Here is a 72,089-nt window from a genome sequence, read left to right on the forward strand (position 1 = left end):
ATACTTCGATAAAATCCAACACATGCCCCACACAGAATGCACTGCAGCTGCCTCTGCAATGCAATGCTGCAAGGTAAACGGAGCATTCCATTGGAAATGAATGTACTTCTGGTGTACCAAAATGCAATGACACTGTTGGTGTGATGGAGGCTGGAGGTGTAAGCCACTTGCCAACATTGTGCAAGCTGATTGGTTTAAAGAAGAGTTCTGAGATTGGTGGTTGCTAAGGGTGGATGACAGTTGCTAATGTGCTGGTGTCAGGGAAAAGTCTAAACGGGATACTTGGGACATCCCATCTCTGACATCACCCCCATTTAAGTTGACATTTAAAACGTTATAAAAGGTTCCAATGCAGACGTTTTTTTTTTTATCTCAATTTCAAATAATTTCTGGGTAACAATTAAGTACCTTACTGTGATTGTTTTCAATTAAAAGTGGTAAATAAAATAGCTTCTTAGCAATCATTTTGCAAGATGTCTGGGAGGGGTCTGAGTGGGGAGGAAAAAACGGAAAATTATGTTATTTGTAACTAATTCCCCAGTTAGGCAAAAACTCTACCCACCAAAACAGGCTGACATTTCAGGCTGTCTTTTCAAACAACTCTTACACTAAAAGGGCATTATAATTTTCACAATATTATTCTAACCTCACTGTGGAAATAAAACACAGGGAAATCTAGTTTTTTGGCTGCACTGGGCCTTTAAGGTTAGGGTAAGGATTTCCCAAGGACCTGGCATTGAATTAACCCTGGTGTCAGTGCCAGATGCCAGCAGCAGTAAAGCAAGATCTGCCGAAAACTAAGGCTGAGTTTTAAAGTTATTTAGATAGTAGTGTGTGTCTGATGAAACCTGACAAGTGTGTGACCTGTGCTATCCAGTATAACTTGACAGTAAATTACTGAGTGAATTGTTAAATAGATACTGTATAAGCACTAGCCTAGGTCCCAGATCAGTTTGTGTCGTATAACCAGCTATCTTTGATGCATAGTAAACTCCTATGACATTAAAGCACTGCTTTGACAATAGACTCATCTTTGAATTGGAACTGTGATGAGTGGATGGACTGACATGACTAGTTTTGTGACAAATAATCACAAATAGAGATGTCCTTATAGTTCAGTCTATATCAAACAAAAACCTGCAAAGTTATGCTGCGATGAGAACATTCTGACAAGGTAAACGTTTTATTAAATAGAATGCAATAACAGTAGAAAGTCAATTCACATTCAAGGGGAATAAAAGCGAGAACGATTTCCATATGTGTTCTCTCAATGTTTGGGTCCAACTTCATATTACCGGGACTTCCATTCCAAGTCATACTTCTCATATGGAAGTTGCTTGAGATGTGTGATACAATCTAGAGGAAAAAGGAAGTCAATGAATGCCATTGTTAAAGAAACATAATGAGACAGAGGGTAAAAACGTCAATTTACATAAATATTCTAAGCTAAAGCCAAATGTAACGCCACACAATCAAAAAACAAAATCACAACATTTAGTAACATAATACAAATATTCATGAACATTTGGGGTAGGTGCAACATGAGAAAGTGAAAATGTCAAGGGTTTGAGTGAGAGGTGTCTCCAAGTGGCTATGCAGCTATTCAAAGGCATTTCAATGCACTTTTATAACTCAAGGAAAGAGCGTTCAACTATTATTAGATGCTTTCTGGAGCTCTCCAAGCTGTTCCATTGAGGAATTGAATGAGCAGGTTGTTTGGAATGCAGCCATGCACCCCACCTTCACGCAATTACTGTTGTTACGCAATCCAAAACCAGCCCATCACAAATCGCAATCTGGGCAAGGTGGGCATCATTTGAAAGCTTATTCTATTGCCAACATGACTAGCTTTCCCAAGGTACTTCAGAGAACAACACAATTTTGGTGCATATGGAATGTCATGAGTGCATTCAGGTGAGTCTTCCATGGCCATTTTCTTTACAACACACAGAACATAGGCCCATTTTGTTCAAAATAACCTGGGCTATGACGCAATGTCATTCTTGTAACTGTAAAGCATCATTGCGATCATACATTTCGATACTGTAAATGACATGAGTTGGAAATGTGAAGTGCACATTTGGACTCATGGGTGTGTGTGGTTTGCTTGTGTGACAAAGACATATTTATAATTTTCGACTTCTCATCTTTCCGAACACATCAAGCGCTCTTGATTTACAGCACTCCCCTTACTGAGACAACACTACAAACCCAATTTGCGGGAAGGATGGGGGCATCTTGTTGCGGGTGATGCTCCGGCTTAGAACTTGAATCCCATACATCGCAGTAAAGCGGAGACTCAGAGCCTGCTCTGTACAGCGACTGTGTTCCAATTTAAGTGCTTATCAGTGAAGTAATCTACATTTTTCAACCTGTATATGGGATGGAGTGTAAAAGGGCTACACATGAATTAACACTGGGCTGACATCTTACCCAGCACCCACTGCTCGGAGAGAATCCTGCTCCCTTCTGGTCTCTTGCCGTTGTACTCCCCTATGCAGAGGCCTGTCTGCCGGACCGTTTTGCAGACTGTGCCCCCACACAGCTGGATGAGCTCCACCAGGCTGTGGGTGGGGGGCTGGGTGTTCCGGGAGACAAACATTGCAGGCTGATCCAGGAAGAGGTCCTGCTGGTGCTCCCCTGCAGACAGGTGCTGCTGCAGACGGCAGATCTGGGAGGAGAGACATGATAGGGTCTTAGATGGGATGTATTTTCAAGAAGAGTAGAGTTGTTTGCAGTGGTGTTTTAAAAGAGCTCATCTTAATAGAGCTAAATGAGTAGTTATTCATAAATGTACATTTTGTATATGTATTGTGCCTTTGCCTGACCATTAGTTGTCACAACTCAAGTGTGTTGCAGTGTTCTCTTTTCACAAGGAGAGGGCAGAAAAACACCTTGAATTTGTAAATACATTGAACAAAAATATAAACACAACACGTAAAGTGTTGGTCTCATGTTTCATGAGCTGAAATAAAAGATCAGACATGTTCCATACCCACAAAAATCTGCGATCCCAAACCATCTCAATTTGGTTGAGGTCGGGGGATTGTGGAGGCTAGGTCATCTGATGCAGTAAATGACATGTGTTTATAGTTATATTATAGTGAAGACATCAAAACTATTAAAATAACACATATGGAATCATGTAGTAACCAAAAAAAAGTGTTCAACAAGTCCAAATATATTTTATATTTGAGATTCTTCAAAGTAGCCACCCTTTGCCTTGATGACAGCTTTGCACACTCTTGGCATTCTCTCAACCAGCTTCATGAGGTACTCACCTGGAATGTGTTATTTCATAGTTTTGATGTCATCACAATTATTCTACAATGTAGAAAATAGTCAAAAGAAAAACACTTGAATGAGTAGGTGTTCTAAAACCTTTGACCGGTAGTGTATATATATATTTGTTGTAACAGGAGTCATGATGAATGATTACATGTCGTTTTTGTAATCTGGGCCCATGCTTATTTACTTGTAATGATTGAAAATACAAAGGAAAAAAAAGAAGCTAACCACATGGAAAGAACTCATTCCACTCATTTTGTTAACTGCTTTTCATTGTGTAATTTTGGCAATGAATTTAATGTCTTAGGTTCATAACGGTGCACATTTTGGAGGTTGGACAAGGGGTAGAGCATTGTACCTTATACTAAGCTTAATCTAAAAGGTGATCCCCTACTCAGACCAGGTAGACAATTACATTTCACTTTGAGGATACATGTTGGTTACCTCAGACTCCAATCCACATCTCTGTGTGAGTAATACCCCTTTATCCACAGCCTCTAAGAATGGACAATGGGAAGTAAGCCTTATTGTGCTGAGAATCTAAGAGATAACAAAAGTCCTATGACATTGTCTGACACAGCTCATAGCTTGTAGTAATACATCAAAGATTCAATACAATGCCATTCTCCGCACCTGGTTTGATTCCTTGGATTGTGATCCAGGCTGTCCATTCTCCTTGCCTGGAAGCAATGAATGAGAACATACATGCAGTCTTCACTGGCATTGTGCTCCATTTTAAGACTACTGAGTGGTGCTCTAAACTGCAGAGGAAGTTTGGAGTGCTGCTCCGTGTCCAGTAGGGTTGCAAAATTTCAGTAACTTTCCCCAAATTCCCTGGTTTTCCAAAAATCCAGGTTGAATTCATACACTTCAGAGAAGACCCCTGGTCATCCCTACTGCCTCTGATCTGGTGGACTCAAACAAATGCTTTGTTTGTAAATTATGTCTGTGTGCCCCTTGCTATCCATCAATTTAAAAAAAAGTTAAATGGTGCCATCTGGTTTGCTTAATATAAGGAATTTGATATGGTTTATACTTTTGATACTGAAGTACATTTTAGCAATTCCATTTACTTTTGATACTTAAATATATTTAAAAGTTAATTCTTTTCGACTTTTACTCTAGTATTTTATTGGGTGACTAACTTGATTCCTTTTCTATTAAGGTATCTTTATTTTTACTCAAGTAGGACAATTGAGTACTTTTTCCACCAATTGCATTTTGAAATGTTATACGATCAGCATGCATCTCTCTGAAGCGCATGGGGCAGGGAGGACAGTGGTTCGCTCATCACAGCAGGATACCCCAGCGAAACAAGCACAGCCGCAGGGCAGACACTTTCATTAGAGAAATCATGAGGATAATGCACTTCACCGTTTTACCAAATCATGGTTTTAGCCGCCACAAAAATAGGACGTTTTGAGTGAGGTGATAACGTAGAATGTGCGCAGCGCGTTTATAGGCACGATTTCCATTTTTTACGATCAATGATCTTGGCAGTCTAACTGATGACGAGTCAGAGCAGGTTTCTTTCCCGATGCCGCGTTTGACTTTGAATGTGAGGTTGAGTAACCTCAGCCTATCAGAAAACCGGGCTGGTCCATCTTGGTAGGGCAGCTGGCCATTGCCCACTGATCAGGCAACGTCTCATTATAGAGTAGTATAACAGAAACATTTTGCAAAAATCGAAACAAAAAACTATAGGCCCATGGGCCGCCGGCCATGTCACATTTTTCAAAAAAAAAATTATATACAGTACATTCGGAAAATATTCAGACCCCTTGACTTTTTCCACATTGTTACGTTACAGCCTTATTCTAAAATTGATTAAAATATTTTTTCCCCCCACCTGATAAATCTACACGCAATACCCTATAATGACAAAGCAAAAACAGGTATTCAGACATTTTTGCAAATTTATATAAAAAAATATATCACATTTACATGAGTATTCAGACCTTTTACTCAGTACTTTATTGACGTTCCTTTGGCAGCGATTACAGCCCTGAGTTATTTTGGGTAAGATGCTACAAGCTTGGCACACCTGTATATGGGGAATTTCTCCCATTCTTCTCTGCAGATCCTATCAAGTTCTGTCATTTTCAGGTCTCTCCAGATATGTTAGATCGTGTTCAATTCCGGGCTCTGGCTGAGCCACTCAAGGACATTCAGAGACTTGTCCCGAAGCCACTCCTGTGTTGTCTTGGCTGTGTGCTTAGGGTCATTGTCCTGTTGGAAGGTGAACCATCACCCCAGTCGGAGTGCTCTGAAGCAGGTTTTCATCAAGGATCTCTGTACTTTGCTCCATTCATCTTTGTCTCGATCCAGACTATTTCCCAATCCCTGCCGCTGAAAAACATTCCCACAACATGATACTGCCACCACCATGCTTCACAGTAAGAATGGTGGTAGGTTTCCTCCGGACGTGACGCTTCTCATTCAGGTGAAATAGTTCAGTCTTGGTTTCATCAGACCAGAGAATCTTGTTTCTCATGGTCTGAGTCCTTTAGGTGCATTTTGGCAAACTCCAAGCGGGCTGTCATGTGCCTTTTACTGAGGAGTGTCTTCTTTCTGGCCATTCTACCATAAAAGGCCTGAATGGTGGAGTGCTGCAGAAATGGTTGTCCTTTTGGAAGATTCTCCCATCTCCACAGAGGAACTATGGAGCACTGTCAGTGACCATCTGGTTCTTGGTCACCTCCCTGACCAAGGTCCTTCTCTCCTGATTGCTCAGTTTAGCCGGGAGGCAAGCTCTAGAAAGAGTGTTGGTGGTTCCAAACTTCTTCCATTTAAGAATGATGGAGGCCACTGTGTTCTTGGGGACCTTCAATGTTGCAAACATTTTTTGGTTACCATTCCCCAGATCTGTGCCTCGACACAATCCTGTCTCGGGGCTCTACGGGCAGTTTCTCCTACCCCATGGCTTGGATTTTGCTCTGACATGCATTGCAACTGTGGGACCTTATATAGACAGGTGTGTGCCTTTCCAAATCATGTGGTAAATTCAATTGATTGGACATGGACTCCAATCAATCTGTAAAAGCATCAAGGATGATCAATGGAAATAGAATGCACCAATTTCGAGTCTCATAGCGAAGGGTCTGAATAGTTATGTAAATAAGGTATTTCTGTTTTTTTTTATATAACTATCAATTCCCATAACGTTGTTTCAATATGGCTGCGGCCACATCTCTAAGCTTGTGCTAGGCTCTTGAAAACGTTTAATATTATGTTCTCAAAGCATTTTCATAACATCACATTCAACAAGGTTACCTAACATCGACATGTAAAACAATGTAGGTTGATTTGAGCATTTCAGTGCCACTTAGGCTCAACCAAAATTTTACTTCCGCTTTATCCCACCCGCTTTATCCCAGCCCCTTCCAAAAGATACATTTACAGGTTGGAGCAGTGGGCTGCCACACTGGGCGATTGTGGAGCAGTTTTGCATCTTTGAAAATAAGTTGTCTTTAATGATCTTAAAATGTGTCCCAAGAACAACCTACTATTGAATTAACTAAACATATCCTCTACACCAGGTATTCCCAAACTGGGGTACGTGCAATGCTGTCGGGAGTATGCCAAATAAAAATGTGATTCACATTTAAAAAATAAAATTGTTTTATTTTTATTCACATTTTCAAACAGTCCATTTATATTTTCCAACAGGGCTATACATTTGGGTGAGGTTTTTTCCTCGCCTGAGTAGCCTCGTTTCACTGCGAAAAATAAAATTAAACCATCTAAGCAACAACACAATGTCAAATACAGGTAGTCTAGTCAAATAATTAACATCCAATCACATTAACCGTTACTCTCTCATGGGAATTCCACAAACGGTCCGTATTGTAGCCAAACGTAGCTGCTGCTCATTCCATTTGCTCGAAAATTGATAAATGGTTAAAAAAAAGGCCCGCGTCCATAGAGACACATACCAGCTCTACTGGTAGTACTGCTACTACCAACAGTACTAGACCTGCACCTGTCAACAACACAAGCTGTTCTGCTTCCACAAGCACATCCAATGCTAGCATCAGTAATTCTACATTTGTTGTTAGCCCAGCTAGCATGGACACTGACAGTTGTGAAACTGATGCAGCCGAAGTGCTGCTGCCCCCTTACCCGGGAAAGCACCGAACAACAGACAGGGACGTTGGACCATCGAAAAGGCGCAAATATGATGAGAACTACATTGATTTGGGGTTCACTTAGATTGGGAGTAGTGCCTTTCCTCAGCTACAGTGTGTTATATTTGCAAAAGTACTATCGCATCACTCGATGATGATCACTCGAACCTTAAACACTTGCGCAGACATTTAGAAACAAAAACATGCCAATTTCAAAAATAAGCCACAGGAGTTTTTGGAGCGAGAATTAAGATGACTTTCGAGTAGTAAGACATGTATAAAAGCAACAGATACCATTAATAAGAAGGGGCTAGAAGCGTCTTATATGGTGAGCTACCGAGTGGCTAGGCCAGGCAAGCCCCATACTATTGGAGAGGTTCTTCATTCTTCCTGTTGCAGAGGATATGGCTGGGACAATGCTGAGGGAAAAGGACAAAAAAACTATACAGACAATGACTTCATCAAACAACACTGTTTCATGACGCATCAGTGACATGGCAGGAGATGTTTTGAAACAATTACTGCTTCGCAAACAAGCCAGTGAATTCTGTGTGTTACAGCTGGATGAGTCAGACGTGGCGGGCCTGGCACAGCTCCTGGTATATGTCCGTTACGTTTATGGGGGGTTAATTAAGACATCCTCTTCTGCAAACCAGTGGAAACCAGGACAACAGGAGAGGATATTTTTAAAGTATTGGACAGCTTTGTGACATCAAATGGACTTTGGTGGTCAAGATGTGTTGGTATCTGTACTGATGGTGCAAAAGCCATGACAGGGAGACAGTGGAGTGGTAACGCGCGTGTAAGCAGTTGCTCCCAACTCCACTTGGGTACACTGCAGCATCCATCGAGAGGCTCTTGCTGCCAAGGGAATGACAGCTTCAAAGACGTTTTGGATACTACAGTGAAAATGGTTAACTTTGTTAAAGCAAGGCCCCTGAACTCTCATGTACAGTGCTGTGAAAAAGTATTTGTTCCCTTCCTGATTTCTTATTTTTTTTGCACATGTCACACTTAAACGTTTCAGATCATCAAACAAATTTAAATATTACACAAAGATAACCCAAGTAAACACAAAATGCAGTTAAGTGATGATTTTATTTATTAAAGGGAAAAAAGCTGTCCGAACCTTCATGGCCCTATGTGACAAAGTAATTGCCCCCTAAACCTAATAACTGGTTGTGCCACCCTCAGCAGCAACAACTGCAATCAAGCGTTTGCGCTTGGCCCACTCTTCTTTGCAGAATTGTTTTAATTTAGCCACATTGGGGGGTTTTCGAGCATGGACCGCCTTTTTAAGGTCATTTTTTTTTTAAGCCATTCAGAGGTGGATTTGCTAGTGTGTTTTGGATCATTGTCCTGCTGCAGAACCCAAGTGCGCTTCAGCTTGAGGTCACGAAGAGATGGCCGGACATTCTCCTTCCGGATTTTTTGGTAGAGAGCAGAATTCATGGTTCCATCAATCACAGCAAGTCGTCCAGGTCCTGAAGCAGCAAAGCAGCCCCAGACCGTCACACTACCACCACCATATTTGACTGTTGGTATGATGTTCTTTTTCTGAAATGCTGTGTCACTTTTACGCCAGATGTAACGGGACGCACACCTTCCAAACAGTTCAACTTTTGTCTCGTCAGTCCACAGAATATTTTCCCAAAAGTCTTGGGGATCATCAAGATGTTTTTTTTTTGTTGCCAAAAGTGAGACGAGCCTTTATGTTCTTTTTGGTCAGCAGTGGTTTTCGCCTTGGAACTCTGCCATGGATGCCATTTTTGCCCAGTCTCTTTCTTATGGTTGAGTCATGAACACTGACCTTAACTGAGGCAAGTGAGGCCTGCAGTTCTTTAGATGTTGTTGTGACCTCTTGGATGAGTCGTCGCTGCGCTCTTGGGGTAATTTTGGTAGGCCGGCCACTCTTGGGAAGGTTCACCACTGTTCCAAATTTTCTCCATTTGTGGATAATGGCTCTCACCGTGGTTCGCTGGAGTCCCAAAACTTTAGAAATGGCTTTGTAACCCTTTCCAGACTGATAGATGTGAATTACTTTGTTTTTCATCTGTTCCTGAATTTCTTTGGATCGGAGCATGATGTCTTGCTTTTTGAGATCTTTTGGCCTACTTCACTTTGTCAGACAGGTTGTATTTAAGTGATTTCTTGATTCAACAGGTCTGGCAGTAATCAGGCCTGGGTGTGGCTAGCAAAAAATGTGATTAACCACAGTAAATTCATGATTTAACAAGGGGGGGGGCAATTACTTTGTCACATAGGGCCATGAAGGTTCAGATAGCATTTTTTCCTTAATAAATACAATTATCACTTAAAAACTGCATTTTGTGTTGTTTACTTGGGTTATCTTTGTGTAATATTAAAATTTGTTTGATGATCTGAAACCATTTAAGTGTGACAAATGTGCAAAAAAATAAGAAATCAGGTAGGGGGGCAAATACTTTTTCACAGGACTGTATTTTCTGCACTATGCAATGATATGGGCAGCGACCATGTAACGCTTTTACAACATACAGAAGTGTGCTGGTTATCAAGGGGCAAAGTATTGACACATTTTTTTAAATTGAAAGACGAGCTTAAAGTTTTCTTTACTGACCATCATTTTCACTTGTCTGACCGCTTGCATGATGACGAGTTTCTCACACGACTGGCCTATTTTTTTAATTATTATTATAGATTTTTTTTAATCGCCTGAATGATCTGAATCTAGGATTACAGGGACTCTCCGCAACTATATTCAATGTGTGGGACAAAATTGAGGCTATGATTTAAGAAGTTTGAGCTCTCCTGTGTCTGCATTAACAAGGACAACACACAGGTCTTTCCATCAAATGAACTCAAGCTTACGGACAATGTCAAATGTGACATAGCGAAGCATCTGAGTGAGTTTGGTGCGCAATTACAGGTACCTTCCCGAAACGGATGACAAACTGAATTCATTATTCCTTTCATGCCCTGCCTCCTGTCCACTTATCAATATCTGAACAAGAGAACCTCATCGAAATTGCAACAAGCGGTTCTGTGAACATTTAATTTAAAATCAGAAGCCACTGCCAGATTTCTGGATTGGGCTGCACTCAGAGTATCCTGCATTGGCAAATCGCGCTGTTAAGACACTGATGCCCTTTGCAACCACTTACCTATGTGAGAGTGGATTCTCGGCCCTCACTAGCATAAACTAAATACAGACACAGACTGTGTGTGGAAAATGATTTAAGACAGTCTCTCTCCAATACAACCCAACATTGCAGAGTTATGTACATCCTTTCAAGCATACCCTTCTCATTAACCTGTGGTGATTTATTCAACATTTTTGATTAACAAATAAAGTGTTATATGTAAGATGGCTAAATAAAGATCAAAATGATTGATTATATTATTATTTGTGCCCTGGTCCTATAAGAGCTCTTTGTCACTTCCCACGAGCCAGGTTGTGACAGAAACTCACTCATTCTTATGTTTAATAAATGTATCGTATAGTGTGTGTGTGTGTGGCAGGCTTACAATGATGGCAAAAAAACTACATTTGAGAGTGCACTGACCCTGGTGCTAGAGAGGGTACGCAGCTGGAGGTTGAATGTTTGAAGGGGTACGGGACTATAAAACATTTGGGAACCACTGCTCTACACTATACACCAGATGTAGCCTATTGTGTCTATAGAGCCTTGTAGCATCCACCAAGGGGCATGAAGCAGATTGGGTTTTGAATGTCAATTCCGGCAAAAAAAAGAGGCTAGGTCATTGTGTGACACTTCCTTCCCCCTGATGCTCTTCCTCCCGACATGAAACGACTGACAGACAAACATCCACGCCCACACATCTAATGGTGTAGCGATTCAAGCAGAACACCTGAACCATTCAGTGTTCTGTGTTTCTGGAATGAACAGCCTTCCTCTGTGGTCATCTGCCTAAAACGTGCCGCATTTCCTTCACATTCTATTACATCACTTCACTTCCTGTAGTTCAGCTTCTTGAGTCTGCTGGGACTAAAGAGAGTGTGAGTAGAAGGCAAATGCAATGCGTTCATGGATCGCCTCAATAACGGAGGATGTTGGTTATTGTGTGGTAGGCCAATATGATGGTCAACGCAATGTAATAGGAACTGATGCTTAGAACTAGACAGAATATACCTAAAAAGGGACAAGACTAAAGGACCTTTGGAATAATGTAAGACCTTTGGCTATGTTGATCATTTTCTCAAAGTACAAACCTGTCACCCAAAAGGCTTCTGCATTCTTTGGTTTGGCTAGGTGAAAGAGTGTGCTCGCATACATTCGACCTTCACTTGAAAAACGAGAAAAAAAAGTGTCAATAGTACCGCTTGTCAATTTTGAGATGCCATAGCCAGTATACACTACCTAAAAAGTCTGAATTAATAGATATCTTGAGTTATCGGTCATTAATTCTGATGTTTTTGCAGAGGAGAGCTTAGGTCGCTCAATTTTACATCTATACTAAACAAAAATAAACACAACATGCAACAATTTCAACGACTTTACCGAGTTACAATTCATAAAAGGAAATCAGTCAATTCAAATAAATTCATTAGGCCCTAATCTATGGATTTCACATGACTGGGCAGGGGCACAGCCATGGGTGGGCCCCAGGAGGGTAAAGGCCCACCCACTGGGGAGCCAGGCCCAGCCAATCAGAATGCGTTTTTCTCCCACAAAAGGACAGAAAGACTCTTCAGTTTCATCAGCTGTCCAGGTGGCTGGTCTCAGACGATTCCACAGGTTAAGAAGCCAGATGTGGAGGTCCTGGGCTGGCACGGTCACACGTGGTCTGTGGTTGTGAGGCCGGTTGGACATACTGCCAAATTCTCTAAAACGACGTTGAAGGAGGCTTATGGTAGAGAAATTCACATTAAATTCTATGGCAACAGCTCTGGTGGACATTCCTGCAGTCAGCATTCTAATTGCAGGCTCCCTCAAAACTTGACATCTGTGGCATTATGTTATGTGACAAAACTGCACATTTTAGATTGGCCTTTTATTGTCCCCAGCACAAGGTGCACCTGTGTAATGATCATGCTATTTAATCAGCTTCTTGATATGCCACACCCGTCTGGTGGATGGATTATCTTGGCAAAGGAGAAACGTTCACGAACAGGGATGTAACCAAATTTACTCACAAAATTGGAGAGACATAAGCTTTTAGTGTGTGTGGAAAATTTCTGGGATCTTTTATTTCAACTTATTAAACATAAGACTAACACTTTACATGTTGCGTTTATATTTTTATTCAGTATATTTCAGATGTTTGGTGCAGTATTTCTGAAGTGAAAAATGTGCATGAAAATGAGTCTATCGTTGAATGACAAACACTTAATTGAAGAATCCCTACTGTTGACTAATCACCAACGAAGTGCCGTAGACTTCGGAAGCCGAACTTAAGCTTCCCCCGAGATAAAAATGACGTGCAAAAAACATTGTCGTAATATATGCAAACTGTTCTGAACTGTTTCAGATGGGAAGCATGCGGACACCTAAGAGAGACTCAAGCGGTTTCACTCAGAGGTGAAATATGTTCAGCTTCAGTGTTAAAGGAAATGAAGAATGAAGCCAGTGGAGCAATAGGAAGATGATCATGATTGAGAAAAATCCCTGGGGTTTAAGACAAAACATCCTCCAAGCGGATTCACTTCCTGTACAGACCACCTCCATCGCACCGTGTGTGATATCAGCTGTTTGATATAGCTCACATCATTGGAATAGACAATGACAGAAAAACACCTTTACTATACATCACAGGCTGGCTCATTATCTTGAAGATAATAAATGCAATACACTCTCCATAAATCTTATGTTTGATGTTAAACTGTATAAACTGAGCGATAAGCAGCCTTATTAGTAGTTTTGACATTAAACTTATGTCGGTCTTTACAAAAAGCCATAAACTAAGAATATCAAAAACGTGATATTCCTGTGTTTTATATACAATTCCACACTGAGTTTGGAATAACGTGAAATTGTGAAAATTATAATGCCCTTTTAGTGTGAGAGCGGTTTGAAAAGACCACCTGAAATTTCTGCCTGTTTTGGTGGGATGTTTTGGCCTACCTGGTGACCTCACCAGGCGGTAAATTAATTAATAGATTAATAAGAAAGAGTTCCAAACCCCTCTGCTAATAACAGCTAGTTTTCAGTTTCCCCTCCCAACTCTGACCACTCCCAGACAGTCCTAGCTACATTTTTGCTTGAGAAATTGCTCTTCACTAAGAAGCTATTGTTTCTTTTTGACCATTATAATTGAAAACAAATCACAGTAAGGTACTTAATTGTTACCCAGAAATGATTTGATATTGAGATACAAACAGCTGCATTGGACCTTTAATGTGTGACCCTCACCATGCACCGACCCAACTTGATCTCTCATCCATTTAAGCCAAAGGTTAATGTAAACTAGTTATGTTTGCCAAGTGTGTCAGTTGGACATTAAATGAACAGCAGACAAACCATTAACATTCCGGAGCTTGGTTGGCACCTATGAAATTAAGCGTCTGCTTTCCTCGAGAGGCACAAGTCTCTTTGGAAGACAGTTTCCCAGCAAAATGTATTGCCTATACCCCCTCCCTAAGAATAAATAATTATCAAACCACGCTTGAACTCCTGAATAATCACAATATTTTATCAGTATGGACAAAAAGGCTCCACAAAAAAAAAAAAAAAAAAAAGATTTGAACCTAGGTCTGGGCTCAAATGACTCGGCTATTTGGGGCCGTTTTTTTCTCATGCTACTCCATGATAGTCTGAGAAGGATTGAGACAGGATGCAGGGAACACAGCCGCCCTGACCTGAAACATCCTCTAAAATCAAAGGTGGGAAAATTGTGAGGGGAACGTGGTCTGGCGACAGCCAGGCACCACTGAAGATTGTAATCGAAAGTTAACTACAGCACAATAAGCTAATATTCAGGCTACATTACCTTAGCTTCAGACATGGCTACTGTGTAGTTTGATTCTGATGGTTCCCCAGCTGCCCATCTACAGTTGCCAGGATCAGAGGATGGAAAAAAATATACTTTAAAAAAGGACTAGATTAAGAACCTTGACTACTTCATTCCCACACAGGAAAAAAAAGCAGGCAAAGCTGCACTCTGGACAACAGGGCTCTGTGAAGCCAAGATCAGTCTATTTTAAGTCACATTAAAATGGAGATTTAGCATCTTATCATGATGACATGAAGTGGAAGGATGAGCTTTATTAATGTCCTCAGAACCCCAGCCAGATACTCGTCTCCCTCTGTAAACATACTGGATCTCACCCCTACATGTGTAACAAGATCCAGATACAACCCAGAGTTGGAGAATGACAGGAAATAAGAGCTAATGTTTTTTATGACTGCGCAAAGAGATCGGAATGGGATGTGACAGAAAGGCTCTCCTTACTTTAACATTCTCACTTAAACGCCTGTGCTTTGTCGCGGGGAGAAAAATATTTACCACGGTTAAGGATAGACATTGCAATTCCAGACTTTACTTGAAGGAAGCTGCATCCTGAATAGATGTTTGGCCATCGGCTTGTGAAAAACACAAATATGGGCATTGTTGTTTTATCCTCTCTGCCCTCCCTGACCTGTTGATGAAGCTCTATCTCAGGCAAAGATGAGGATATGGTGGGAAGTGTTAAATTAGTGCATCTGCTCCTGTGTGTGTGTGTGTAACAAGTGGAGTCTACACATTGCTTCTTCCAGCCTAGCAGCTCTTCACGGTGACTGGCTACAGGGATATAGTGGGAGGGGCCTTGCCATTACTCCCATAGCTAGTAACCAGAGGGCCAACTGCAGCTGAAATCAAGAGGCTGGAGGCTTAGTGAAAAAGGGGGAAACGTGCAGTCTAGGAATGACACCATCTACCCGGCGTACCCACTGACTGTATCCCCTCCTCCTGCCTATAAAAGAACCTGAAGTATTGGACTGTGTGCACTTCGATATTCCAGAGGATACCAATACAACAATATTTAACCTCGAAAAACATTCAACTGAAAAAAGGCAGTGAACCAAAAGGAGAACTTTGGGTAAAATTTTTACAATAACATTTTTGTTTTAATTCTTATAAATGTTTTATGTTGGCTTAGTGGTGGTCTTGAGTGGCTGCCTGGCCCTGGGGGCAGGCTACAGGAAAACTACAGACCCAACAGCTGCTAAGAGACAGTACCAGATCCAAAATGGCCCGTGCAGCTACACCTTCCTGCTGCCTGAGCAGGACAACTGCAAGACCTCAAGCAGCACCTACACCAACCTGGTCCAGAAGGACGATCCGGCAGAGTATGATGAGTCGGTCCAGAGGCTAGAGCAGCTGGAGAACATCATTGAGAACAACACACAGTGGCTCCTCAAGGTATAGTCTTCTGCTTGACGTCACACAGCAGCTTCTCTACTGGGAGTGCAGGTCTGTGTTCAATGCCGTCTCACACCTATTCCCATGGTATTATACTTTTTTGGAGTCCCTCTATTTTGTATGATATTTTACATCCCTCCAATTTGTATGATATTTTACATCCCTCCAATTTGTATGATATTTTACATCCCTCCAATTTGTATGTTATGTGTTACTTGCATGTCCAGGTACACTCTGGTATAGTGCCTGCATTTAAAATGTAACAAGGAACTTGGTTCCGGATAACCTGTTGGGTGCTGTGAACCTTTCAGAGATTAAACATTAAATTAATGGTTCTGCTGCTCTGCAGTCATGTTACGTCAACTTGAGATGATAAAGAGACCACAAGTTTTTGCAGCCTTTGGTATAGAGGTATAATTTGGAAGGGGGTGGGGGGGGACAAACTGACCTCATTATGTAGCTGTGCAGAGGTGATGTTATGTAGTGTCATGATTTCCCACTCTGCACAATATTATTAAGAAAGTGCTTTCTATAGGAATGTCTCATTTCCCACCCCATCAGAAAAGATGAGTATACACACCAACTTTTCAGTGATGTGCAGACGCGTTATACTCCAGTCGCCTTCGTTACTGCAAAGAAGGCTTTGAAAGACTAATTTCAGATTTAAAAAATCCTCAGATTCTGATTGAAAGCAGTGAACTTGACCTTGTAAGGAAGCAGGCAAGTAAATTGTGACATTGTCCTACTATTTGAAGGGGGCATCTTCACATGGATTCAGTCTTGAGCAATAAGAAAGCGAATGTGAGCCGAAGTAGGGAGAAAGTAACCTGTGTCACAGAAGCAGGGCTGTGGTGGCTCTGAGTGGGTGAGAAGGGCCGAGTAGTGACAAAGCCTCTACACAGGTGCCCAGATGAAGGATCTGCGCATCCCTTTCAGCGCTACTGAGCCATCACTTGTGTGAAAGGAACGGGCTCAGGCTCCCTACATTCTTTCCCACTCTTTAGAGTTTGATTAATGATGAGATCTATAGAGCTCTGACAAGACGAGCACAACTCATTGCCTGATCACACAGCTCACAACCAAAAAAAAACAGACCCTGGCCTGAATCATTCCACCAGCTCAGTCAGCTGCTACTAAGCATTGAGGGTCCCTAGATCTTTTGTCATTGCCGTTTTATCAGAGCAGAGCCACTGCTTAAGAACACTTTATTTAGAATAATGTAGGCTTGTCTTTAAAATGCTTTGAATTTGGCACTGAACATAACTTAGCTTTTAAGGTAAAGACAGCAACTTTTAAGCTAAGGACAGTGATTGGGCTACTGTTTTAATAAGATGCCCTCACACCGGAAGAGTTTAATACCTAGAAATTAAGCGGTTCAAATAGTGAATCTCTTGTCTTTAGACTCCATAATGATCCTTCATTCAGTTCATTAAGCATTTACTGCCTCACAGGCTTTTATCCTCCAAGGACAGATTTGTTACGTGAGATACATTTGCGTAACTGTGCCAAAATCTCAAATCAAATTGACATGCATGATTTATGCTGCATAAAAGTCAGAGTAATGTGTGATTGAGGTTCGTCCCAAAGTGACTACTACGGAAGGATTAAGAACTTTGTCATTAATATCGGTCAAGGAGAGAATTGCAATACTTAATTGATTGATGTAAAACAAACATTAAGTGAGCGGAACTAATCTATGAAATATTTCCTGACGTGTCAATTTCATACACTACAGTTTGTTGGTATATTGGCATTATACGTAATAACAGAGGAAAAGGTCTTCCTTTGAACTTCCCCATGTAAGACCGAGTCGAAGACAGAGGAAATCATTGTACATCAACTGACGAAAAGACAATTTGTGAGAGCCGAGGTAATACCTCAAAATCTTGCACGGTCTCACTCTCAAAATTGGAAGACAGGATGATGGACTTTGCTGTCGTGCCGGTAAAATAAAATGTCAGTTTGCCGTCACGCTTTTCATGTAAACCGGGTGTACAAACAATAATTCCTTGTGGAATACTTATAGGCAGGAGTGGAGTAAACAACTGATTAGATCATTTGCCGTCAATGGAATGTCCCGCTCTCAGTTCCGATGACACACTCTTCCAGCCTCCACGTGCCTGTGTCCAGGAACACAGACAAGATGGAAGTGGAGAAAGGAAGATAAACAAAATTAGCACTGATTGCAGCACTTTTTGTCATGGCAAAAAGAAAATATATTTCCCGTTTTAAAATTGTCCCAATAGTTTACCTTTTTGGCAGATGGGTATACAGCCTAATTGTTTACGCAAACAAAGATCAGAACGACTAGGCCTACTAACGCTACTAATATCCTCTTGCAGTGTAAGACGCAGTGTCGTAGAGGATGCAACTCGTCACTCATCATTTCCATCCTGTTTACAAGACTTTCAGGCCTGATTGCCACTCAGGAACTCAATGCAGGAAAGCGCTTTATGATTGGGTTTGTTTTAAATCTGGCAGTTTCATTTTGACAGGTGGCTACTGGATAGGGGGACAAGACTCCTATTTAAAGCTCTTATTTGCTCTAAAGAAAAGTATACAGTGTGGGACAGACGAGAAAAAAGCTTATTTCAAACTTTTCTACAGGTAGGAATGTTACAATTATGAGTTTGCCTTCACGATGACTTAACCAAACTCATGTGAAGGCTCAGTCAGCAGTAACATTTATCAAAAAAAGAGCCTTAGAGGTTGAAAGGGCATTCCAGTGCAGTCCCCATTGACAGTGATACAATTTGATATGAACAAAAATGACCATATTAAAAACGTTTTAATTTTCAGGAAGCTATTAATCCCTTGTGTAGATCAAATATGAATCAGCAGGGATGCTGGGAAAATATTCTCAGTCTTCCATTTTTGACCCCTCTGAAAAACAGAAGCACATGAACTTCCTGCCCCAATTTGTACAGCCTTCAACATCATGTAATCTAAACACTTGTCAAAAATGCCTGGCCTGTCACCGGATAATTCTGCCCACTTGTACCGCTCAAGAGATTTCTAGGTCAGACACAAGGGGGAAAGCCATGAACTCCATGACAAGGCAGTAGTGCTTAAAAATAGTAATTCTAAAGAACAGCCTATACTTTCACTGTGACATCCATATGGTAAACAACAGTTTCGTACACAATTAATTTGAACCCATCACAATGACCCAATAACTCTGCCAGGGTACCAAGGCAGTACGCTCCAATCTTTATGCCCTGTACGAAATATAACCACTCCTTTTCCAGAAAACATAGACAAAGGCCCAATATCATGTTATATCACTTAAACCATCTCACTAACCTGCCTTCATCAACTTTTCTTCATCCTTACTGCAGCTGGAGAACTACATACAGGAAAACATGAAACAGGAGATGTTCCAGATCCAGCAGAATGCAGTGCACAACCACACGGCAGCCATGATAGAGTTTGGAACCAACCTGCTGAGTCAGACCGTTGAGCAAACACGGAAGCTGACTAACGTAGAGGCGCAGGTGAGGACCTTTTACTTAATATAGTTTTGAAAATATATGCTAAATGAATAAAACATTCAAAACCCAATAGCCTACACCAAACAAAAGTTATAAAAATTTGATTTTTTTCATATTTTGCAAATGCTGTCCAACAGGGCCAGGATTTGCTGTAGAAAGTCATTGACCTTTTGTGAACGAACTACACAGCATTTCCTGTTATTAACGGCATTATATTCCCACAAGAAAGGGTCTATCAATTTCTCACAATCAGACATCCGTCTGTTCAAAGCCACCAACACCAGGTCCAATAGTAGACCGACACATACCCAACATTCATGTAAACAACAAATTGGCACAGGTTTTTGCTGAGTTCAGTTCCTCAAACTGGAAAATCAGAGGGGGGTTTCTAGAACCAGGAGTTCAATACGTCTGTGAGGATACTTTCATTACATTATACAGCCACTTTCGCAGTAGGCCCTACATCCCCTGACCCCTTTCCAACATATCTGTCCATTATTGGAATTTGATTGTTCTGTTTTTTCCTGTTACGAAACAGATTTTTCCGACCATCTAGGCCTATGCACATTGTGCTCTTTAGAAAGTGAAGCGAACCACAAAACCGTGTTTGAACATGAAGTGAGATAGGACTGTTACAAATCGAGTTTGGACTGAAATTGTAATCAAGTTAAGCGCTACTATTACAAGATAAGTGTATTGAGGCCCTGTATTGTATTTAGTTGTATTTAGTGTACTGTAAATCTTTTCCGTGAGAGGGAAAAAAAACTTCACTGACGGGTGGCTGTGCACAATTTATTTTTAACTGTAGCTGATCCAAAAGTATTGCAGTGAACTGTGGAATTGTTTGTGAAACAAATTACTCAAGAGAAAAACAGGGAGATGTCAGAATCCATTACATAATACCAATTTGAGATTTTTTCTAACCAGGAAAGACCAAGTTTTCATTTAATCATACCACATCCCTAATTGAGAGAGTACTTCAAGGGCAGGTTGTGAAATTACATAAGTAAAATGACTTGTTAATTTGGTTCTTGACAAATATTCAACAATGACAAATCAAAATGGTGTCTACTTAATTTAATCTGTAAAGGGCTTGCAGCAATTACTAGCTCCATTTAATCTAAAATACCTTGTGGGAATTGTCTATTTAATCTTTAGGTAATAAATCATACAACTCGGCTCGAACGTCAGCTTCTTGAGAACTCTCTATCAACGAGTAAGTTGGAAAAACAGCTCATTTTCCAAACAAATGAAATAACCAAGCTGAATGACAAAAACAGGTAAGGATATTTGTTTGCATTAACAAACTTCACTTTCAGTCAGGTGCCCCATCTCCAAATCATGCTTCAACTAAAACAAGGCTACAAACACTAGACAGTAGCCTAAATATTTAGGCTAATATTTCCTGTGTTTTCTGTTAAACACATTTTTGCCCAATTGTAGGCTTATATGTTCTGTTCGCGTAAAACAATTTGCTTCTTGATATGAAATACTACAAGACCAGTAATGCCAACCAGCTCTGCTGCGAGTTGCTGAGCGTGTACATTTGCCCTTGTTCCTCCCCAGCTACCTGGAGAAGAGGGTGGGGGAGATGGAGGAGCAGAGGCAGGTGGAGCTGAAGACGCTGAAGGAGGAGAAGGAGCAGCTCTCTACACTGGTACTGAGACAGACGGCTGTCATCGAGGAGCTGGAACAACAGCTGCTGCGGGCCACCACCAACAACTCTGCCCTGCAGCGGCAGCAACAGGAGCTGCTTGAGACCGTCAACAACCTCATCTACACAATCTCTATCCCCACAGGTGGAGGTGGGTGACACTATGACAGCGTCTGGTAGACTTAGGAGGGGGCTACATTGGCATCACTGATTAAGACCAGAATGCTATGGGCAATTCAATTTTTGTAGCGTAACTAATAAGCCACAGTTTAGTAAAATATAGAATGTCAACTGTTTATCAAATCACAACCTTTGAAAAGTCACAGTATACTAGTATGTATTTATAGTGCCTTAGCAAAGTATGCAGACCCCTTGACTTTTCCACATTTTATTAGGTTACAGCCTGCTTTTTCCCCCCTCATCAATCTAGACACAATACCCCATAATGACAAAGCAGAAACAGGTTTGGCATTTTGGCTAATTTATTAAAAATAAAGTATTCAGACCCTTTACTCAGTACTTTGTTGAAGCATCTTTGGAAGCGATTACAACCGAGTTTTCTTGGGTATGACGCTACAAGCTTGGCACACCTGTATTTGGGGAGTTTCTCCTATTCTTCTCTACAGATTGTTGAAGCATCTTTGGAAGCGATTAGGTTGGATGGAGAGTGTTGCTGCGCAGGTATTTTCAGGTCTCTCCAGATATGTTCGATTGGGTTCAAGTCCGGGCTCTGGCTGGGCCACTCCAGGACATTGAGACTTGTCCCGAAGCCACTCCTGCATTATCTTGGCTGTGTGCTTTGGGTTGTTGTCTTGTTGGAAGGTGAACCTTTGCCCCAGAGTCTTTAGGTGCCTTTGGGCAAACTCCAAGCGGGCTGTCATGTACCTTTTACTAAGGAGTGGCTTCCGTCTGGCCACTTTACCATAAAATCCTGATTGGTGGAGTGCTGCAGAGATGGTTGTCCTTCTGGAAGGTTCTCCCATCTCCACAGAGGAACTCTAGAGCTCTGTCAGAGTGACCATCGGGTTCTTGGTCACCTCCCTGACGATGGCCCTTCTCCCTCAATTGCTCAGGCGGCCAGCTCTAGGGAGAGTCTTGGTGGTTCGAAACTTCTTCTATTTAAGAATTATGGATGCCACTGTGTTCTTGGGGACTTTTAATGTTGCAGACATTTTCTGGTACCCTTCCCCAGATCTCTGCCACGACACAATCCTGTCTCAGAGCTCTACGGACAATTCCTTCAACCCCATGGCTTGGTTTATGCTCTGACATCCACTGTCAACTGTGGGACCTTATATAGATAGGTGTGTGCCTTTCCAAATCAATTCAATTTACCAGAGGTGGACTCCAATGAAGTTGTAGAAACATCTCAAGGATGATCAATGGAAACAGGATGCACCTGAGCTCGATTGTGAGTCGCATAGCAAAGGGTCTGAATAGTTATGTAAATAAGATATCAGTATTTTATTTGTAATAAATGTGCAAAAAGTTCTAAAAACAGTGTTTGCTTTGTCATTATGGGGTATTGTGTCTAAATTGCTGCGGATTTCAAAACATTTTTCATCAATTTTAAAATAAGGATGTAAAGTAACAAAATGTGGAAAAAGTCAAGGGGTCTGAATACTTTCCAAAGGCACTGTATGTTAAAGTACATGTACAACTTTGCTGTATTATCAATTTGATCGGCCCTCCACTTTTTGCAGGGAACAAGCCTACCATGATGCAGGACACACCAACCACATACCCAGACTGTGCTGCGGTCTACAAGTCAGGAAACACAGACAGTGGAGTCTACTCACTGACCCTTCTCAACACTACACAGGAGATTAAGGTAGAATTTAACTCTTATGTTAATATTGGTCCTATTCAAGCTATAAGCTCAACATTAAATCAAAAGTACAATCACATGGAGACTAGTTAAGAAATAAGTTATATTTTTCTAACACCACAGCCAATCCTTTAATTCAGAGTAAATTCAAATGTTCTCAGTCTTTGGTTTGTTTTGTGCATGCCCGAGCTCAAGTAGGGATCTCCTTAGATACTTTTCAGTGGTTAGAGTTAGACTCTGGCACATCACTTGTTTTAAGAAACCTCCCATTCCATTCAACTAGACTGAGAGGGCACTGCTTTTGTCAAGTTTGCTGCTGAAGTCAAAAGTCCCTCAGTGTAGTCAAAAATCTGAATTTATCATCATTGATGGCTGGAGTAATCTATGTTTTTTGTTTGAAGGCTTACTGTGACATGGAGACAGAGGGGGGTGGATGGACAGTACTACAAAAACGATTTGATGGCCATGTTGACTTTCACCGTACGTGGAAAGAGTACAAAATGGTGAGAGCTAGAGGAAACTATCCAAGTTCCACAGCACAAAGCTTAGATAACACTGCCAAGTGTCAACAAACAGTGAAAAAGGTTTTAAATATCTCAGAATGCAGCTCAACTGTGACATTGTGATCATGCTAAAGGTGAATCATTGTTTTATGTTCCTTCAAAGGGCTTTGGAAACCCTTCAGGTGAATACTGGTTGGGAAATGAGTTTGTTTCGATACTGACCAATCAGCACCCATACGTCTTGAGAATACAGATGATGGATTGGGAGGAAAACGCAGGATTCTCACTATTTGACCAGTTCTCTCTAGGCAGTGAAGCAGAAAACTACAGGTAGGCATAGGTTTCCCAGGTGTGGTATCTAAATATAGGCTATATATGTAATGTAAAAATAATGTTGGGGGAGTCTGTGTGTGTGGAGGACCACTGAATATAGGTGATAGCTTTTATTACTTAGCGATGTGGACTGAAATATATCATAGCTGCATAAGAGTCCATTAACATTACTATATCAAAACATTTTGAGTAAAGTATTATAATGAAATGGTGTGCAAGTCATGTTCTTGAAAATCAACAAAAATGACAAACAAAACATTTAACTTGCCTGAAAATACACATAAATACATGGGGTGGAAGGGTCACTAGTCCAAAACAAATGGAAAGTGTTGCCATCTCGAAAATGTTTTGGATCTGTGACACAGAAGGCTAAAATGAATCAGTCTCCTAAACCTTCAATCTGTACCCCTAGACAGACATCACCAGCGCCTGCTAGAACATAAGCTGATTTCAAGGAGAGAGACAATACTTCCTTTCTATTTGAGCAGCAGACCTCAACTCAAGCACACTCCTGTTAATTCCTTTAGTCTCAAAGTATATCAAATGACAATTCTAGAGCCAGACAAAGCTGATTTCCATATAAATTATTTTTATACTGGAATTGAGAGGCCACAAAACAATGGAGGTCAGCAATGACATCAATATCTCATCACCTGCGTTAACATTTTGTACAGAATGAATGACAACCAAACCATTACAGGACACTTCTTTCAGAAAACCCTGCTGCAGCTTTCATGAGTCACTTAACATCTAAATGACTAGTGTGTAGACATAGCCTATAGGTTCTCATGAAGCACAAGAAAGGTTAAAAAGTCAGTAAAAAATAACAAGGAAAACCAAGGGATACGCATCTACAAATACAACCTCTCTTGTACATAGTTTACTGCTAGCAGAGAAAGGAATACATGGCGGACTCAATTCCAGCATTTCCCTTATATTGTAAAAAGATACATAAAAAATAAACAGCACCAGCGAAAGTTTGGACACAGCTACTCTTCATTTGTACTATTTTCTACATTGTAGAATAATAGTGAAGACATCAAAACTATGAAATAACACACATGGAATCATGTAGTAAACAAAATAAAAATATATTTGAGATTCTCCAAAGTATCCACCCTTTGCCTTGACAGCTTTGCACAATCTAGGCATTCTCTCAACCAGCTTTATGAGGTAGTCACCTGGAATGCATTTCAATTAACAGGTGTGCCTTGTTAAAAAGTTAATTTGTGGAATTTCTTTCCTTCTTAATGCCCTTGAGCCAATCAGTTGTGACAAGGTAGGGGTGATATACACAAGATAGCCTTATTTGGTAAAAGACCAAGTCCATATTATGGCAAGAACATCTTAAATAAGCAAAGAGAATCGACAGTTCATGACTTAAAACATTAAGTCAACACGGAACATTTCAAGAACTTTTAAAGTTTCTTCAAGTGCAGTCGCAAAAAGCATCAAGCGCTATGAAACTGGCTTTCATGAGGACCGCCACAGGAAAGGAAGACCCAGAGTTACCTCTGCTGCAGAAAATAAGTTCATTAGAGTTACCAGCCTCAGAAATCGCAGCCCAAATAAATGTTTGAGTTCAAGTAACAGACACATCTCAACATCAACTGTTCAGAGGAGACTGCATGAAACAGGTCATGTTCGAACTGCTGCAAAGAAACCACTACTAAAGGACACCAATAACAAGAAGAGACTTGCTTGGATCAAGAAACAAGAGCAATGGACATTAGACCAGTGGAAATCTGTCCTTTGATGAGTCCAAATTTGAGATTTTTGGATCCAACCGCTGTGTCTTTGTGAGGCGCAGAGTAGGTGAACGGATGTGTGGATCCCACCGTGAAGCATGGAGGTGGTGTGATGGTGCATCGCTGGTGACACTGTAATTTATTAGAATTCAAGGCAACACAGCATTCTGCAGCGATACGCCATCCCATCTGGTTTGCGCTTAGTGGGACTATCATTTGTTTTTCAACAGGACAATGACCCAACACACCTCCAGGCTGTGTAAGGGCTATTTAAACAAGGAGAGTGATGGAGTCATGCATCAGATGACCTGGCCTCCACAATCACCCGACCTCAACCCAATTGAGATGGTTTGGGATGAGTTGGACAGCAGAGTGAAGGAAAAGCAGCCAATAAGTGCTCAGCATATGTAGGAACTGTGAGATTCATGTGTTATTTCATAGTTTTGATGTCTTCACTATTGTTCGACAATGTAGAAAATAGTAAAAAATAAAAACCCTTGAATGAGTAGGTGTGTCCAAACTTTTGACTGGCATTGTATATAATATATTACATTTTCGGGAAGGTAAAATGTTTTAATTGTAAACTTAGACTAAAACCATATATAATGAAGAAAAGATAATGGAGCCATATATTTTTTTTATAAGATCATCTTTGAGAACTAACAAACAAAATAATTGCCACCAATGCTAAAAAAAAAAAAAAGAGGGCAAACACTGATAATTCATTCCCTAAACTTGGGTCATTTGAGGAATGGCAATTATGTACTTCCTCCTCACAGTGCATTTCTCCGTTTTCATTTCACAGAATACACCTTAAAGGCTACAGTGGCACAGCAGGCAAAATTAGTAGCCTTGGTCAGCCGGGAAGTGATTTCAGCACAAAAGATGCAGACAACGACAAATGTGTTTGCAAATGCTCACAACTGACAACAGGAGGTAAGGAACAGGTTCATTTGCAAATCACCTTAGAGTTTTCACTGGCCTTTATTAAGATCAATTATTCCCTTCATTATTCCCTCCACTTGACCCCCAACCCCCCAAGCTTTGGTACTTCTGCAAGAAAGTTAAAAGACCTCTTGCTTTTTCTTTCTGTCGCGGGGTCAAGGTTCTTGAGCAAAATTAGCTCAGAGTTAATCACTGATGAGCTCATTTGGGAATTCTTCCCCTGCAACTGCTGACATTAATAGTCTGGGAACTGAGGATTTTTCCCCTCCCTCTCTTGAAGCTCAGAATAGAGGTCCTGCTCCATGCCACTGACATTTGGACTGCTCTGGGGCCAGACTTGGACTCCTTCAATGTATCGGTGTCTGTTTACTTGACATATGAGAGGGTCTCCACCAAATGAGAGGGTCCCCTCAGAGGTCTTGCACAGAGGAATCCCTCCACCTCAGGGAATTGTTGGTGATAACCAGCTGCATATTAACAAAATAGGACTAAGATGAGACACCCGGGGGGAATGACCTAGACTAGCTTGCACTCCATGTGATAACAATCCAGACCTTCCCATTTAACTCAACAAACTAGAGGTACGAAAGTGTGCAAGTTTGTTGTAATGTGATAATTAAAAGCATCAATGTTAGAAGGAGAAGCACAGTTACTCATTGGGCTTGTTGTCTTATAGACAATGCACCCAATGCACATCCTGAAAACCCTCAGACTGACAACCTCGTTTTCTGCTTTCCTAGGCTGGTGGTTTGACGCCTGCGGCCCCTCCAACTTGAACGGAATATTTTTCCAGCAGGGCCAGAACTCAAATCGATTCAATGGAATCAAATGGTACTACTGGAAAGGCTCAGGCTACTCACTGAAGTCTACCACAATGATGATCAGACCAGTAGACTTCTGAGGCTGTGACAGAGACATGCCTTTCACAGACATGCATAGAATGGAGAGCAGAGCTCTGCTACTGTGGGAAACTACACAGACAAGACAGACAAACAAAAAAGACCTGACAAACAAAAAAGACCTAACAGACCGAAGTGCTCCATAACAGCAACCTCATCACTTCAGAACATTCCACAAGGGAAGGAACAATTTGCTTTGCTCCAACAAGTCAGCAATATTTTTTATTTTTTTAAAACTTTTGTACAAAATGGACAGGTGAAGACTAGCAGAAAAATCTATGAACTATCTATACTCAGAAATATATGGGCTTTGGACTGCATAACCAACCAGGACATGGCAGTCAAAAGATGACCAGTTGGAAATCTTGTATTTATAGCAAACTGGAACTGTGGTATAGATAACAGTATTGTTTTCTATTAATAAGCAATACTAGGGGAAATGTCAGTGTGTAACACATTGCAAGGTTGACAAAGTTAATTTTGTAATAACGATATTTCACCCCATTAACATTAGATACAATGAATTGGAAAATAAGTTAAATTTGTAATGCAAAATAAAAATGTAACAATAGCCCTAATTTTAAAAGCAAAGAAAACAAGGGTACAAAGCACAATACGTCATACATATCAAATATGAACATAATGCAAAAAGGCAATCTGTAATGAATCGACGGCTTTTCTTCCTTACAGGAATTGTACATACTCCGTGCCTTCAGAAAGTACTCATACCTCCCTGGTCTTTGTGGTTGAATGTGTGTTTGAAATTCACTGCTCAACTGAGTGTCCTTACAGATAATTGTATGAATGGGGTACAGAGAAGATAGTGAAAAAAAAATCATGTTAAAACGACTATCTATTATTGCAACTTATTATGAGACTTGTTAAGCACATTTTTACTTCTGAACTTATTTAGGCTTGCCATAACAAAGGGGTTGAATACTTATTGACAAGACATTTCAGCTTTTCATTTCTAATTCATTTGTAAAAACATCATTCCATTTTGACATGAAGTACTGTGTGTTGGCCAGTGACACAAAATCCCAATTTAATCAATTTTAAATTCGCACTAAGACAACAAAATGTGGAAAAAGTCAAGGGGTGTGAATACTTTCTGAAGGCACTGTACATTATTTAATTCAAATGTATAGATGGTTCACAAAATGTATTAAAATCAGTGTGATAACTTTGATCGGCATGTTACTCAAAACATGTCATCAATGTCAATTAACCTAATTATGCAAACAAACGTGATATCAATTGCAAATCCTAAAGTGTGATCAACTTTTTCCATGATTACTTCGACTTCCACCTCTTTTGCCTGACTTAAACTACATGCTCTGTCATGACTCCAATCTGTACAAGTTATCCAGTACTATGGAGCATATCTGCTTATATTTATCAATCTAATTTAATTGTTTTACTGTAACTTATTCATGTAATATACTTCACCCATTGTTTTGTGAACATTCGGGACCACAAGTTAATTTTCACTTAATTCTTCTAAGTGACTTGTGGTATGAGTAAGATTAGTCTATTTGGGACTTTTTTTATGTGGAGTATGGATAATGGTTTTGTCAACGGCAGGAATGCAAACAAATAGACTTTAGAACTTAATTCCAATCATGTTGAAACAACAACCTACAGTTCGTATGTTTTCATTCTGCTTTAACACAAAACATAAAATATTTGTTTTAATGTCTGATGTGTCATATGCCTCTGCTTGAAAAATGCCTTTAACTTTCAATTCAGTTAGATTCTCTGCAAATATCAGATGTTTTTCAGGAACTGCCAGGAAGCCATTTACCTCAACACTATCCACAAGACAGAGGAATCAGCACAGATGGAGTATGTGTCAGGTAAAAATGCTGATTGGCCCCCCATCAAAAAAGCCTTTAGGGAATGTGTGGATTGTTTTGGCCACCACAACAGAACTGTGTGTGATTTCAAGAGGAAATGTGATGAGACATATTCTATACCAAAACACCCCTTCCCCTTCACAGATGCAGGACAAAGATTCATGAATGAAGGAGGACAGGAAGAGGCAACATCCACATCTGACACAGGATGCCGGAGTAAAAAACAACCGCCTTAAATTAATGAATGGCAATAAAATTAGCAGGTTTCCAACCCACTTCCTTCAGTTTGGAATTCCAGGTCTATGATAGTCAAAAAGATGGTAAACTGACTAGGCTATTTCATTATAAAAGCATAGATTTAACCAATTTGACCCCAAGGGCTATGCGTTTAGATATGAATGGTATACAATATTAGCAGAATCTTCAGTTACTTACAGATGCTGCTGGAAACTGATCTGAAAGTTCATATGGTTCTTCTGGAATCCATCGTCTTTGCTCCAAACACCACAAAATCTGTTTAGGGGAAAATTACTAGAGTTTACCATTGGCCAGAATTTTTGAGCTGTGGAGTTTATGGATGTCAAAATCATGTGTAATGTACAATGTACTGTACAACGTGTGCTAAACAGTGTTGTGTTCTTCAACTAACACTCAAACCATCTAACATCAGCTAATTCATGTTGCCAAAGACCCACAGAAATAACATACCCACTCAAAAGAGAGGATCCAACAGCCACGGGCGATGCCCAGGAGAATGTTGAGGGTCCGTCGGTGGCCCCCTGACACCACGTGGGTTGTGCTCTCACACACCTGGGCCACCACTGAGAACCCACCCAGAGCTCTGACCACCTGGGTCACTGTGTGCTGCTTTCTGAGGAACCAGAGGAGAAAAGAGGAAAGCCTGAAATGGGATTTCTAAATACCTAGGTTAGTAGGTTGAGAAGGCAAAGCATTGGATTCAACAAGACACTATCAAATATTAATCTGTTCAAAAGGTGGATGTGTCATACAGCTGGATATACTTACTCGGTGGGCATGCTTGTCATAACTAATGTCCTTAGAGTCTGAAATGAAAAATCAACCAAATGTAAACCAATTATATGCACATGAGAGTACATTCGCATGGAGTGAGGTTCAATACAAAGTACACACCTAAAAATTACCATGGGATAATAGCATTGATAAAGGCATTATCAGTTTTCAATAGTTTCCTTATTGCTTTCCATTGTTAATATTGAGGGGCAACACAGTGGTACAGCTCTGGATAGGTAAACAGTATCTCGCTCATTTTCACAAAAAAAACACCACATGCCGGATATCTGCATATTTGATGTGTGAAAAGGAAATGAAACCCAAGGCCATGAACAGTGATAAACAGGCAGGAGAGCACCGGTATTGAAATAGAATTGTAGGTTAGTGTGGTTCTGTCCCATCCATATCATGTACTGAAGCAGTGCCGTGGTCCCCCACACAGCAAGCCATCAGCACTGAACACCTGATCGCCAGTTAGAGAGACTGACAGGGTGACCAGGCTCTTTCCTGTCAGGAACCGCTCTCCAGTCCCTGAGCAGGAAGTCTGGGGTGAAGGCCTCCTGAGTAGAGGGCAGCCAAAGCAGCCCACCAGTACACAGCCTCATATATGACTGCTTTACAGGCATAACAGGGTGTCCGTGACATCAATATGTGGCCAGGTGTGATCACTAATAAAAAGGTTGCTTGTTGCGTATTAGCAATGCGGGGGTGGAAACTGGCAGCATACGGTAGGAGCTGAGGTAGTTTAAAACAGGCATTAGGATGAGAAGAAGCTAACACAGTATATTGACTGAGCTGAGGATTGTTTGACATTTTATCCGAGGGCCGTCATGACTCAAATAAATAACTTAGTTAGAAATACAAAATAATTCACTGTGCCCAACCCCGCTATAAAGAAGTCCTTGCTTTTCATTTGAAGGTTTTCAACAAGAACACCTAGAGCCTCCGTGACAAATAACCCTGTTACTCTACCATACCCAACATAAACTCAGCAAAAAAAGAAAGTCCTCTCACTGTCAACTGCATTTATTTTCAGCAAACTTAACATGTGTAAATATTTGTATGAACATAAGATTCAACAGACATAAATTGAACAAGTTCCACAGACATGTGACTAACAGAAATGGAATAATGTGTCCCTGAACAAAGGGGGGGGGGGGGGGGTCAAAATCAAAAGTAACAGTCAGTATCTGGTGTGGCCACCAGCTGCACTGCATCTCCTCCTCATGGACTGGAGGAAATTTGCCAGTTCTTGCTGTGAGATATTACCCCACTCTTCCACCATGGCACCTGCTAGTTCCCAGACATTTCTGGGGAGAATGGCCCTAGCCCTCACCCCCCAATCCAACAGGTCCCAGATGTGCTCAATGGGATTGAGATCCGGGCTCGTCGCTGGCCATGGTAGAACACTGACATTCCTGTCTTGCAGGAAATCACACACAGAACTAACAGTATGGCTGGTGGCATTGTCATGCTGGAGGGTTGTCAGGATGAGCCTGCAGGAAGGGTACCACATGACGGACCCTCCACCTCCAAATCAATCCCGCTCCAGAGTACAGGCCTCGGTGTAACGCTCATTCCTTTGACAATAAACGCGAATCTGACCATAACCCCTGGTGAGACAAAACCGCGACACATCAGTGAAGAGCACCTTTTGCCAGTCCTGTCTGGTCCAGCAATGGTGGGTTTGTGCCCATAGGTGACGTTGTTGCCAGTGATGTCTGGTGAGGACCTGCCTTACAACAGGCCTACAAGCCCTCAGTCCAGCCTCTCTCAGCCTATTGCGGACAGTCTGAGCACTGATGGAGAGATTGTGAGTTCCTGGTGTAACTAGGGCTGTTGTTGTTGACATCCTGTACCTGTCCCGCAGGTGTGATGTTCGGATATACCGATCCTGTGCAGATGTTGTTACACGTGGTCTGCCACTGCGAGGACGATCAGCTGTCCGTCCTGTCTCCCTATAGCGCTGTTTTAGGCATCTCACAGTACGGACATTGCAATTTATTGCCCTGGCCATATCTGCAGTCCTCATGCCTCCTTGCAGCATGCCTAAGGCATGTTTACGCAGATGAGCAGGGACCCTGGGCATCTTTCTTTTGGTGTTTTTCAGTGTCAGTAGAAAGGCCTCTTTAGTGTTCTAAGTTTTCATAACTATGACCTTAATTGCCTACAGTCTGTAAGCTGTTAGTGTCTTAACGACCGTTCCACAGGTGCATGTTCATTAATTGTTTATGGTTCATTGAACAAGCATGGGAAACAGTGTTTAAACCCTTTACAATGAAGATCTGTGAAGTTATTTGGAACTTTACGAATTATCTTTGAAAGACAGGGTCCTGAAAAAGGGACGTGTCTTTTTTTGCTGAGTTTATAAAACACCCAAAATCCCTATATGAATGCACATAAAGGGATTAATTGGTGAAAAAGTTCTCAGCTTTCTTTAGTAAAGCTTGGCATGGTTTGTGTCATCATTAATCACAAAGGATTGTTCTTAGCTCAGTGCTGAAATAAGTTACTAATCTTTAAGATGGACATAAACCATCACCACTGTGATGATGCTGATTAAGTGACATGGAAAATAATGCAGCTGCTGCTAATACCAAAGAAAGGTATTTATCAGGGGGGAAATGTTTTCAGTAGCAATTGTGTGTGCTACTGAGCAAGAGAATGCTTTTCAGACTTCAAAACAAGGCCACGAGGACTTTGTTAGAGGGGACAACTCTAAAGCACTAGCAGTTCTATTCACTTTTCACTTATTCAACAAGAAACAAACTACAAGGAATTTCAGCAACTACGTTTTAATGGTTCCTCAAGGGGAATTTTTGGCTTCATTTATGCAATGGACATGTTCTTGCAGCAGTTGAAGAATGGGTCCACACTAAATAAACATGAGACAAAGAGTTGGTGAACTGTTGCACCAGGCTCCATTTCAATGTGCCTCACACAAATGAAGGAAATTCTTTTGGGTATGACGAGGTCCCCTTGATGGCCGGTCTATGCAAACTGAAATGACTCAGGCCCTATTCATACAGTGAGAGAGGTCAACTTCCATAGGCACTTGTCCTAATCTATCTGGGGGTCTGGGATGGCCAATTATAACTGAAAAAAAAATCACCTTTGAGAGTACAAAAATCTGATTACAACTTGTCACAATTGAACAGTGAGTTAATTTGCAAAGGCCGTGCATAGAAAAACTTCAATCACATGGTTAGGCTACATGCTATGAATAAAGTGGTTATGACATATTTCCTGTAGTTCTTTAAGGAGACATACACAATGCCATCGTATAGAGCCAAGTACTTAGGTAAAATCAACTCATTTCTACTTTAGGGCATCATACACATGCTGCATGATACACATACAGGACAACTCCCCTAGCTGCTAAGGGTACAAAGTACACATCAGATGCCATGCTTCATCAATCCAAACAACTTTTCACCAAATATGAGTTATTTTAAAATGACTTTTAGTGAGTATTAAAATCACTATGCTGTAATGCCTCAGTAAACTATTTTACAAAACCATTGATTGACTAAATTTGATTCGTATGATACTGTCTAAAGAACAAAGAGGCTAAAAGTGGTTTCTGTCATGGCTGTTGCACATTACTTCTTTCCACTTTTGGTTAGACTACCTTTGTCCAGATGCTGAGGGGGATGGAGTCTAACCCAAACAAAGCACTCCATAACCTCATGAGTGATCTTCTTACGTGGGCTGTTCTGTGAAGGTTGCACCTGCAACCTAGCACAGAAAACCAATACCATCTTTCACAGTTGTAAAACAAGGGGCCAGTTTTCCAGACCCTGCTAATTAAACTATTTCCTGGAATTAAAAATAAACTAATTTGGGGGTAGAAGTAACTTGACAGTGTTATAGTAAAATCACAATTAATAATTTAAACTAATATTTAATCTCGATCATGTAACGATGAAAGAATATTATGCATTCCGTGATACAGTTCACATGGGAATTCAAACAAGGTTCCTAGGGAAGATGAAAGCCATTTTCACCATAGTGTTAAAAGCTAAAGTTTTGTTCAGGTTGAGAGAACACAAAGAGTGAGCCAGGTGCATTTTCACAGACAAGGATGTTGTGCTACCAACATGGAGGTAACACACAGGAACCCCTGAAGACTACACAGACAGAGCCCCTGTGGCAGCAGCTTCAAAGACAACCATGAATACTCATGCGTGTACTGCACACTTTCTGAGCAGCTGTATTCAAAAGGAATGGAACACAAAGGCAAAAAGATGCCACTCTTCCTCCACGGTTTGGTTTTACCAAGAGATAGAGGACAAGTTTATAAAGTTTAGGTTTCATATTTAATTCACACTGTTAGGTTAATCAATATCTAAGAAAAAAATCTGAACCATAACATTGTTGAAAATGCTATTGTATGTTTATAGTCTGTTTAAATGCTGTGCTATAACAATTACAGCAAACACCACAACAGCAACTTAGAAGATGGTTACCTTTGTATTTTTGTCCATGCTCTTCTCCACCACATTGACTTGTCCTTTCTGTTTGCTTAAATTGTCAGAAATTGTGTCCGTAACACCAGCTGTTGCAGCATATGCAGTCCCTCTGCCTACAACTGAAAACGTTGAAAACGTTACAAAACAACACACACAGGTGCATTTTCTTCCTGCTGAATGCTGATTCACTTGTGCTTATGTGTTTACGGCTATCATGCGAACAGATATTGTCAGTAAGGTTATTCTGGAACGAAAGGTTAACATCTGTTTATTAGAAAATGTACCATCACATCAGTATTAAAACAGTTAATGTAATCAATTTTCCAATTGTGCTGGAATGACACTAGGCTATACTAAAACTTAAATTCACAGTATGATTAACTTACATAGCCAAACATTTTCCAATATGAAAGTACATATTTTCAGCTTTTGCTTCACAAAATACTGATCAAGGTAATAATTCTGATGTGGATAATAAGTGCTATGCCGTTGCTGTGATAAAACCCCAGTTTTGGACACTTGCAGAGAAAAGATTGTAAACATTCATGTGGATAATGAAACCATGAACTACAGTACCAATTTCAAAGCACATTATTACTACCTGAGAGTCTAAGGTTTTATGTTGATCAGTTATATTGATTAGTAAAACAATCTCTTAAATGCTATTGCATTGATTATATTGATAACATGGTAACATCCCAACATAGTAATATTTAGGTTTTAGAATTCACATACTTTCCAAACGTGGGCTACTTTTCCCTTTATTGTCCTTGTGCCGAGGTAGGATATATGAACTGTTTTGCTTATCTAGTGATTTTTTGGCAGCTGTCAAATTTGGTTTTGAAAGTTGTGTGGGATCTGTTGACGCGCTCTGCTTCTCAGGGGCACAAGTCAGTTCATCGGCTGAGTCTTTAGGCACTCTGGAGAACGGCAATGTGCTTTGTGCACTTCTTTTAGTCACAGTTTGTTTTGTATTATCGTCCTCTGAGGATGCAAGTCCTTTTGTATCCTGGTGTGGGTGCTCGTGTTGAGACAACATGCTGCTTACACTTGGCACCCCATGTTTTCTCTTTTTGGCACTGGCCGACTCAGACCCTGTGGTTTCACTCTTGCCCCTCTTCCTCTTCCCAGGGCTAGGCTGAGGCTCCAGTTCAAAGGGAACAAGAACCTTCGACTCTGAGGGCATGCAGGGCAAAAGGAGACTTTGTTGTCTCCGTGGGTTGTTAGCTTGAGAGAAGAAGTCCTCAAATACCCCATCATAATCATCATATGCACAGGAGGAGGCATGAGAGTAATTTGAGGCAGTGCAAGATCTTTCCAAAGCAGGAAGCAAGGATTTTCTTCGTTGGCTCACTTTTGATTTCAGTGTGGTCATCTTTACAGACGTTTGATGAGGCATATTGGGGTTTTCTGGTAAAATTTTATCAGAACGGCGACTAGAAATGTCCAGATCAACAGTTGGCTTACTTTCTGGAAGAGACTGTGGTGTTCTGCTTTTCCTAACAGGTGGTGTGACTTTTGCCATGTTACTTCTGCTGGTTGATCGTCTACTTTTTCCCACTTCAAAACTGTCAAACGTAAACACTGATTGCACACTCTTGCTACCCTCCGGGAGGTCATCCAGGCATGGACTCTCTAAAGACATGTGTTTCTTGATGCCATCACTTTTGATTGAGGTCCTTTTAGGATTTTTGTCTTGTTTATTTGCTTTTTCTTTAGCCGGTGAATTGGGTAACGGACTTGTCTTTTGTCTTGGCACAACACTGCAAGGTGACATCCAAGGTTTCTGAAAGTCTTTCTTGTGCTGTGTTTCAATGGTGTCTTCATGTTGCTTCTCTCCATCTGTCTTATTTGAGCCAAAAGATGCATTAAAATCCTCATCCGGTTCTTCATCTGCATAGGGAAAGATATGCCAATATGATAATTAGAAAAGATATTAAACTTATAGCATTATATAAATGACTACATCAATGCATCTTATGTCCAAGTACTTACACAGTTGTTGCAAAAAAGAGCGGGATGGTGTATTCCCAAGAGGAGGCTTGAGCTCAGGTGATAACCTAGATTGCATCTGTGAAGCTGAGAGAAATCATTAACTAGAGTTGCCACATATCTCAGCTCTTTCACAGACTCTGGCCCATGTTTTGCAGGTGCTAAACATACTATACACATCAAACAATAGGCCATAGACACATAAAACATACCTGTCGGGGAAAGGTTTTCCCTTTTTTCTCTCATTTCTTTCAGGCGCTGTGCCATGGACTCAGACCTTTTCATAGAAGGACTGTAAACTATTCCGTTCTCTTCGTCGATAATGTAAGGGGACACATCTGTAACTATACAGAAATACATTTCAATATGAAACCACATCCACGCACAAAATGCCAGATATGAGGAGAGATTTCTTACTAAGAGGTGATTTTGGCACTAGGTCTTTGATCATCTTGTCCAGTTTTTTTTTCATGCGCCTGTCATTCTCAGGGGTCCTCGGAGGGGTGTCTCTTGGCTGCATACAACGATGCTGTATGAAAGAAAATATATAATATTATTTGGGATTTGGATGAATCTCATAAAAAAAACTTTAAGACCCTTTCAATAAATACACTTAATTAAACCAAGACAAATTATTAATGTTCTTTGGCAAAAAGTTCTTGCTCAACTATTACAATTTTTAAGAAATAAAATAAACATAGTTTAACTCCAGACAGCCAAGTAGTTGACAGTGATCAAAGAAAAGTTATGTACAGTAATTATTTTAACCTAGCAAAGAATTGTACATTTGCTTACCACCCTTTTCTTGAGTGCTGGATTGACTTCATCATTTAATGCCGGACACAACTCTTCATTAACATGTTCACCATCATCTTTACATCTGCATTAATAAACAAAAACAACATGAGTGATAGGATAACAGAGCGCCCAACTATTTTATTTGTCAGTCAGTGACACCTTGTGGCTGGTGTAATAATTGCAAAAACAAAATGGTCATATCACTGACTTGTCATCACAATGACCAAAATATATTGAAGATACATTGTTGCCATTGCTATGATGATGCACTTTAAAGAAAATAAAGAATATACACAGAAATTAAGCTTGAGGTTTACCTGGCCACCCAAAGGACAGACACAAGTTTCACACCAGTCTTCTTGGCTTTATTCCAGGTGGCTTGATGGCCATTTTTAAAGACTACGTGGGTGACTTGTTTATTGAAGGTTTTTGATACCTGGAATTATACAGGGAAAATCACAATGTGAAACTGCACATAGTAAAAACAAACTTCTGTGTAGTTAGCTAGCAGTGTAGCTAAAAAAGGGTAACTCACCTCAACTCCCATATCCTGCAGCTGCTGGATGAATGGTTTAGAGTAATTCTCTGTTTTACTTGATGACCACACGTCAACGTAGGCAACAACATCTAGAGAAAATATCAAACCCCCACACTTAATTCGCAGAAAAAGTTGAAAATACATGAAAAGGCTGTAGCTAGTTAGGCAAGCTAATCAAAGCATGAAAGGTGTACACATAATTTACCTTTTAGAATAGCAGCACAGTTAGGCCTACTGTTTGAGGTCATTTGAATCTCTTCCTGAAGGATTTCCCTACAAATCAGAGAAAAATAAGTAACCAAGTTAAATTTAGGGAAGGAAAGTGCAGTCAGTTAGTTGGTGAAATGCTGCGGGGGACGTGCTTCTGGCAAGCAACAAACCATCTGATGACATGTAACTTTAAGGCTACACCCACATGCAAACCGAAACTCAAAACTAGCTAGCTTGCTCTCCAGAATCTAAGGCATTAACAAGTCATTCTGTTTTATCCCAAAGGTTCTCAGCTATAAGCACCGCTTAAGGCCCGCCGATTGTAGCGGTCTTATGCCACGATTTTGCTGTCCCAAACTCTTAGGTAGTAAATGGTTGTCGGACGACTTGGCTTGTTCAGCGTGACAGGGTCTAGATCTGCCGATTAAGTACTACTACGTGTGGTCGTAGGCGCCGACAAAGTTCTGGCAACGTCAGAAATGTTGAGCCTTTATCGTGTATGCCCTAGTGTGGTTGGTGTTATGAGCCGATCCCGATGACTGACCAATAGGAACACGGCCCTAATTATCTTGTTCAAGCTACTACATGACATCTTAAAATCAGGCTACCTAATGGGGTTTTGAAAAGTCACAAAAATCAGCAAATCAAAATGAATGTTCTTCCACAGCGACCATTTATTTCTGAGTTCAGGCATATGAAGTATGCATGTGAAAACTATTTCTAAGATGCATACTTCCAGCATTTTCAAACTCGCTTCACTCGCACATATGCATAGAGTGAGGCTTGCGCTGCTTTGATGGAACATACACCGCTGCAGTTGACATAGCTTACATCGGCTGACATATTCTGCGATTGACATGCGAGGTTATGACGACAAAACTGAAACAAATCGTACAGGTTGATATCAAGATCATGATTTGGTAACATTGCACAGTGTGACATGTCATAATCGTAAAATACTAAATCTGACGTACAGTGTGGGAACGATTGTTAGGGCGCAGACATGAGCATCTCGTCATTATACACAGATCTATGGTGTAATTGGGAAGGTGCACAGAAATAAACCACATCCATGTTCTCCTTTGGTAGGTATTTTCATTATTAAACATGCAATGAACTACAAGGAGGGAAAAGTACACAGACAGAACTCTTGTTAATGGGTATGCACAAAAACAAGAAAGAGAGAACTCAACATTACATTTAAAGTACTCAATCAGTGTAGTCTGATGGGCATTGACTAGAGCAGTGGATGGAGTAAGGTATAGTTTCTGACGTCGCTATGCGCAGGATAGCTGAGAGGGAGTCCGTAAGAGATGATCTGTGCCTTGACTTGTTATATTTCGTCACTGAAAATGTCTATTCACATACATAGGTTGACTCAAACAGTACAAACATCTTCCGAGCATGACTCCTAATCTTTGGAAAGTTTTGTTCGAGAGATGCATAGAACCTCGTCAGTGACATTGTTTTGAATAGTTCCCCAATCACTGCATCAGACTGAAGATCGCTAAGCTCAAGTTGCAGGTCAGTGGGAGCGTTATCCACGTTGAAAGTGAAAGGAGAGGAAACCAACAGCATGTCATTTTCCAACACTTTGAAATCCTCAAAACGAGGAGAAAACTCACGGTTCAAAGCACGCAGCAGTGATGTATACTTCTCCCGCTGGTCATCTGATAGGGAACAGACTAGTAGTGTTGGAAGGCGAATGAGATTGTTGGCTTCTACTTGGCGGGTCAGGAGTAATTTTCCCTTGAAGGCTTTGACAAGGCTGTGCATCTGATGTGCAAAAAGGCCCTTCCCTTGTATTTTGGAATTCAGTTAATTCATGAGGGCCATGATGTCCACAGTGAAGGCAAAAATCAGCCAACCATTCTTTATCTTGCAGTTGAGAGAAATCCACATATTTTCCTTTCATATGCAAAAACTCAGCAAGCTCCAACTTCAGGTCCCACACCCTTTTAAGCACTTTCCCCAAACTCAGCCATCTCACGTTTGTGTGGTAGGGGAGATCTGCATGACCTGACTCGGTCTCTTCCAACAGTGAGACAAACTGCATGTGGTTTAAAGATTTTGCTCTAATCAAGTTCACCACTTTAGTGACTGTATCCACAACATGGCTCATTTTCAGAACACATTTACAGAGCACCTCCTGATGAATAATGCAATGCAGGAAAATCATTTTCTGATCTGGTTTGAGCTTAGCTACTTGATCTTGTATCCTTTTCAAAAGGCCAACGTTTTTTCCTGTCAAGTTTGGGCACCCATCAGTGGTCACGCTGGATAACTTTTTAAAACTCAGTCCCAGCTTTGCCAAACACTTATTAACCTCCTCCAACTAATATTTCCCTGTGGTTGTGCTCTTCATTGACCTCACTGAAGCTCCTTTGTAATTTCAAAGTCTGGGGTTATGCCTCGTAAGAATATCAACAACTGCGCCGTGTCACGTGCATCACTGCTCACATCCAGGGACAAGGGGAAATAGGTGAAATCCTTTACCTTGTCTTTCAACTGTTCCATATTCTCTGCGATGTCCTCAACACGCCGTGTCACTGTTCGTCTTGACAGGGAAACATTTTCAAAACAGCTCTTTCTTGTCAGGGCAAAGTATTGCTGCAGAGTCAATTAAACATTCTTTATTGAATTTGCCCTCAGCGAAAGGCTGAGTTGTTGAGCAATTTTGTGGGACAGTACATAGCTGGCTCTTGCAATTCCGTCATTTGCTGAATGCAGTTTTGTGAAAAGTCCTTGCTGCTTTTGCAACTGAGAAAGCAACTCTTTCGATGCACTTGCCCTCTGCTCAGAAGACAGATTCCTATATTTCTCTGCATGCTTTGTCTGGAAGTGTTGGGACAAGTTGTAGTCTTCAAGACAGCGATGCTCTCTTTGCGATGCCTCTTTGCACACTAAGCACACAGCTTTCCCTGATACCTCAATAAATAAATATTTCGATGCACACTCTTGCTGGAACACCCTACATTCACTGTCTACTTTCCTTGAAAAACTAATTTTTGCACAATTTCTAGCTAGCTACTATTTGTAACTGTGACGCATGTGTCAGCCTGTCAGTCACTGTCTGTCCTCGTGCAGTTATTTATACGTGCCTTCAAAATAAATGTCCCACAAGCGGTGGGAGTTAAATCATTACACAAAGGCAAGTATTCATTGGGCTTTTCATTTAAACAACAAAAAACATTTTTCAAAACTTTACTAATCCCAAATTATTTATGTGATTTGAGCATGATTCCGCAGGCTGTATTGAGTGAGGCCTTTGCCCAGGCCTGCACTAAATTATGTCTGAGTGTTGGAGCATGCCCCTGGTTACCCGTAAAGAAAAATAAAAATAAAATGGTGCCGTCTGGTTTGCTTAATATAAGGAATATGAAACAATTTATATGTTTACTTCTAATACTTACAGTTGAAGTCGGAAGTTCACATACACTTAGGTTGGAGTCATTAAAACTAGTTTTTCAACCACTCCACAAATTTCTTGTTAACTTCTTTGGGAACGAGGGCAGTATTGAGTAGCTAGGATTAGAGGTCGACCGATTATGATTTTTCAACGCCGATACCGATTATTGGAGGACCAAAAAAGGCCGATACCGATATCGGCCAATTTTTTTATATTTATTTGTAATAATGACAGTTACAACAATACTGAATGAACACTTATTTTAACTTAATATATAAATACAATCAATTAGCCTCAAATAATGAAACATGTTCAATTTGGTTTAAAAGTGTTGGAGAAGAAAGTAAAAGTGCAATATGAGCCATGTAAGAAAGCTAACGTTTAAGTTCCTTGCTCAGGACATGAGAACATATGAAAGTTGGTGGTTCCTTTTAACATGAGTCTTCCATATTCCCAGGTAAGACGTTTTAGGTTGTAGTTATTATAGCAATTATAGGACTATTTCTCTCTATACGATTTGTATTTCATATACCTTTGACTATTGGATGTTCTTATAGACACTTTAGTATTGCCAGTGTAACAGTATAGCTTCCGTTCCTCTCCTCGCTCCTACCTGGGCTCGAACCAGGAACACATCGACAACAGCCACCCTCGAAGCAGCGTTACCCATGTAGAGCAAGGGGAACAACTACTCCAAGTCTCAGAGAGAGTGACGTTTGAAATGCTATTAGCGCGCACCCGCTAACTAGCTAGCCATTTCACATCGGTTACACCAGCCTAATCTTGGGAGTTGATAGGCTTTAAGTCATAAACAGCGCAATGCATTGCGAAGAGCTGCTGGCAAAACGCACGAAAGTGCTGTTTGAATCAATGCTTACGAGCCTGCTGGTGCCTACCACTGCTCAGTCAGACTGCTCTATCAAATCATAGACTTAACCTCTCTGGGGTATGTGGGACACACTATTCAACAGCCAGTGAAATAGCAGGGCGCCAAATTCAAAACAACAAAAATCTCATAATTCAAATTTCTCAAACATACACTTCTCGTTAATCCAACCACATTGTCAAATTACAAAAAGGCTTTACGGCGAAAGCATAACATTAGATTATGTTAGGACAGCCCAGAGACAAGAAAAACCACACAGCCATTTTCCAAGCAAGGAGAGGCGTCACAAAAAACAGAAATACAGCTAAAATTAATCACTAATGGCACTTCATCAGATGGCACTCATAGGACTTCATGTTACACCATACATGTATGTTTTGCTCGATAAAGTTCATATTTATATCCAAAAAACCCATTTTACATTGGCGTGTAATGTTCAGAAATGTTTTGCCTCCCAAAACTTCCGGTGAATGAGCACATCAATTTACAGAAATACTCATCATAAACGTTGATAAAATATACAACTGTTATTCAAAGAATTATAGATACACTTCTCCTTAATGCAACCGCTGTGTCAGATTTCAAAAAGGCTTTATGGCGAAAACAAATTTTGCAATAATCTGAGTACAGCGCTCAGATATCAAAACAAGCCATACCCGCCATTTTGGAGTCAACAGAAATTACAAAAATTACATTATAAATATTCACTTACCTTTGATGATCATCAGAATGCACTCACAGGAATCCCAGTTCCCCAATAAATGTTTGTTTTGTTCGATAAAGTCCATCATTTATGTCCAAATACCTCCTTTTTGTTCGCGCATTTAGTCCACTACTCGAAATGCAGGAAGCGCACGCAAAATGTCACGACGAAAAGTCAAAAAAAGTTATATTTACGTTCATAGAAACATGTCAAACGATGTATAGCATCTATCTTTAGGATGTTTTTATCATAAATCTTCAGCAATATTCCAACCGGACAATTCCAATGTCTTCAAAAAAGAAAAGGAACGCAGCTAACCACCACGTGAGCGCGCGCCACTGAGCTCATGTCATTTTCTCACTCATCTACTTCCAGGAGCTCTTATTCTCTCCCTATTCACAGTAGAAGCATGAAACAACGTTCTAAAGACTGTTGACATCTAGTGGAAGCCTTAGGAAGTGCAAAATGAATCCTAAGTCACTGTATAGGCAATCACTTGAAAAACTACAAACCTCAGATTTCCACACTTCCTGGTTGGATTTTTCTCAGGTTTTTGCCTGCCATATGAGTTCTGTTATACTCACAGACATCATTCAAACTGTTTTAGAAACTTCAGAGTGTTTTCTATCCAAATCTAAATATTCCTGTTACATTGCACAACATTCAATGTTATGTCATAATTACGTAAAATTCTGGCAAATTAGTTCGCAACGAGCCAGGCGGCCCAAACTGTTGCATATACCCTGACTCTGCGTGCAATGAACGCAAGAGAAGTGACACAATTTCACCTGGTTAATATTGCCTGCTAACCTGGATTTCTTTTAGCTAAATATGTAGGTTTAAAAAGATATACTTGTGTATTGATTTTAAGAAAGACATTGATGTTTATGGTTAGGTACACGTTGGAGCAATGACAGTCCTTTTTCGCGAATGCACATCGCATCGATTATATGCAACGCAGGACAGGCTAGATAAACTAGTAATATCATCAACCATGTGTAGTTAACTTGTTATTATGATTGATTGTTTTTTATAAAGATAAGTTTAATGCTAGCTAGCAACTTACCTTGGCTTCTTACCTTGGCTCCTCGTGGAGTGCAATGTAAAGCAGGTGGTTAGAGCGTTGGACTAGTTAACCTTAAGGTTGCAAGATTGAATCCCCCGAGCTGACAAGGTAAAAATCTGTCGTTCTGCCCCTGAACAAGGCAGTTAACCGATTAAATACCGATTGTTATGAAAACGTGAAATCGGCCCTAATTAAAATCGGCCATTCCGATTAAATCGGTCAACCTCTAGCTTGGATGAATAAGATGCCCGGAGGAAACTGCCTGCTACTCAGGCCCAGAAGCTAGAATATGCATATGCAGTAGATATGGATAGAAAACACTCTAAAGTTTCCAAAACTCTTAAAATAATGTCTGTGAGTATAACAGAATTCATATGGCAGGCAAAAACCTGAGAAAAATACAACCAGGAAGTGGGAAATCTGAGGTATGTAGTTTTTTTAAGTGATTGTCTATCCAATATACTGTGTCTATGGGGTCAGATTGCACTTCCTAAGGCTTCCACTAGATGTCAACAGTCTTTAGAACGTTGTTTCATTCTTCTATTGTGAAAGGGGAGCGAATAAGAGCAGTTTCAACCAGGGGTCTGGTTGAAAGCCTTTAGTTGTTGATCGCACGTCATTTCCGTTCCCTTTCCTTTCTAAAGACAAAAGAATTGTCAGGTTGGAATATTATTGAAGGTTTATGATAAAAAACGTCCTAAAGATTGATTATATACATCGTTTGACATGTTTCTACTAACTATAATGGAACTTTTTTGACTTTTCGTCTGGACTTTGTGAGCGTGCCTTGTGCATTTGGATTACTGGACTAAAACGCACAAACAAAAAGTAGGTATTTGGACATAAAGATTAACTTTATCGAACAAAACGAACATTTGTCTAACATGGAGACCTGGGAGTGCCATCAGATGAAGATCATCAAAGTTAAGTGATTCATTTTAACGCTATTTCTGACTTTTGTGACACCTCTCCTTGGTTGGAAAATGGCTGTATGGTTTTCTGTGGCTAGGCACTGACCTAACATAATCGCATGGTGTGCTTTTCCCGTAAAGACTTTTTGAAATCAGACACTGTGGCTGGATTAACAAGAAGTTTATCTTTAAAATGGTGTATAATACTTGTATGTTTGAGGAATGTTAATTATGAGATATCTGTTGTTTGAATTTGGCGCCCTGCAATTTCACTGGCTGTTGGCGAGGTGGGACCATTTCCCAGAGAGGTTTTAACAAACTATAGTTTTGGCAAGTCGGTTAGGACATCTACTTTGTGCATGACACAAGTATTTTTCCAACAATTGTTTACAGATTATTTCACTGTATCACAATTCCAGTGGGTCAGAAGTTTACATACACTAAGTTATACACTATGTTAAAACAGCTTGGAAAAGACCAGAAAATAATGTTAAGCTTTAGATGCTTCTGATAGGCGAATTTACATCATTTGAGTCAATTGGAGGTGTACTTGTGGATGTATTTCAAGGCCTACCTTCAAACTCAGTGCCTCTTTGCTTGACATCATGGGAAAATCAAAACAAATAAGCCAAGACCTCTGGTTCATCCTTGGGAGCAATTTCCAAATGCCTGAAGGTACCACGTTCATCTGTACAAACAATAGTATGCAAGTATAAACACCATGGGACCCCACAGCTGTCATACCACTCAGGAAGGAGACGCGTTCTGTCTCCTAGAGATGAACGTACTTTGGTGCAAAAAGTGCAAGTCAATCCCAGAACAATAGCAAAGGACCTTGTGAAGATGCTGGAGGAAACAGATACAAAAGTATCTATATCCACAGTAAAATGAGTCCTATATTGACATAACCTGAAAGGCCACTCAGCAAGGATGAAGCCACTGTGCCAAAACCACCATTAAACAGCCAGACTACTGTTTGCAACTGCACATGGGGACAAAGATCGTACTTTTTGGAGAAAATGTCCTTCGGTCTGATGAAACAAAAATAGAATTGTTTGGGCATAATGACCATGGTTATGTTTGGAGGAAAAACGGGGAGGCTTGCAAGCCGAAGAACACCATCCAACCATGAAGCACGGGGGTGGCAGCATCATGTTGTGGGGGTGCTTTGCTGCAGGAGGGACTGGTGCACTTCACAAAATAGATGGCATCGTGAGGAAATTATGTGGATATATTGAAGCAACATCTCAAGACATCAGTCAGGAAGTTAAAGCTTGGTCGCAAATGGGTCTTCCAAATGGACAATGACCCCAAGCATACTTCCAAAGTTGTGGCAAAATGGCTTAAGGACAACAAAGTCAAGGTATTGGAGTGGCCATCACAAAGCCCTGACCTCAATCCTAGAGAAAATTTGTGGGCAGAACTGAAAAGGCGTGTGCGAGCAAGGAGGCCTACAAATCTGACTCAGTTACACCAGCTCTGTCAGGAGGAATGGGTCAAAATTCACCCAACTTATTGTGGGAAACTTGTGGAAGGCTACCTGAAACGTTTGACCCAAGTTAAACAATTTAAAGGCAATGCTACCAAATACTAATTGAGTGTATGTAAACTTCTGACCCACTGGGAATGTGATGAAAGAAATAAAAACTGAAATAAATCCTCTCTACTATTATTCTGACATTTCACATTCTTAAAATAAAGTGGTGGTCCTAACTGACCTAAGACAGGGAATTTTTACTAGGATTAAATGTCAGGAATTGTGAAAAACTGAGTTTAAATTTATTTGGCTAAGGTGTATATAAACTTCCGACTTCAACTGTAAGTATATTTGAGCAATTACATTTACTTTTGATACTTAAGTATATTTAAATTACTAAAGTAGTATTTTACTGTGTGACTCACTTTTACTTGAGTAAAAGTAAAGATACTTTAATAGAAAATGACTCAAGTATGACAATTGGGTACTTTTTCCACCACAACTTTTCTCCATCCTTTTCTCAGTGTAGCCAGCCTACTTTTCTTGGTGAAATGCAAGATAAACTTCATGCAAAACATTAGGAAACGTAGCTGTTTACATTATTGCTATGATAAACATTAGAAATATGATGGCCATGCCTAGGTTTTTGAAAAAACATATCTTGCTTTTTCATTGTAAGCTCATTTACTTGTGTGGCTGACAGTCAAATACTGTTGCACTTCTGTTGTCATCTGATGACAATGAAGCTATTTTCTGCCGAATGTGTTGCACTAATGTATATTCTGTGAAAGAAAACTATATATGCATGTGCCTGATCACTTTGCGGCAAAAAAAACTTGACTTTCAATGTAAAACGCAACCCGTCAATACACAGCTGGACTCACCTGCTCCCGCTTTCTCCGTTGTACTATTTACAAACAAACACTTGACTGGCTCAACTGTTCTGGAGAACTAAGGTAAGCTTCATACTGTAAAATAATATGACCGGTGATATGAAAAATGCAATCTGTTTTATCTCCTAACATATTGCACAATTTGACTGCAGGTATTTACTTAAATTGTTAAATATACAAATGTAAGGAAAAACGTTAAAAAAAATTGTTTCAACGATATAGAAAAACCATCCCATGGCTATTTCCAAATACCCCGGTATACCGCCCAAGCCTACTAGGCTGGCCACTCAACTACAATACATTTTGAATGCACCAAACAGCAATGCTGCATTCAACCGCACCAGTAATCCATGCAGTACTAAAAAAATTAAAAACATGTTTTAAGTTTAAATGTTACACAGGGCTCGACATGAAAATTGTTGGACAAGGGAATTATAGATTTAAGTTGTCAGGAAAAAAATAATTATGTACACAATATCAAACAATTGGGCTGCTCCAGATGCAATGTTTTGCTCACTGTCCTCTCAATTTCGGCAGAGCCCATGAGCGTTTAATTATTGTAGGCCTGCATTGACAGGTACGAGCAGTCTTTCAATCATGCAGTTGCGAGTTGAGTTTGAGATCAAAGCAAGCCGCATTTGCTGATCATTTCCATTGAGTCACTCGCAAATTTTTGTTATTTGCCCAGTTAAAGCAATGAAAATCCTGGAAATGTAATGGTGTGTGTATCACCTGCGTGTGTGCCAGTGGGCAGTTGCTTTGGGGTGTGCCAATTCATCTCATTGTGTCGCTTGCCTGTACTTTTTATTATGAACACATTTTTATTATTAGCGCTTGGATGGTTATCTCGGTAGTTAACCATTTAGCATACATTAATGTATCATTGTTATGTCCGATGTCCTAAAATAACTTCACACAGGCACTTGTGTATAGCCGCAAATGACTAGCACTCAGTTGATACGGGTGCCTTCTATTGTCAATACCAGTCATAATAATGGTTATTTTGTGAAGTGGTTATTTGCGTAACTTTTCATTCACCTTTTAACCTCTATGGGCTCAACAGCCAGTGTAATCCCGTGGCGCGATATTCAAATACCTCAAATGCAAAAACTTCAATTTTTCAAACATATGACTATTTTACACCATTTTAAAGACAAGACTCTCGTTAATCTAACCACACTGTCCGATTTCAAAAAGGCTTTACAACGAAAGCAAAACATTAGATTATGTCAGCAGAGTACCCAGCCAGAAATAATCAGACACCCATTTTTCAAGCTAGCATATAATGTCACATAAACCCAAACCACAGCTAAATGCAGCACTAACCTTTGATGATCTTCATCAGATGACAACCCTAGGACATTATGTTATACAATACATGCATGTTTTGTTCAATCAAGTTCATATTTATATCAAAAACCAGCTTTTCACATTAGCATGTGACTAGCATGTGACTAGCATTCCGATCGAACACTGCCGGTGAATTTACTAAATTACTCACGATAAACATTCACAAAAAACATAACAATTATTTTAAGAATTATAGATACAGAACTCCTCTACAGCACTCGATATGTTCGATTTTAAAATAGCTTTTCGGTGAAAGCACATTTTGCAATATTCTAAGTAGATAGCCCGGCATCACAGGGCTAGCTATTTAGACACCCAGCAAGATTAGCACTCACCAAAGTCAGATTTACTATAAGAAAAATGTTATTACCTTTGCTGTTCTTCGTCAGAATGCACTCCCAGGACTTCTACTTCAACAACAAGTGTTGGTTTGGTCCCAAATAATCCATTGTTATATCCAAATAGCGGCGTTTTGTTCGTGAGTTCAAGACACTATCCGAAAGGGTAAATAAGGGTTACGAGCATGGCGCATTTCGTGACAAAATTCTAAATATTCCATTAGCGTACTTCGAAGCATGTCAACCGCTGTTTAAAATCAATTTTTATGCAATTTTTCTCGTAAAAAAGCGATAATATTACAACCGGGAAATCGTTTTTTATTACAAAGAGAGTGAAAGTAAAAGCATGCTATCCCCTCATGCACGAGCCTCAGTCTAATGGGCCTCTGATAGAGCACTTGCCAAACGCGCTAATGTGTTTCAGCCTGGGGATGGAATTACATCGTTCAGCTTTTTCCCGCCTTCTGAGAGCCCATGGGAGCCGTAGGAAGTGTCACGTCATGCCAGAGATCCCCTGTATTTGTTAGAGATGATCAAGGAGGGCAAGAAATTGTCAGACAGGCCACTTCCTGTAAGGAATCTTCTCAGGTTTTGGCCTGCCAAATGAGTTCTGTTATACTCACAGACACCATTCAAACAGTTTTAGAAACTTTAGGGTGTTTTCTATCCAAAAGCCAATAATTATATGCATATTCTAGTTACTGGGTAGGAGTCGTAACCAGATTAAATCGGGTACGTTTTTTATCCGGCAGTGCAAATACTGCCCCCTAGCCCCAAAAGGTTAAGCCATTGTGTTACAGACCATTTTTTATTTTTGGACAAGCGACTTGAGCTTTTGGACAAAAATAAATAAAATCTGTCCTACTTGTCTGAAGGACAAGAGGCAAAAAAAGCCATGTTACAACAACCTAAAGCTACCTTTTTTGTTATTTGAAGTAATTAACCTCTCTGGGCTAGGCGGGACGAATTCGTCCCACCTACGTAACAGCCAGTGTAATCCAGTGGCGCGATTTTCAAATACCTTAAAAATCATATTACTTCAATTTCTCAAACATATGACTATTTTACAGCTATTTAAAGACAAGACTCTCGTTAATCTAACCACACTGTCCGATTTCAAAAAGGCTTTACAACGAAAGCAAAACATTAGATTATGTCAGCAGAGTACCCAGCCAGAAATAATCAGATACCCATTTTTCAAGCTAGCATATAATGTCACAAAAACCCAGAAGACAGCTAAATGCAGCACTAACCTTTGATGATCTTCATCAGATGACAACCCTAGGACATTATGTTATACAATACATGCATACAGAACTAGCATACCCCCGCAAACTTCCGGGGAATTTACTAACAATTTACTAAATTACTCACGATAAACGTTCACAAAAAGCATAACTTCCTGTACAGAATCTTCTCAGGTTTTGACCTGCCATTTGAGTTATGTTATACTCACAGACACCATTCAAACAGTTTTAGAAACTTTAGGGTGTTTTCTATCCAAAGCCAATAATTATATGCATATTCTAGTTACTGGGCAGGAGTAGTAACCAGATTAAATCGGGTACGTTTTTTATCCAGCCGTGTCAATACTGCCCCCTAGCCCTAACAGGTTAAATACTTTGATTAGGGTCGCAGCATATTACACACATCTGCAAGCATAGCAGCAAAGACTGGACAAATATTACTCATCTTTTGTTTTAATATGTTAAAATGCTAAATGCTAGTACATAGTGGGCATTATAAAAAGGGACATATGTTTTCTAATAAAACAATGGCCAGTTTGGGTCCCCCGCAAATTCGTTGTGGTTTTTAATATGGCCCGTGTGCTGATCGAGTTTGACACCCCTGTGCTAGTGAATCTATTTATGTAGCTAGATATTTATTAAGCAAGCTAAAAACCCAGACTCAAGTTAGCTAGCTAGCTGCTAGGAGGATGTCATGTCATTGGAGGAGTGGGTGAGTGACTTAATTTTCCCCCCTCATATCATTTTTGGGTGGCTACAGCTAGAGATGCAGGTGTCATTTGGTTAGCTAGCAAGAAATGTGAATCGCTTTGCTAGCTAGCTAGGCTGAACTTGTTATCCACAGTTAGCGTATCTCCTAGTTATCAATCAAATGTATTTGGCATTGATCAAATGGGCAGGTAGGCAGGCAAGTTCCCATTCAGTTTGCAAAAGGTGGGTTGAGACAAGCATGCATTGGCAGGCAAACTGCAGAAGGACGAGCAGGCTACTATTCCCCATCGTTTATCTAGCTGAAACAGTTTAAGAGGGTTTATCTAATGTTCCCTAATTAGATTTTTAGCTCATCTCGCTCTGGCTAGCATTAGTCGTTGATCTTGTTGATGGGCATAGGCAACTACGGGAGACAGCCTACCTTTTCATGGTTGTCTTGATCAATAGGACTGAAGTTCCCAAAATGTAACAAGACTCCCGTGGTATTTACATTTGTAGAAATCCATTGTGTATTTTGTGGCTTAGGGCAAACGTTTTCTAATGATCTAAAATCACGCTGTTGCTAATGCCTGTAAAAACACAGTCAATTTCAAAGTAAATTTATGGCAGGCCCATGTGGAAAATGGCTTATTTTTATATAGGCTTACTGTAGTTCTGATTGGCTATGGCACATCTGTCTGTGTTGACTCAGGTCCTGGACAAGACAGATGTTTTTATTTACTGCAGTGTATTAAAACATCCAAACGCACGGCCGCTTTCCCACTATATTGCAAACGAATTTTCACAAATGCCTTACTATATTCCCAAACGTTCTATGAATTTATGAAGAAAAAAATGAGTTATTCTTCCTGGGGGTGTATATGAACATATTTTAATAAGACTTCATGTTTGTGCTATTTTGTTTGTTTTTTTGCGCTGTTTAACATATTTTGTACATAATGTTGCTGCTACCGTCTCTTATGACTGAAAATAGCTTCTGGACATCTGAACTGGGATTACTCACCATGAACCTTTAACGACTCCGACGAGAAAGATATACTGCTCTCCAGGGAACAGGCATAGATCCCCGTCATTTGCGTGAAGAAAAGACGGAGGAAAAGAGGATGCAGATCGGGCTGCCTTTTGAGAATCGGTAGGCGTGCAAATAAACTCCCACGGCCATCAATTCTACTTGCTAACATGCAATCATTGGAAAATAAAGTTGATGACCGACGATTACGAGTATCCTAGCAACGGGAGATTAACAACTGTAACATCTTATGTTTCACCGAGTCGTGGCTGAATGACAACGCGGATAATATAGAGCTGGAGGGATTTTCAATGCACGAGAAGAACAGAGAAGCTACGTCTGGTAAGACGAGGGGTGGGGGGTGTGTGTGTCTTTTTGTCAATAACAGCTGGTGCCGCAATGTCTAATATTAAAAAAGTCTTGAGGTAGAGTATCTTATGATAAACTGTAGACCACACTATCTACCAAGAGAGTTCTCATCTATATTATTCGTAGCCGTCTACCTACCACCACAGACCGATGCAGGCACTAAGACCGCACTCAACAAACTCTAAGGCCATAAGCAAATAAGAAAAAGCTCACCCAGAAGTGGCGCTTCTAGTGGCCGGGGACTTTAACGCAGACAAACTTAAATCAGTTTAACCAACTTTTTACCAGCATGTCACATGTGCAACCAGAGGAAAGAAAAACTCTAGACCACCTTTACTCCACATACAGAGATGCAAAAAAAAGCTCTCCCCAGCCCTCCATTTGGCAAATCTGACCATAATTACATCCTCTAGATTCCTGCTTACAAGCAAAAACTAAAGCAGGAAGTACCAGAGACTCGCTCAATACAGAAGTGGTCAGATGACGCGGATGCTACGCTACAGGACTGTTTTGCTAGCACAGACTGGAAAATGTTCCGGGACTCATCCAATGGCATTGAGTATAATACCACCTCAGTCATCGGCTTCATCAATAAGTGCAACGATGACATCGTCCCCACAGTGACCGTACGTACATATCCCAACCAGAAGCCATGGATTACAGGCAACATCCGCATCAAGCTAAAGGCTAGAGCTGCCGCTTTCAAGGAGCGGAACACTAATCCGGACGCCTATAAGAAATCCTGCTATGCCCTCAGACGAACAATCAAACAAGCAAAGCGTCAATACAGGATTAAGCTTGAATCCTACTACACCGGCTCTGGCGCTCGTCGGATGTGACAGGGCTTGAAAACTATTACGGACTACAAAGGGAAACCCAGACATGAGCTGACCAGTAACGTGAGCCTACCAGACGAACTAAATGCCTTTTATGATCGCTTCGAGGCAAGAAACACTGAAGCATGCACGAGAGCACCAGCTGTTCTGGATGACTGTGTGATAACGCACTCAATAGCTGATGTGAGAAAGACCTTTAAACAGGTCAACATTCACAAAGCTGAGTGGCCAGATAGATTACCAGGACCTGTTCTCAAAGCATGCGCGGACCAACTGGCAAGTGTCTTCACCTGACATTTTCAATCTCTCCCTGACTGAGTCTGTACTTATTTGGCTTCTACCCCCACCCAACTGACTATTGACCCCACCCATTTGTTTTGTAGACTGTTGCTACCCGCACACTGACTCGGTACCGGTGTTGTGCCAGAATTCTCCCCCTTTCGCGTTCTTCATTGCTGCGACTTGCTTGCTAGTTGAGATTTCTGCTCTTCACTCCATTGTCAGTTTAACCTACGTCTCACTGATCTTAGTAGCAGAAATAATTTTAGTCTGCAGTTTTCAGTTTGGCTATTTGTTTCATGTGTAAGTGGCAGTTCTAGCTTGTATGGCGCCCTGGGCGAACCCCGCCTTCAGCACCCGCCCCGCCCATGTCGCCCGTACCTAAATCCGCTACTGATTTGTATTAGTCTATAAATACATCTCTTTGCCAAAATCATCAAAGTCATCTCTGCCATGTCTTATTCGACGTGAGTGTAAGGATAATAATTCAGCCATTTATTGCTTGCCAACATTTTACTCCCTCTGTTTAATATAACACATTATTAATTTCGGTTGCCTATGAAACTGACGTGAAACTTGTTCTATATTAAGTATTTGACTCTGATGTGTGCCACAGAAAGTATTTGACTCTAGCCACAAAATTAAGGGAATTAGAAGGGGGGGATTCTGGCAAGGGGGGGATTTTTCACGGTAAGGTCTACACTTGTTGTATTCCGCGCATGCGACATACAGTTTGATTTGTTGCCAAAACGCTTTCAGTTCCACGTTAATATTACCATGTTCGAATCAAAAACCAATGTAATTCAATCTCCCCCAGATAGCATACTCTAAATGTCATGCCCAAATAGTATCTTCGAACCAAGAACTCGAAAGTGTAACCAAAGATTTGTATAACTCATTCTGTCTGTGGTGTAACGTTAACGTTTAGGTATTTCTTTGACAGCTAGCAAATTCACAAAACTTTGAGTCCGACGATATCTAGCAAAGTAGCTAACAATAGCTAACTTCCTAGCTTGTGAACACAAATCGTACCATAACGATACTTAGCAACTTGACAAAAAGGTATGAGTGCTAACGTTGGCTAGCTACTCTAGCTAAACAAAGCAATTTAGCTAGTATATTCCGACTGAGTGTGTCGACAATTTCAAACAGATCCAGTACTGTCATCCCGCCAGTTACTTTTATAAAGCGTGTACTAAAACTGTATGGCTTTAAAAAAAAAAACTTTTCGCTACTTACAATCTTGAGACTTTCCGCGGGTGTAATTTTATGACACAAGGCATGCTGGGAAATAGAAGACGTACGAACCTGTCATTGGTTGGTCTGAAATATACTGTAATATACATTATTAGCTAGCTAGATTTGTGGGTCTTTTAATAAGATCATGATAGAGCATTTATCAGAACAATAGCTTTTGAATCCATAGCTTACCCCTCTGGATATAATCTCCTCTCCTCATTCTAGCATTCACTTATCTGATGTCCCTAGACACCTCCTGACAAGCTGTTTTGTGTTTCAACTAATATCTCTGCTAAGCAATGCATTTTTTGTTGTTGATAAAACAGTGAGGATGACAAGAGTGACGGACACATATTATTTGGGTATGATGATGCTGCTGAATAAAAACATGTTCCGTAATGCTTCTGACGAACCAGGGCCCTTGAGAAGTAAGAATAGGCCTGCATGTTAATTTTGTTAAAAATGTATTTGGTTGGCACGTCTCAAAAGCATACTATGAAAGGCTGGTGAGGCTGGGGGATGGAGTTGATTGTTCTAAGTTATCCATGCAACACTGGCATCTGGAATCACAATACCTGCCTGACTATCATTCTAATTCATCATTCTTTTGGATATGAATGCACTCATTTGCATAAATAGTTGCCACATTTGTGCTCATACTGTGCTGTGCTTGCTGGTTGGTGAGACATTTTTACTCTCTTGCTCCAATTAAGCAAATTGCATTTCAGGTGTGAAATGCCAATTGTACCTGTTATCTTTAATGAGAATAATGAGAAACAGTTGAACATTTTTAGAAAGTAACTAATGTATTCAGTGCAGTCTCTCTGTGAGAAAAAAAAATGAATTATGAGAGTTCATATAAAGCTAAGTAATGTGCAGGGGACACAACCATCAAAAGGTTGACTGTCAATCCAATAATCATTATTATATTTCCCCCTCTATACAAAAACACAACAATTTGGGCAAAGAGCCATGGAGAAAAGTCTCAAAATGCATTAGCTCAGATTGATTGATCATTTAGATGTGATGCAATCACAGGTGCATGGCACTGAGAAGCTTTCCATCACTCATACTCATTAGCAGGGGTAATGCTAAATTGATTTTCAACTGCTCTATTGGATTCATAGACCCTAACATAGAGCAGCACATTTGCAGCTCTTGCCCAAGCAAACAGCAAGACAGTACATACAAAAACATTTTTTATACAGTTTATCATATTTTTAGAATCATCTATTTTGAATGTTTTTTTGAATGACCCTCAATGTAAAGGTTTACTAACCTAATATAATGTAACCTCTTGCCAGTGGAGGTCTCTATGTCACCAGCTTGCCGCAACATTCTGCAGTGGATGCTTGCTGTGTGTGTATTTTTATCCACTGAGTTTTGAGGTGTGATTTTATTTAGCAGTTCATCAAGGTGATACAATACCTAATAAGCTGTAACCTCTTGCCAGTAGAGGTCTCTATGTCTCCAGCTTGCCTCAACATTCTGCAGTGGATGATTGCTGTGTGTGTATTGAGGTGTTGATTCTATTTTGCAGTTCATCAAGGTGATACCATACAGTGTACCAAAGACACATTGTCTTTTTCATAAATATTAATAAATCAAATATTAATCTAATATTTTAGCTTTTGCACTTCTGGGACTATTCTATTGGTTCCAGAATACCAGGCAATTTAATCAGAACATGTATTTATTTGACCTATGTCTGGAGTCTTTGAGTAGAAATACAGTACCTCTGGTATTGTGCTTAGGCCAACATCTACCTGTTTCATGGAGCGAAGAATGACATTATTTACGTAAATCTCTAAAATGGTCAGTGTATAAAAAATAAGTAAAGATGGTTGCCTGAATGTGCTACCACCGACAGCATGCAGTTATCTCCTCATGCACAATTCACCTTGACATGATGAAAACACATCTAATAGCATTTTTGTTTAGAGCCCTTTGAAAAAGCAAGCTAATTGACAAAGAGTTCCATTGTAACAGACACTGAGTTGGATGACATCAATGAGGATCTTCTTCAACGCCAGAGATGGAAATAACTTATCCCAGCTATGAAAGCTGCCATAGAGTGTGGGGACATTGCTTGCATCCGCAATGACAAGCTCATTGTCCAGAGTTTCAGGGTCAGTAGCTTCAGCCAAACATCATACAAACACAGTGGTGTAAAGTACTTGAAAGTAAAAATACTTTAAGTCATTTGGGGGGGTATCTGTACTTTACTTTACCATTTATATTTTGGACTACTTTTACTTTTACTTCACTACATTCCTTAAGAAAATATTGTACTTTTTACTCCATACATTTTCCTTGACACCCAAAAGTACTTCTTACATTTTGAATGCTTAGCAGGACAGGAAAATAGTCAAATTCACGCACTTATCAACCGAACATCCTTGGTCATCCCTACTGCCTCTGATCTGGCGGACTCACTAAACACAAATGCTTTGTTTGTAAATGATGTCTGAGTGTTGGAGTGTGCCCCTGGCTTTCTGTAAATAAAAAATACAAGAAAATGGTGTCATCTGGTTTGCTTTATATAAGGAATTAGAAAAAATGTATACTTTTACTTTTGATACTTAAGTATATTTTAAACCAAATACTTTTAGACTTTTACTCAAGTAGAATTTTACTGGGTGACTTTTACTTTTACTTGAGTCATTTTCTATTAAGATATCTTTACTTTTACTCAAGTATGACAGTTGGGTACTTTTTCCACCACTGCACACACACACACACACACACACACACCAACTGACACTCAGAAGTGCCCAATTGACTGACTATTAGCTAAACCATGTTTTTATTGTACTTGTTTTTTGTCTATCACTGCTAAGCACTGCTAAGCTACCCTGGAAAGGGCTAAGAATAGCCCATCTTAGGGTCTCCCGGGTGGCGCAGTGGTCTAAGGCGCAGTGGTCTAAGGCACTGCATTGCAGTGCTAGCTGTGCCACCAGAGATTCCCGGCCGCAACCGGGAGGTCCATGGGGCGACGCACAATCGGCCCAGTGTCGTCCGGGTTAGGGAGGGTTTGGCCAGCAGGGATATCCTTGTCTCATCGGGCACTAGTGACTCCTGTGGCGGGCCGGGCGCAGTGCATGCTGGCCAGGTCGCCAGGTGTACGGTGTTTCTTCCGACACATTGGTGTGGCTGGCTTCTGGGTTGGATGTGCGTTGTGTCAAGAAGCAGTGCGGTTAGGTTGGGTTGTGTTTCGGAGGACGCATGGCTCTCGACCTTTGCCTCTCCCTAGTCCATACGCGAGTTGCAGTGATGAGACAAGACTGTAACTACTACCAATTGGATACCATGAAATTAAGGGGTAAAAAAAAAGAATAGCTGTATGTAGCCTTAGAAATAAGGTTCATGAAATCATTTTACATTTAAGTCATTTAGCAGACACTCTTATCCAGTGCGACTTACAGTAGTGAATGCATACATTTCATTTCATGCATTTAAAAAAAAAAAAATTGTACTGGCCCTCCATGGGAATTGAACCCACAACCCTGGTGTTTCACAAACCATGCTGGTGTTGCAAACACCATGCTCTACCAACTGAGCCACAGGGAAGGCCTGTCAATCAAATCAATAACATTCATGTACTGGCCATCTCTGAAACGCACTTAGATAATTAATTTGATTATACAGCAGTAGCAATACAAGGATATAACATCTGTAGAAAAGACAGGAATGCCATAATCAGACGCTGCTATTCATTGTTGCTGTATATGTTCAGAGCCATTATTCCTGTAAAGCTTAGAGAGGATCTCATGTCAAATGTTTTTGAAGGGTTGTAAGTTCACTTGCCTCATCTTTTAGGGTGCTGCTATAGGCCACCAAATGCTAACAGTCAGTATTTGGATAATATGTGTGCAATGCTTGATAGTGTATGTAATGTTAACAGAGAGCTCTATTTTCTGGGTGACCTGAACATTGACTGGTTAGCAACTAGCTGTCCTCTCAAGAGGAAGCTTCTAACTGTGACTAAGGCTTGTAATATGACCCAGGTTATCACTCAACCAACTGGAGTGCATTCCAATAGTGTTGGATCTGTGACATACACTTGTATTGATCATATCAAATCAAAATAAAATGTTATTGGTCACATACACATATTTAGCAGATGTTACTGTGGGTGTAGCAAAATGCTTGTGTTCCTAGTTCCAACAGTGCAGTAGTATCTAACAATTCACAACAATACACACATCTAAAAAGTAAAAGAATGGAATTAAGAAACATATAAATATTAAAACAAGCAATGTTGGAGTGGCATTGACTAAAATACATTTGAATAGAATACAGTATATACATATGAGATGAGTAAAGCAGTATGTAAACATTATTAAAGTGACTAGTATTCCATTATTAGTGGCCAGTGATTCTATGTCTATGTATATAAGGCAGCAGCCTCTAAAGTGCAGGGTTGAGTAACCAGGTGGTAGCCAGTTGGTAATGGCTATTTAACAGTCTGATGGCCTTGAGATAGAAGCTGTTTTATAGTCACTCTGTCCCAGCTTTAATGCACCTGTACTGACTTCGACTTCTGGATGATAGCGGGGTGAACAGGCCATGGCTCGGGTGGTTGATGTCCTTGATGATCTTTTTGGCCTTCCTGTGACATCGGGTGCTGTAGGTGTCCTGGAGGTCAGGCAATGTTCCCCCGGTGATGCGTTGGGCAGACCCCATCACCCTCTGGGGAGCCCTGCGGTTGCGGGCGGTGCAGTTGCCGTACCAGGCGGTGATATAGCCCGATAGGATGCTATCAATTGTGCATCTGTAAAAGTTTCTGAGGGTCTTAGGAGCCAAGCCGAATTTCTTCAGCCTCCTGAGGTTAAAAGAGGCGCTGTTGTACCTTCTTCACCACACACACTCTGTGTGGATGGACCATTTCAGATCGTCAGTGATGTGTACGCCGAGGAACATGAAGCTTTCCACCTTCTCCACTGTGGTCCCGTTGATGTGGATAGTGGCATGCTCATTCTGCTGTTTCCTGAAGTCCACTATCGGCTCTTTCGTTTTGTTGACGTTGAGGGAGAGGTTACTTTCCTGGCACAACTCCGCCAGGGTCCTTCCTCCTCCCTGTAGGCTGTCTCGTCATTGTTGGTTATCAGGCCTACTACTGGTGTGTCGTCTGCAAACTTGATGATTGAGTTGGAGGCATGCGTGGCCACGCAGTCATGGGTGAACAGGGAATACAGGAGGGGGCTATGGGGCCCCTGTGTTGCGAAGTGGAGGTGTTATTTCCTACCTTCACCACATGGGGGCGGACCTTCAGGAAGTCCAGGACCCAGTTCCACAGGGCAGGATTCAGACCCAGGGCCCCGAGCTTAATGATGAGCTTGGAGGGTACTATTTTGAAGGCTGAGCTATATGTTACAGTGTAGGTTCTGTCCCTCTCTTCGCCCCAACCTGGGCTCGAACCAGGGACCCTTGCACACATCAACAACTGACACCCACGAAGCATCGTTACCCATCGCGCCACAAAAGCCACGGCCCTTGCAACGCAAGGGGAGCAACCACTTCAGGTCTCAGAGCGACTGACGTCACTGATTGAACCGCTATTAGCGCGCACCACTGCTAATTAACTAGCCATTTCACATCGGTTACATATAGTCAATGAACAGCATTCTGACGTAGGTATTCCTCTTGTCCAGATGGGATAGGGCAGTGTGCAGTACGATTTCATCGTCTGTGGATTTATTTATTTTTTATTTCACCTTTATTTAAACAGGTAGGCAAGTTGAGAACAAGTTCTCATTTACAATTGCGACCTGGCCAAGATAAAGCAATTCAGTTCGACACATACAACAACACAGAGTTACACATGGAGTAAAACAAACATACAGTCAATAATACAGTAGAAAAATAAGTCTATATACAATTTGAGCAAATGAGGTGAGATAAGGGAGGTAAAGGCAAAAAAGGCCATGGTGGCAAAGTAAATACAATATAGCAAGTAAAACACTGGAATGGTAGATTTGTAGTGGAATAAAGTGCAAAGTAGAAATAGAAATAATGGGGTGCAAAGGAGCAAATAAATAAATAAATAAATACAGTAGGGGAAGCGGTAGTTGTTTGGGCTAAATTATAGATGTGCTATGTACAGGTGCAGTGATCTGTGAGCTGCTCTGACAGCTGGTGCTTAAAGCTAGTGAGGGAGATAAGTGTTTCCAGTTTCAGAGATTTTTGTACTTCGTTCCAGTCATTGGCAGCAGAGAACTGGAAGGAGAGACGGCCAAAGGAGGAATTGGCTTTGGGGGTGACCAGAGAGATATACCTACTGGAGCGCGTGCTACAGGTGGGTGCTGCTATGGTGACCAGTGAGCTGAGATAAGGGGGGACTTTACCTAGCAGGGTCTTGTAGATGACCTGGAGCCAGTGGGTTTGGCGACAAGTATGAAGCGAGGGCCAGCCAACGAGAGCGTACAGGTCGCAGTGGTGGGTAGTATATGGGGCTTTGGTGACAAAACGGATGGCCCTGTGATAGACTGCATCCAGTTTATTGAGTAGGGTATTGGAGGATATTTTGTATATGACATCGCCGAAGTCGAGGATCGGTAGGATGGTCAGTTTTACGAGGATATGTTTGGCAGCATGAGTGAAGGATGCTTTGTTGCGAAATAGGAAGCCAATTCTAGATTTAACTTTGGATTGGAGATGTTTGATGTGAGTCTGGAAGGAGCGCTTACAGTCTAACCAGACACCTAGGTATTTGTAGTTGTCCACATATTCCAAGTCAGAACCGTCCAGAGTAGTGATGCTGGACGGGCGGGCAGGTGCAGGCAGCGATCGGTTGAAGAGCATGCATTTAGTTTTACTTGTATTTAAGAGCAGTTGGAGGCCACGGAAGGAGAATTGTATGGCATTGAAACTCGTCTGGAGGGTTGTTAACCTGTTGGGATAGGGGGCAGTATTTTCACGGCCGGATAAAAAACGTACCCGATTTAAACTGGTTACTACTCTTGCCCAGAAACGAGAATATGCACATAATTACTAGATTTGGATAGAAAACACTCTAAAGTTTCTAAAACTGTTTGAATGGTGTCTGTGAGTATAACAGAACTCATATAGCAGGCCAAAACCTGAGAAGATTCCATGCAGGAAGTGCCCTGTCTGACAATTTGTTGTCCTTCTGTTGCATCTCTATTGAAAATACAGCATCTGTGCTGTTACATGACACTTTCTAAGGCTTCCATTGGCTCTCTAAAGCGTTCAGAAAGCGGAATGACGTGTCTCCTGTCTCTGGGCAAAGTACAGCAGCAGAGTTTGTAAGTGGCCTGCCTGGGGACAGTGAGACTGAGATGCGCATTCACGAGAATTCTCAATTTTTTTCTTTCAGTCTTTGAATGAATACAACATTGTCCGGTTGGAATATTATCGCTATTTTACAAGAAAAATAGCATAAAAATTGATTTTAAACAGCGTTTGACATGCTTCTAAGTACGGTTATGGAATATTTATAATTTTTTTGTCACGAAATGCGCTCGCGCATTACCCTTCGGATAGTGACCTGAACGCATGAACAAAACGGAGGTATTTGGATATAATAATGGATTATTTGGAACCAAAACAACATTTGTTGTTGAATTTGAAGTCCTGGGAGTGCATTCTGACGAAGAACAGCAAAGGTAATCCAATTTTTCTAATAGTAATTCTGAGTTTAGGTTGCCCCAAACTTGGTGGGTGTCAAATTAGCTAGCCTGTGATGGCCGAGCTATGTACTCAGAATATTGCAAAATGTGCTTTCGCCGAAAAGCTATTTTAAAATCTGACACAGCGTTTGCATAAAGGAGTTCTGTATCTATAATTCTTAAAATAATTATGTATTTTGTCAACGTTTATCATGAGTAATTTAGTAAATTCACCGGAAGTTTTTGGTGGGTATGCTAGTTCTGAATATCACATTCTAATGTAAAAAGCTGGTTTTTGATATATGAACTTGATTGAACAAAACATGCATGTATTGTATAACATAATGTCCTAGGAGTGTCATCTGATGAAGATCATCAAAAGTTAGTGCTGCATTTAGCTGTGGGTTAGGTTTTTGTGACATATATGCTTGCTTTGAAAATGGCTGTGTGATTATTTTTGGCAGGGTACTCTCCTGACATAATCTAATGTTTTGCTTTCGCTGTAAAGCCTTTTGGAAATCGGACAACGTGGTTAGATTAACGAGAGTCTTATCTTTAAAATAGTTTAAAATAGTCATATGTTTGAGAAATTGAAGTTATAGCATTTTTGAGGTATTTGTATTTCGCGCTATTCGATTCCACTGGCTGTTGACTAGGGTGGGACGCAAACGTCCCACTGGCCCAGAGAGGTTAACACAGTGTCCAAAGAAGGGCCAGAAGTATACAGAATGGTGTCGTCTGCATAGAGGTGGATCAGAGACTCACCAGCAGCAAGAGCGACATCATTGATGTATACAGAGAAAAGAGTTGGCCCAAGAATTGAACCCTGTGGCACCCCCATAGAGCACCGAGGCCCTGCCAGGCCCTCCGATTTGACACATTGAACTCTATCAGAGAAGTAGTTGGTGAACCAGGCGAGGCAATCATTTGATAAACCAATGAGGATGTGGTGATGTGGTGATTGACAGAGTCAAAAGCCTTGGCCAGGTCAATGAATACGGCAGCACAGTATTGTTTTGTATCGATGGCGGTTACGATATCGTTTAGGACCTTGAGCGTGGCTGAGGTGCACCCATGACCAGCTCTGAAACCAGATTGCATAGCGGAGAAGGTGCGGTGGGATTCGAAATGGTCGGTAATTTGTTTGTTGACTTGGCTTTCGAAGACCTTAGAAAGGCAGGGTAGGATACATATAGGTCTGTAGCAGTTTGGGTCAAGAGTGTCCCCTCCTTTGAAGAGGGGGATGACAGCAGCTGCTTTCCAATCTTTGGGAATCTCAGACGAAAGAGAGGTTGAACAGGCTAGTTATAGGGGTTGCAACAATTTTGGCAGATCATTTTAGAAAGAAAGGCTCCAGATTGTCTAGCCCAGCTGATTTGTAGGGGTCCAGATTTTGCAGCTCTTTCAGAACATCAGCTGACTGGATTTGGGAGAAGGAGAAATGGGGAAGGCTTGGGCGAGTAGCTGTGGGGGGTGCATTGCTGTTGACCGCGGTAGGGGTAGCCAGGTGGAAAGCATGGCCAGCCGTAGAAAAATGCATATTGAAATTCTCAATTATAGTGGATTTATCGGGGGTGACAGAGTTTCCTATCCTCAGTGCAGTGGGCAGCTGGGAGGAGGTGTTCTTATTCTCCATGGACTTGGCTCTATTTGGGCAGTAAGCAAATTGGGTCTAGGTGGGTCTAGGGTGTCAGGTAAGGTAGAGGTGATATGATCCTTAACTAGCCTCTCAAAGCACTTCATGATGACAGAAGTGAGTGCTACGGGGCCTTTGTCGTTTAGTTCAGTTACCTTTGCTTTTTTGGGTGTAAGAACAATGGTGGACATCTTGAAGAAAGTGTGGACAGCAGACTGGGATAGGGAGAGATTGAATATGTCCGCAAACACTCCAGACAGCTGGTCTGTGCATGCTCTGAGGACGCAGCCTTGCGAGGGTTAACACGCTTAAATGTCTTACTCACGTTGGCCACAAAGAGCGAGAGACCACAGTCCTTGGGAGCAGGCCCCGTCAGTGACACTGTGTTAGCCTCAAAGCCGGCGAAGAAGGTGTTTAGCTTGTCTGGGAGTAAGATGTCAGTGTCTGCAACTTGGATCGGTTTCCCTTTGATTGTCTGTAGACCATGCCACATACGTCTCGTGTCTGAGCCGTTGAATTGCGACTCCACTTTGTCTCTATACTGACTTTTTGCCTGTTTGATTACGTTAGAGGGAATAACTACAGAGTTTGTATTCAACCATATTCCCAGTCACCTTGCCATGGTTAAATGCGATGGTTCACGGTTTCAGTTTTGTGTGAATGTAGCCATCTGTCCACGGTTTCTGGTATGGGTAGGTTTTAATAGTCACAGTGGGAACAACATCCCCTATACACTTCCTGATGAACTCAGTCACCGTGTCCGTGTAAGCGTCAATGTTATTCTCAGAGGCTACCCGGAACATATCCCAGTCCGCATGATCAAAACAATCTTCGAGTATGGATTCTGATTGGTCAGACCAGCGTTGAATAGACCTTAGCACGGGTACTTCCTGTTTGAGTTTCTGCCTATAGGAATGGAGGAGCAAAATGGAGTCGTGATCTGATTTGCCGAAGCGAGGGCGGGGGAGGGCCTTGTAGCCATCTTTAAAAGGCAAGTAGCAGTGGTCTAGTGTTTTTCCTAAGCAAGTACTACAGTCAATGTGTTGATAGAATTTGGTAGCTTTTTCATTCATTTGCTTTGTTAAAATCCCCAGCTACAAATGCGACCTCAGGATATGTGGTTTCCAGTTTGCATAAAGTCCAGTGTAGTTCCTTGAGGGCCGACCATGGTATCAGCTTGAGGGGGAATATACACGGCTGTGACTATAACCAAAGATAATTCTCTTGGGAGGTAATACAGTCACCATTTGATTGTGAGGTGTTCTAGGTCAGGTGAACAAAAGGACTTTAGTTCCTGTATGTTATCACAATCACACCATGAGTAGTTAATCATGAAATATACACCCCCGCCTTTCGTCTTCGCGGAGAGTTCTTCATTTCTGTCTGCGCGATGAACTGAGAACCCAGCTGGCTGTATTTACGGGGACAGTATATCCCAAGAGACCCATGATTCCATGAAACAGAGTATGTTACAGTCCCTGATGTCTCTCTGGAAGGAGATCCTCGCCCTGAGCTCGTCTATTTTAATGTCCAGAGACTGAACATTAGCAAGTAATATACTCAAAAGCGGTGGATGCTGTGCTTGCCTCCTGAGTCGGACTAGAAGTCCACTCCGAATACCTCTTCTCCAACGTTGGCGTCTTGGAGCAGCCTCTGGGATAAGTTCAATTGCCCTGGGGGGTACAAACAAACGTGTGGAATGATCTACAATGCACTTAAAAATGTGAGGAATTGGTGTCTAGGGCATTTCAGACAGTTGCTAGGGGACCTTTTTACTGAAGAATGTGTCTGTTTTTTATGATTGTGTTTTGCTTTTCATGTATTGTTGTGTATCATAACATGTATGCATTCATAGTATATTGTAGCTTAATGTGTTTATTGTATTTTGATGTGTGTTGTGGTGCTGTACAGGGCTCATCTGGAAAAGAGACCTTGGTCTCAGCATTGACTCCCTGTCAAAATGTTAAATAAAAAGTCACATTGACAAAGATGTGAAATTGTCTGTTAGAAAAATATGATTTGCATTTTTTTAATAAAATAATTAACTGTACTAGTTGTTCAGGCTCTGGTCTTGTCCCATCTTGATTACTGTGTGGTAATATGGTCAAAGAAAGATCTACCAAAGCTGCAACTGGCTCGAAACAGAGCAGCACGCTTTGCTCTTAACTGCACATACAGGACTAACATCATCAACAGCATGCATGCCAGTCTTTCCTGGTTGAGGGTTGACGAGAGATTAACTGCATCTCTTCTAGTTTTTATGAGAAATATTACTGTGGTGAAAATTCCAGATTGTCTGCATAATTAAATAACATTCAGGTCAGACACCCATACATACCCCACAAGACATGCCACCAGAGGTCTAGTCACAGTCCCCAAGTTCAAAAACGAATTCCCGGAAACACACAGTATTATACAGAGCCATGATCACATGGAACTCCCATCTCCAATTACTCAAGCAAACAGCAAAATTACCTTTACAAAACCAATTAAACAACATCTCATGGAACAGCAGGGACTGTGAGGGGACAGACAATAACAGATGCACACATTCTAACATACATCCTTTTTTAGTTGTGTAGTTTGTATAACCTTTTTTTTGTATTGTTTGTATATCGTTGTATTTTACATTTGTGTGACTGTCTTTGACTATCAGTGTATCAGTGTTTTGTTACTTGTCAACTTTAGTTGTTTTTGGAGGTGGGGGCAGGGAAAATGTCCATTGAGAAGGGGGGTGGGGGGGTAAAATGTCCATTGGGGGATTGGCAGGGGGGTGGGGGAGGGGTAGGAAGTCTGGAGGACAGGAGGGGGACAGGGGAGCAGGTAGCTGACTAGTGGTGGCTGTTCAGCAGCCTGATGGTCTGGGGCTAGAAACTATTGGCAAGTCTGTCAGTTTTTGCAATGATGCTCTTATATTGCCCGCCTTTGAGTGATGGAGGCAGGGAGAACACGCCGTGGCTCGAGTGCCCTGTCTTCATAATAGGAATACCTATGTGAGAATGCTGTTTATTCACTGCAGCTCAGCGTTCAACACCATTGTCCCCTCCAAGCTCGTCACCAAGCTTAGGACCCAAGCTTAGGAACATCTCACTCTGCAACTGGATCATGGACTTCCTGACAGGCCGAACAATGGTGGTGAGGGTAGGCCGAGCTCCATGCAATCCAGGACCTCTATATCAGGCGATGTGAAGGGAAGGCCTGGAAAATAGTTACAGACTCCAGCTACAGACTGTTCTATCTGCTTCTGCACGACAAGCGGTACTGGTGCGCCAAGTCTGACACCAACAGGCTCCTGAACAGCTTCTATCCCCAAGCTATAAGACTGCTAAATAGCTAACAAAATGGCTACACAAACTATCTGAGCTGACTTTTTATTATGCACACTCACAGGGCTGTACACACTCACCCATAAAAACACTCCAACACACACACAAACACTCACATAATATGCACATACATTTATACTGACTCAACACTCACATACAATCATCATATACACTGTTGCTACTCTGTTTATCATGTATCCTGATTCCTAGTCACCTTACCATATACCTCTTTCACTCCAGTATCCCTGCACATTGTAAATATGGTACTGGAACTGACTGACCTTGTATATAGTATGGTTACTTTCTCGTGTTCTGCTTATTTCTTATTCTTATTTCTTGTGTGTTTTCTGTTTTACCTTATGTTATCTTTAGTATTACATTATTGATTACTGCATTGGTTTAGAGCTTGCAAGAAAGGCATTTCACTGTACTTGTGCATGTGACATTAAAACTTAAAACTTAAAACTTGTGGACAATCCTGACACTCTGTTTTAACATAGAAATGTTAATAATCCTCGCTTGAGATGCGGTTTTGGAAACCTTTTGAAATTAACTTTCATATCAGCGAGAAAGAATATTTAAAACACTTACTGTTCGCAGTTTAGCTAAGTTGCACCTGGATGTGTTTTCAATAACACAGCCTCTAGACAAGGTACGACACATTCTCTAACCTCGGGCACACATTTTCATTGGACCATTCCATTCCACATTTCTGTCTTGAAGCATGTTATTCAAAACACATTCAGGTGCAGTGTATCTTATGTATTTACATTTTTTTCTTCTTGCTGAGTTATGTTCCAAATATTTCCAAAACCGTATCGCAAGCAGGCATATTAATGTTTAGACAGTGTTTGGGCATTTCCCTCACACAGCAGATATGTAAGTGAATGGACCCTAATGCGCTGGGATAACCATCTATAAATGGGCTAATATAAGCTATTTGGGCTAGCTATATATTTACTTTAGCTTTCATTTTATATCAAGCAATACATGTCTAGTTAGCTAGCTTTGAAGTTTATAGTGATGTTGACTAGGTCTGGGTTTCTCTGACAGCAGATATTTAGAGCTGGCTGGCTAGATAGATCAATACTATTTAAATAATTAACTCTCCCGCATTGGATCCTCATGTTCTGGAGCCTCGGCTGCCTATCAGACACAAATGTAAGTCTTTCCCAATTAAATAAAAATGTGTGTTCACAAAACATTTAGGCCTACCCCTAAGTGTGCTTTGTTTCACTGCGTCTGTCATCTATGAATTTTTGTAGGTAATTGCAACTGATTTTAGGGGTGCAACAGAGCTCAAGAATGAGAAGCATCAGGCTTAGATGTAGTTCTCGTCAGATCCCTGTATTTTGGATGAATGGATATCCTCCGTATAGGGTTCTAGCGTAGGAAAGAATATGGATCGGGGACACATATACAACCTACCTTTACTTGGCAAAGTTAATAAAACAGCAGTGCATGTACTAACTGTGCTCAACAGTTGCACATTGTCATAGCTGTAATTGAGACATATTGAATCACTACCAATGGTCAGGCCAGGGAGAGCAAGAGAGGATGAAAGGCTCACTCCCTCACTGTGCTGCCCCTGTAGCAGATTATCTTTTCTTCAGTGGGGCTCTGTCTGGAGGTCCCTCACAGCTGTCCACAATTCCTCCACCACTTATGCATGCCAATGATTAATTATTGATATGCCTGACCACTGTGTCCAAGCTGTCAGACTTAATGAGATAGACAGGGGGAAAAAAATCATAATTTGGTTCAGTTCCAAAATGTGCTCTTTAGGGTTTCCATGTGTCACAACACATCTCATCACATAAATTCCTCTTGACATAGAATAGGCACATTGACATTTTCTTTTTACATAATGTCTATAATTCTAAGTCCCCAAAACCCATTTAGAAATACCCATGTTTGTCCTCTTTAACTGAATACTGTTGAATTGATTGACGGATATTCAAATGTACATATTCAGACTATATTTAAATTGTGTGATTGCTATTCTCAAAAGCACTTTTGTGTCTAGCTCTTGGCCATGGCTATCTGTTCAAAAAATAAAAGTGTGGATTCAGAGGATGGACCCACAGCCCTACCTGTAGAGGTGTTCCATAGATTCGATACATGCTCAGAATCATGTAGAATAGCTTTAGGCAACTCAAACAGCCAGCTCAAGTTCACATGTCCCCCTGAGTTCAAGGGCTCATAACAAACACAAAAAGCTCCGGTTGATAGGAGGGAAACAATAAATTAAGAGACATTGATGCATTCTAGACCACAGCTCTCTACAGTCCACACACCTTATTTCTTTCCAACCCAGATACTGTATGCCATAAAAAGTCAGAAAGCAAGCAACTTCTATCAATCTAATCTGAGTATGGTTGTTGAGCGTGGTTGAGCTTGGTTTGATAAAATGGGGTCTTGACATGGTTCACTAGTCTATATACTGTAGGCTTGAAATTATTAGTTGTTACTGGTAAAATTTGGAATGGGTTGTTGATTTGACAGACTTCATTGAGCTTGGACAAGCAGACTCATTGTCAGAGTGGGAAATGAGGCCGTCAATAAAGGGTTCAATATTGTAGTGTTCTGTGAAATTGTTTAATAATGTTCCACTTGACTTCCTTTAGCGCAGTTCCTATACCGTATCTTGAGCTATGTATGCGTAACTTGAACTTTTCCATACAATATGCATTGAAGTTTAATGAGTAGACTCACTTGTGTAAAAATAGAATTACACAGATTTACAATGGAAAAACACTACTCTAAGCAACCAACAGCAGCTCATGGCAAGTAGCAGCTGTGCAGAGTGAGATCTCTACTGTCGATGCACAGCAGCACTGACTCACTGTTAGCCTGACCCCTAGAGACCTTCTGGAGAATGCTGCAGAGCATGCCCACAGGCCCAGGCTTGAGTGTGATACAATATAGAATCTTGATGGGGACAGATACAAAAATCCTCTACTTTCAAACTCTTTCCTTGGTGTGTTTAGGCCAAAGCTTATGTTCAGTGGGCCTGTTGACTGATTCAATCACCTATACTCTGCAGCACTGTTTAACATCCCCCGTTTTAGGTAGCTACATATCTTTGAAGCAACATTTAGGTAAGACGGGAAAAATAACTAGGGAAGATACTGTAATTCTGGAATTTTCTGTAGCCTAAATACTTCCATAATTACATATTGTAGCCTATAAAATGAATTTAATAACGGATTAATATGATGTGATCGCGTTTGGACTTCCTCCCACAGAGTTGTTTTCCTCACACATAAAGAGGCACAATCATTTAAGGTCCACATAAGGTGAAATAAACAGATGTTTGTATATATATATATATATATATATATATATATATTTTGATGTGTCACCATGGAGTCATGAAGGAGTCACCATGTGTCATCTATTCATCTGTCCTGTTCTCTTCTTCATCTGTGCACCATCTGAGTTTCTCTTCAAAGAGTCTGGTAATAGAGTGCAACGGTCAGGAAGCAATGGGCTGCTCGAGCAGGGGTGTTCATGAAAGAACCAACAGAATGCACGAGGGGGGGCATTCGTGCAGAAGCAGGAATGCCCTGATTTGCGGGCTGCAGTTGCACACTAGTGGAGATTTCTGTTAAAAATAGAATCACATGGTTTGTTGTGTCTCTGTGACCGCTGATAACTTCAGAACAAAGTTGATTACAAATACATATAAGTTGCCAATGTCTTTGCAATTGATACAAACAAGCTTCAAATATAAAATGCTTCAAATTAAAACCAAGATGACTGCATTCAAATATAAACAGTAGGATATACATTTACATTTACGTCATTTAGCAGACGCTCTTATCCAGAGCGACTTACCAATTGGTGCATTCACCTTATGATATCCAGTGGAACAACCACTTAACAATAGTACATCTATATCTTTTTTTGGGGGGGGTGTAGAAGGATTACTTTATCCTATATAGTCCTATTTTAATCATATTAAAATATATTAAATGCATTAAATGTGTTTGATGTGTAACCTAATGTGCTTAATTTGCCAAATCTAGTGAATTTCTATTGGGTAAACAACATTGCACATGGTAGGTCAGGCGCATTTTTTTCTAAATCTTTCCCATCTGGACTGTTTCTAATGGAATCTTATTTGTGTTTTTGTCTCAGCGGCCATAATAAAAGTAGAACTGTGAAGTTAGACTTGATTCCCAATGTTGTCTTTGAGCGTGTATGTACAGTGCGTTCAGAAAATATTCAGACCCCTTGACATTTTTTTTACGCACAGCATTATTCTAAAATGGATGAAAAAATAAAGGTTTTGTCATCAATCTACACACAATACCCCATAATGACAAAGAAAAACATGTTTTTTTAGAAAATTTTGCAAATGTATTTCAAAAAAAACTTATTTACATATGTATTCGAACCATTTGCTATGAGACTAGAAATTGAGCTCAGATGCATCCTGTTTCCATTGATCATCCTTGAGATGTTTCTACATCTTGATTGGAGTACACCTGTGGTTTATTCAATTGATTGGACATGATTTGGAAAGGCACGCAGCTGTCTATATAAGGTCCCACAGTTGACAGTGCATGTCAGAGCAATTGTCCGTAGAGCTCCGAGACATGATTGTGTCGAAGCATAGATCTGGGGAAGGGTACAAAAACATTTCTGCAGCATTGAAGGTCCCCATGAACACAGTTGCCTCCGTCATTCTTAAATGGAAGAAGTTTGGAA

At 40.8% G+C, this 72,089-nt stretch overlaps 2 protein-coding genes across 4 annotated transcripts; one reads left to right on the forward strand and one right to left on the reverse strand.

Moving 5' to 3' along the window:
* Window positions 1–1,170: 1,170 nt before the first annotated feature.
* mcph1 (microcephalin 1) lies at window positions 1,171–54,838 on the reverse strand. 3 transcript variants are annotated; one of them, XM_014213755.3, is made up of 15 exons: window positions 54,781–54,838; window positions 38,053–38,120; window positions 37,845–37,936; window positions 37,627–37,745; window positions 37,307–37,391; window positions 36,929–37,040; window positions 36,724–36,855; window positions 36,515–36,598; window positions 35,255–36,412; window positions 34,517–34,638; window positions 30,042–30,079; window positions 29,724–29,886; window positions 29,451–29,528; window positions 2,434–2,671; window positions 1,171–1,356 (listed from the first exon to the last, which is right to left on the reverse strand). In XM_014213755.3, exons 1-15 carry the CDS (start codon window positions 54,822–54,824, stop codon window positions 1,292–1,294), a joined length of 2,598 nt encoding a protein of 865 aa, XP_014069230.3. In that variant the 5' UTR covers window positions 54,825–54,838; the 3' UTR covers window positions 1,171–1,291. The 3 variants fall into 3 exon arrangements, with proteins under 3 accessions (XP_014069230.3, XP_014069248.3, XP_014069239.3); XM_014213773.3 differs by lacking the exon at window positions 54,781–54,838 and adding an exon at window positions 52,052–53,596; XM_014213764.3 differs by lacking the exon at window positions 54,781–54,838 and adding an exon at window positions 38,361–40,243.
* On the forward strand, window positions 15,128–28,858 carry LOC106612545 (angiopoietin-2). Its single transcript, XM_014213787.3, has 9 exons — window positions 15,128–15,758; window positions 19,097–19,252; window positions 20,408–20,529; window positions 20,816–21,054; window positions 22,607–22,734; window positions 23,133–23,234; window positions 23,398–23,564; window positions 26,121–26,251; window positions 27,001–28,858. The coding sequence occupies exons 1-9, from the start codon at window positions 15,477–15,479 to the stop codon at window positions 27,159–27,161; spliced, it is 1,488 nt and encodes a 495-aa protein (XP_014069262.2). The 5' UTR covers window positions 15,128–15,476; the 3' UTR covers window positions 27,162–28,858.
* Window positions 54,839–72,089: the final 17,251 nt, after the last annotated feature.

Source organism: Salmo salar, chromosome 01 (genome assembly GCF_965601325.2).
Source record: "Salmo salar chromosome 01, fSalSal1, whole genome shotgun sequence".
Taxonomy (NCBI): Eukaryota; Metazoa; Chordata; class Actinopteri; order Salmoniformes; family Salmonidae; genus Salmo; species Salmo salar.

Bases quoted from the DNA above. Each gene is read 5' to 3' on its own strand.
- LOC106612545 (XM_014213787.3), top strand. From the start codon at position 15,477: ATGTTTTATGTTGGCTTAGTGGTGGTCTTGAGTGGCTGCCTGGCCCTG. The intron at 20,530-20,815 runs GTAAGGATATTT...GTTCCTCCCCAG, and splicing joins AAGCTGAATGACAAAAACAG to CTACCTGGAGAAGAGGGTGG. The intron at 21,055-22,606 runs GTGGGTGACACT...CACTTTTTGCAG, and splicing joins CTCTATCCCCACAGGTGGAG to GGAACAAGCCTACCATGATG.
- mcph1 (XM_014213755.3), bottom strand. From the start codon at position 54,824: ATGCCTTGTGTCATAAAATTACACCCGCGGAAAGTCTCAAGATT. The intron at 36,856-36,928 runs GTAAGAAATCTC...ATTTCTGTATAG, and splicing joins AGTGCCAAAATCACCTCTTA to TTACAGATGTGTCCCCTTAC. The intron at 29,529-29,723 runs GTATGTTATTTC...TCCCCTAAACAG, and splicing joins GGATCCTCTCTTTTGAGTGG to ATTTTGTGGTGTTTGGAGCA.